We start from the raw sequence: 72,089 nt of genomic DNA, 5'->3' as shown, positions 1-72,089 counted from the left end.
CAGTTCTTTCTGGTCAAAGATATGTTGAAGGCTCCTATGGTCGGTGAAGACCACACACTTAGTACTATACAGGTAGTGTTGCCAGATCTTTAACGCAAAAACAACCGCACCAAGCTCCAGATCGTGAGTAGTATAGTTTTTCTCATGCACTTTAAGTTGACGAGAGGCATAAGCGATAACCTTGTCCCGCTGTATGAGCACACATCCCAATCCACGGTTCGAGGCATCACAATTTACCACGAAATCGTCATTCCCATCGGGTAGAGTTAAAACGGGAGCATTACACAGAAGGTTTTTAAGAGTCAGGAAGGACTCCTCTTGTTCGGGACCCCAAACGAAAGGTTTCCCCTTCTGGGTTAGAGTAGTAAGAGGAACAGCGATTTTAGAGAAATCCGCGATGAACACGCGGTAATAACCCGCCAATCCTAGGAAAGAACGAATCTCAATAACGGATTTAGGCGTACACCAATTTTTCACTGCCTCAATTTTCGAAGGGTCAACATGAATACCCTGACTACTAACAATATGACCTAGAAACTTCACCTCATCAATCCAGAATTCACATTTAGAAAACTTAGCATATAGACGTTCACCCCGCAAAAGTTCAAGCACAAGACGTAGATGGCGAGCATGATCAGCTTTAGACTTAGAATAGATAAGAATGTCATCAATAAAGACTATAACAAAACGATCCAAATAGGGTTTAGAGACGCGGTTCATAAGGTCCATGAACATGGCGGGTGCGTTAGTCAAACCAAAAGGCATGACCACGAACTCTTAGTGCCCATATCGAGTACGAAACGCAGTTTTAGGAATATCATCTTCGAGAACACGTAGTTGATGATATCCAGAACGTAGGTCAATCTTAGAGAAACAGGACGCGCCTTGTAATTGGTCAAACAAATCATCAATACGAGGCAAAGGATAGCGATTCTTCACGGTAAGCTTATTAAGTTCACGGTAGTCGATACACATACGGAACGAACCATCCTTCTTCTTGACAAATAATATGGGAGCACCCCACGGGGAGGTACTTGGACGAATAAAACCTTTATTGAGCAGTTCTTGTAGCTGGCTGGATAACTCTTGCATCTCGGAAGGTGCAAGACGGTAAGGAGCCCTGGCGACAGGAGTCGCACTAGGTATGAGATCAATACGAAAATCAACGGATCTGGGAGGAGGAAGACCAGGTAGATCCTCGGGAAAGACATCAGGGAAGTCACACACCACTGGAACATCGTTTATGTTCTTCCCCTTGCCCTTTTGTTCCACCACGTGGGCCAAGAAGGCAGGGTTCCGTTTACGTAAACTTCTGTTCGCTTGTGTGCATGACATCAGCCTTAGTCCTTTTGAAGGTCGGTCCCCATAGACATGTAAAAGATCACCAGTCGGAAGAGGGAGACGGACAAGCTTTTCATGACACACGATTTCGGCATGGTTCTTACACAACCAATCCATACCGATAATGACATCAAAACTACCCAAACGCATTGGGATAAGATCAATAGCAAATACGTGATCGTTAAGTATCAAGGAACAATCACGCACGATAGAATTCACAAGAATCGACTTACCATTGGCGACCTCAACAGAGAACGACTCTGGTAACTTAGAGCGTGTACAATTTATCAAAGACTCGAATTCCACGGACATAAAAATCTTGTCGGCACCAGTATCAAATAGAATCGAAGCATAGAGATTATTAACGAGAAACATACCATTCACCACGTCGTTGTTGTTGCGAGCTTGATTGGCATTGAGGTTGAACGCTCGTCCACGAGCGGCTGCTTGTTGCTCTTGGTTCAGCTGGGGACAGCGGTTACGGAGATGAGTAGTATCCCCACACTGAAAACATGCACGAATGGCATTGATCGGTTCTGGGTTCTGCAGAGGAGGAGCCGGAAGAGCTGCTTGAGTTGGCGGAGCATGAGCTTGCTGAGCTTGTGGAGCAGGATTAGCTTGACGACAGTATGGAGCCGTGTGACCATAACGGTTACAACTGGTGCAAAATCGGCATGCAGAAGTAGCAGGATGATGAAAGTTGCATTTCGCACACTTGGGATAAGACCCAGTGTATTGCTTCTTCGCTTCGGGAACGACAGGGTTAGCAGCAGCAGGAGTAGGAGCAGGTTTTGTTGTAGGGTTAGCAGTAGGTGCAATAGCATTACATCCTGAGCCCTGAGCTTTCCGTTTCTTGTTCTTGCTGCCACTCGGCTGCTGAGTGACTTGATTTGCAGACTTCGAAGGAGCAGGGGTAGCAAACTGCTTGTCGCGCACACGATTGTTGTTGAGACTAGCTGCGAGATGGTAGACTTCCTCAATAGATCCTAGCTGAGCTGCTTCGATGGAATCACAGGCAGACCATTGATATACTTGGTTATCATCCACTTAGGAGTCGAAACCAAGTGAGGAACGATAAAACTTAGCTGCTTGAACCGGGTAGTATACGCCATATTGTCATCACCAGCTTGCTTTAAGTGCCAGAATTCTTCTTCGAGCTTGAGCTGCTCATGGGGAGGACAGAACTCGAGCATCATGAGTTCTTGCACCTCGGCCCACGGGAGAGCATAGGCTGCCTCATTAGTACGGATGTTTCTTTCATTGGACCACCATTCCAAAGCTCTACCCTGAAACACTCCAGTTGCACTCCTGGTTTTCAAATGTTCGGGGCATTCACTGTTGATTAAAGTGACCTCTATGCTATCAAAACACTCAAGCATAGCTGTTACACCATCACTGCCCGTAAACGGTTTGGGGTTGCAGGAGAGGAAGTGTTTGTAGTTGAACTTGGTAGTTGTCGGCTTCTCTACCATAGAGTCCACAGAGGATGGAGGTGTGGTAGAACCTTAAAGTTCAGAAACAATCTTTGGCATGACCCGAGCGATCTGGTCTGTAACACCCCGTGTTTCCGAAAGTCAAAGTCAAAGTCAAGATTGAAGTCAAAGGAAGAAAAGATCGCTAATTACGATATGTCACTCCTTGCTCAATCCCTGCTTGACTTCTTTGACTGTAGTTAGCCAATTTTATGTTGGTACGTTAGTTGTATTATGTGGAGTAAGTAATTACAATCTAGGTAATCGAAGTGCATTTATCAATACGAACCGCTTTACGACTGTGAATAATAGGAAGTAACAATGCGATGAAGTCAATTGATCAATAATCAAACTAATCTAATCATCATCGAACTCGAAACTCGAATTACGCAATTTTGGTCATCATTATACATGTGTGTGTGCCTTATGTGTTACTTGTGCATGTTTATTTTATGTTATGTGTGGTAATCAATCGAAACTCAATCGCAATCGAAACGTAATCGAACTCAATCGAAATCGAATTATGATAATTGGTGGCGAAAAGATAGCGCGTAATATAGATGCTTGTATGTTAGATATAGTAGTTGGGATTAAAAGTAATTTGAATAGGAAACTCTATCGTATTCTCATCAGTCGCAATCAAAAGCAAAATATCAAAAATCGTCGCACCGAACACTCGGATCAGGCAGCTGAACGATCAGGCTACCAGCCGATCGAACAGCTAGCCGACCAGACTGCTGTCCGATCGGACAGGCTGTCCGATCGTGCTGACCGACCGATCGGCCAGCCTTTACCTCTTTTGGCATCATATAAATACCCCTGTCATTGTCAAACTTTCTACTTTTGGAAACCTCTGTTTGACCAGCACGCTCAACTCACCTTTTTTCAGATTTCTCTCGATTCCGGTAAGATTTCGTCCTAAATCTTGTACTTTCTTGATCTACACGCACTCCTACACCTTTCTATCTTTCAAATCTTAACTTTTAACCATGAAATCATCAAGATTCAAGTGTTCTAGGATGATGTCATCATGGGTTCTTGAAGAACTTCATGTTTTGGCCTCAATCCACCAAGAATAACTTGGATCTAACCGATTTCCCCATAAACAAACAAAGATCCTTCATATGTGTAAACATATTCATGGTAAAAAGGGATTGAAAGATGGTTTTCCAACTTTCTTTCAACTCTTTTACACTCAATACCTCCAAAACCTATAGAAACGGAGCTTGTGCCGACTTACTAACCATTTCGGTGGTTGTGTGACTCAAGATCCGGAATCTATCCACGAGGTTCACCAATTTTGGGTTAAACGTTAAACACACGTTAAACACCGTCTCGAACCGTTCATCAACCGGATTTGGGTAATTCCTGTCCGATCAGGAGAACCAAGTAAAGACAAGGTTCCGTGGTTTGACTCATTCTCAAAATACCTCGATAAAATGACAAACAATCAGAACAACCAAGTGTTAGACGAATAGGCTGATCAGGTCAGGGTGCTGATCGATCGGACTGCTGTCCGAACGGACAGCCAGCCGATCGGACAGTCAGCCAATCGGCTAGCACATGGGTCCCACCCTTAAATAATTCACTTGTAGTTGGGTATTGAATGAACTGCTGTCCGATCGGACTACCGTCCGATTGGATTACTCTTCGGATCATGAGATACTTGACTTCAACACTTAATCGATTTTTCAACATGTTCGACGCACTAGGAGTGCCACCTGATCGAACAGCCATCCGATCAGGTGACACCCTGCTGAGAAGTTGATTTGCTGAAGTACCCAGCCGATCGGGTTGTCGGCTGATCGAACAACCGTCCGATCGACCGACCTGAAAGGTAAAGATACTTCAATGTTTTCAAATGCTACAACAAAAACTTCAAAAGTCAAACCATCATACATAAACACATCATGCTCAAAGGAAGGAACAATCCACTCGAACAGCCATCCGATCGAACTCCCGTCCGACCAGACAACTGTCCGAACGGACTGTCAACCGAACGGTCAGCCGTCCGATCGACCAGCTGTCCGACCCTCCAACACTTGTTTTCGTCTTACGCGTTGCTTATCATTATGCTATCGAACTAATCAGGCTAACCCTACTCTCAAGCGCTCCCTTCAATCCATCAACCGCTGTGAGTATACTCGATCCCTTTTTGCTTTCGCACTTTTGGGTGTTACATACGTTACTTATTCTAAATCACAATCGAACACACTACGCAATACTTTAAACGCTAACCGTTATGCCATGTATTACGTGACTAAATGAATGCTTGCTGTTATGTTTACACGTGGAATGCTGTCTACCTGCCTTAACGACGATAGTACTATTGTTTGGACTCAGCACCCGTTCACACGGGGGTTGTTAAGGACAATTACTTGCATGGATTACGGTGGTAATCATGTATTGCGAACTGCCTCGGTCAGTCAACCCGCAGTCATTGGTATCGATAGATCCATGTCGATAATTAACATGCATCGTTTTCCTCTGTGTACGTGCTGGTTATGCGTAAACTATTTCGAACTCTATTATGCTATTATCAAACTTGTATGCTCACCTTTACATTTTATATATTGACTTTATTTTAACGTATGTGACAGGTGCTTAAGATGCTCATCTGCTAGGAAAGCGAGGCTAGAATAAAGCTCTAGAGCCCAACAAATAGTTATCTGTAGTAGTCAAATTAAGGGTCTCTAGAAGCAGATAAACAATTGCTGTTTATTTAAATCTGAGTTGTCGGAACAGAATATTTGCCTGGATTCTGTCTATAATAGTTTATTTACTGTTTGAGATACGGTATGTGACGTATTATTTAAATTGAATAGTAATGATAATTGTTATGGAAACTTCTGGACAATCTGTTTTGCTCAGTGCCGCGCCCCGATGATTCCGCCATCGGTTGGGGTGTGACATGGTCGGCCATGAATGACATCATCTTTTTCTGGGACTTCTCCCTTGATTTCCTTAGGTTGTCAGAGAGTCTTCGAGCAGACATCTACGTGTTCCAACATAAGGATGGTGTAAGTCTAGGTTACGAAGTCCCATAATAAAGATTCACTCACGATTAATTAAAGGATTAAGATACGAGATAGACTATCACCACAAAATGCACGACCTTCACATGGCACGTTGTAAGAAGTTTGGTCAATATGTCAAAAACGCTTATATATAGGAAGTACCAGCGGCGTATCCACCACGCTTCGGGCACATCGCCTCTCCTCGTACTCGGTGTCATGCTACGTGTCGCAACTCTCAACATATATATTCACATAGGTAAATAGATTATCGTAGATTACTCATAGATTACTCAAATAATTCACATAGAATACTCAAAATAGATCAGCGTAGAATACTCAAGTAGATTAACATAGATATTTTCATAGATTGGCATAGATTATATCGACATATTATCATAGCTTGCTCAAGTAGATAGTTTAACATAGGCTAACCAAGTAGATGATCATAGATTAAACCAATAGACAAAGGTAATTTAATATAGATTAGCTCGAAATAGTTTAACGTGCTAGATTATCATAGATTAACCATAGATCATGTTAGAGTTTTCATAGATTACATAGTCTGCTCATAGATTGCATAGGCTTTCCATAGATTACATAGACATTCCATAGATTACATAGACATTCCATAGATTGCATAGACATTCCACAACGGTCTGCAAACACTAAATCTCGCATGGCACTTGGTACCGAAGTTGGTAATATGCCGGAAGCACTTATATATAGCAAGTGCCAGCGGCGTATCCACCATGCTTCGGACACACCACTTCTGTCCTGTACTTCCATGTCATCTTAGTGTTTCACACCGCAACAACATATCATACCATCGTCGATCAAGTTTTTCACGTAGATTACACATAGAATAAAACTTCGTAAATTTAGTTTGTTCTGAGATTAGAACTTAATGTTTTAGGTTGCGGACAACGTGCAATTTGCGTAAAAACTTTTATAAATAGAAGAAGAATTAAGTTCAAAATATCATAGATAAAACCACTTTCATAAAATCGAGATAACATAAAAATGAGATAGGCTTTTAAAACATAGGATTGTTCCGGGTAGAGGAACGGCGACTAACCAAAGTGATTCGAACTCCTTTCGAATTGAGGTAACGCGTCTTGACTTACTTAGACAAATACGTCATCGATGTTAGGCCTACGATATTTGTCCTTTTGGTCATTCTGCGCACTCAATTGATTGGCAGTTACGAGACTTTGGCGAGACATAAAATCATCAAGGAGTGGGACTAGTTATCAAGGTCTGAGTTTCACCTCTATCTTGACAACATCGTACCCTAAATGTTGTCGGCTTTCATCCGTAGAGAAAACCGACCTAGAATAATATGGAAATTTCCCTTCAAGGTTCAGATGTCACTCCTATCCTGTGGGCAAATCTCGTGCTAAAATAAACATTGTGTAACAGTGTCTTCATAGTATAATGTGTATATTATAGCAGCCTTAGGAAAGGCATGTAAGTTTAATAGGAACATGTGCTGCTAGGAAACAGATACGGTAGAATGCATAAGTCTTAAACAACAAATAAGAATCAAGTTCCTAGTACTATAGACTAGGGCAAGTATTCCTACTTATCCTAATTCCCTATAGTTATGGCTCTGATACCAATCTGTCACACCCCAACCGATGGCGGAAACATCGGGGTGCGAGCACTAAGCGTTCAGATTGCTCAAGAGAATTCCACAACACTAGATATTTCAATAGAATTAAGTAGATTTCATAGCAATTGTCTAAAACCCAAATACCTCAAAATATCCCATTACAAAACATCAAATCATAATTGTTCAAATTGTTCAAAGACTAGGTTAGCTAGCGTGACGTTTCTAGGCATTCCCCTAGCTTGTTTTCCATGTTCCATCTCATCCTATCAACCTGCAACATGTATTAAAATATCAATACAAAAGTATTGGCGAGTATACAAGTTTGATACTAGATTAAAAGATCAAAAGCAACTCATATCCATAGTGTAAGTAATAAAAATAGTTTACAGCCGTGCTAGTGTCGCAGTCCACGCAGTGATAGCCCAAGTATCCCGATGCTTTAGTGTTTACCCAAGACTCAAGGTAAACTAGAATCCTCCTAACAATACCTCCGAAGAATAATGGGAGAGGTGCACCCCTTATAGCGCTACTATTGTTAAGGCGGAACTAAACACCCTGGATTAAACGTCACATAGCACAAATAGAATACTAGAATGCACAAGTTTTCACAAACACACGGGATAGAGTATAGATTGCCAAAAGTATTTAGTTTAATAGAATACATGTTACACCCCAAAAGTTTAAAGTAAAAGGGGATCGAGTATACTTACAGTGATTGCTTAACAGTCGCAACTGTTATTGGATCAAAGGGAGCTCTTTTAGGATTAACCTGATTAGATTGCAGTAGGGTAAGAGTCGGGCAGCGTAACGGAGTTGAATAAAGGAGTTAACAGGGTCACTGGGTCGAATGGTTGTCTGATCAGACGGCTGTCCGATCGGATGGACAGTCGACCGGATGGCCTTGTGTGTGTAAAGTGACAATGGCTGCCCGATCGGATGGCTATCCGGTCGGGTTGCCATCCGTTCGGGTAAGACATTTACATGAAAGGGACCAGGATGGCTTGTCCGATCGGATGGAAATCCGATCGGATTACCACTCGATCCGAGTGTTGTTGAACCGGTCATTCCAACCGGATGGCTGTCCGATCGGATGGACATTCGATCAACTTCCAAGTTTCGTTTGTTTACCAAGAGTTTGAGATTTTCAAGACAAGTGTCATCTGATAGGGTGGCTATCCGATCGGATTGTTGTCCGATCGGGTTGCCGTTCGATCGGGCGACCCTTGTTCTTGTTTATCATTTTTGTAAAAGTTTCTAATTTGAAAATTAATGGTGACGTCTCGGTATAGACTGAGGCAATAGTTAGTCATCATTTCACAGACATTCTGATCAGTCGGGAATCACCCCAATCCGACCCGTTTGTCTGTTGGTGACGGGTTTATGCCGGAATCCATGCCGTGATCATCTTAATCAGTGAACAGTCCTTCCCTAAACTAACCCTAGACCACTGATCAAGTCTACAGTTTGTTCAGTCCTGTTTATCACCGAAGTAAATCGAAAGTTGACGAAAAGATGAAGAACAACCCAAGTTCTATATGAAAAGTATAGATTTATCTTAGATTTAGTGTAAAAACGTATGAAATACCTTAGATCTGAGCTAGATCTCGCTCAGAATGACATCACATGATAGTTTGTACAACCACCATGATGACATCATCCTTAAGAACTCAGATCTGAGAGATTTCACGGTGAAAAGTGTGATTTCAAGTGAGAATCGTGTAGAGAATGATGTGTAGATCAAGGAAGTACAAGGATTTTGCTTGAAACGTACCGAAATTGATGAGAAAATGAAGGAATAGCGTGTGCGCGTGTTCTTGGTCAAGCAGAGCTGTCACATCACTCTAAATGGTGATGTGACAGCCTATTTATAGGTGAAGGAGGAGAAGAGAAAGGGTGGTGCGGCTTGGGTGGTCATCCGATCAGATGGCCACTCTGGCCAATCCATCCTTCCGCGTTCCCGATTCTGATTCATTTTACGCGTTAGGTTAGGCATTGCGTCATGTATAGGCAATAGAATAACTAGTTTATAACATACTCATCGAGAGTTTTCAAGATTAATAGATTCCGCCAGTGACAAGGCTCCAGTCTCTCGTTCAACCAAGAATCAAGTTTCACGAGTCTAAGGAGTCAAGCACCAAATAGATTTAGACATTCCAAATATAGGCATTCCTAAGATATAGACATTCCAAGCGTAGATTTAGACATTCCGAGTATATAGACATTCCAAGCACATAGAGTTAGACATTCCAAGTGTATAGACATTTAGGCATTCCAAGTGTTGTGATTTAGACATTCCAAGCATATAGACATTCCGAATAGGCATTTTAGTCATATAGAATTAGACAATCCCGCACATAGACATTCCTCATTTAGGCATTCCAACATTAGGCATTTCCGATAGACATTCAAGCATAGAATTAGGCATTCCAAGTATATATAGAATTAGGCATTTCCAACATAGAATTAGGCATTCCCGATAGACATTCAAGCAGAGATTTAGACATTTAATCATACAAAATTAGGCATTTCCAGCATAGCTTTAGACATTACAAGAAAATAGGCAATCCACATAGACTAGGGGTTAATTATAGACAAAAGTTAAACTTCAGGGACTAGTCTTGACAAGTTTCTAAAGTTCAGGGACGCTGGGCGTTACAACGACCCCATCATTATCATTGATTGTAAAACCTGATCATTCCCGACAAATATCTAAGTGACACGTGTCTAGAAACCTCCCTCATAATAAACTTGGTTAAAGTGGGGTGTGGCATTACATAACTCCCGTTAATAATTAATTTTGGAGTTTTTAAATACTTGTATTTTACTATTACATAACTCCTTATTTCCGTTGCGCTGTGAAACTGGTATACAATCATCACGCTCAAACCCTACACCCGGGCCCACTGGGAAAGCGGGGTGTGGCATTGACTCATCAAGATCATCGATCATCATTAATCACCAATTTTTCCAATATTCTTGGAATCATACCAGCACACATCAGTTGTCCTTATTATCAAAACCTAAATCATTAGGTTATCATAACCGATCATCAACAAGATCAAGATCAACATCCAAAAGTCATGTCTCGTTCTTCGTACTCAACATTCGGTGTTTAAGTCTCGCATGCCATGGCGGCTAGTCTCCTAGGGTTTCACCTTGGTGTAGATTTTGTAAGATTTCTAGGGTGTGAACATTTGTTTTAGTTTTGATTTGTGACTAATTGCGTTTGAATGTTTGAAGTTTATAGTAATTGTATTGTATTTGTTTTGAATTCATGAATTGTCGTAAAAACTTGCAACTTTGACTTCGTGAAATGAACTCATACATTTGTGCTTTGATGTAGACTAGGGTTTACATGTTTTTGGTAACGAAGTATATCTTTGTCCGTCTATTTTGACGTTGATAGCTATAGGTACCTAAGCCTCGTTACACTAAATCCGTTAACAACCAAGTTGTAATTAAATTAATCAAAAACGTGTAGGAACCCTAGGTCTTGCAATTTCGAACCGGGTGTGAACCTTGTTCCAAGTTATTGTTTTCAATCAAGTTTTAAGTTTTCGCAATCATAGTGAACCTTGTTCCAAGTTATTGTTTTCAATCAGGTGTTAAGTTTTCGCAGTCATAATCAACAAACCACTTTCTTAGTTAATAGCAAATTATCAGTTCAATCTGATTTCTTTTCAAACCAAACAAATGAACAAACAAAAATAATTACATAGCAAGCTTCATGAATTGTTCATAATCAATAATCAACCGAATCCTAACACGAACCATAAACTCTTTGTGGTTCGACACCCTGACTGCCACTTACTATTTGTTTGAGGTATTTAGGACTTGTGAATTTATCTTTTGTCGGACCGCGACACTCCGATCACATGTCAAAAGACAATAGTACCCTTTTGCCTTTGCATTATGCCACCCTCCAAAATCTGTAATTTTCACCACGAAAGTTGCAAGTTTGCCATTAGTCAAACCCTATGAAATCAAAATTAGAATTGGGCCAGTAGTGTAATTCAAACCAATATTAAGGTTTAACTTTCAGTAGGCAAAGCTAATTAACCCAAAATTTGACTTTAAATAGTCAAACCTGCACTAAACTAATTGGATGAACACCTAATGCCCTACACAATCAAATAGGCAGTTGCACAATCAAGCCAATCTGCACAATCAAGCCAATGTATATACATAGTACATTTTGCACATACTTCCACAATCATGTATATACACAATCATGCACAATACTTTCAATAGGATTATCCAATGTATACATATACACATACTTCACATACTGCCATCTTGTTGGGAAAATTAGTGAATGGATATTTAGTTAATATATAATTGAGTGAAATTATAATTATTAGTTAAACTCCATTTGTGAAACTCTTGAGTAGAGTTTTATGTCACTTGATTAGCTTTTAGTAGAGTTTTATGTCTTTAATTAAATCACTAATTAAGTGAAACTTTTATTAGAGTTTTATGTCTCTAATAAAATCACCAATTAAGAGAAACTCTTCACTACCCACAACTCTTGTAAAAAAAATGGTAGGCTTTGTGACTCATTGAAATGATGAGAAAAATACAAGAGAAAGATAATATGTATGAAGAATTCTTGGAGAAGTGGTGAAGACTTGAACATCCATATGTTGGGAATTATAGAGAGATGAGTTTTCTCTATTCGATTTCATCACCTTCGTATCATTATTTTTCCACAAGTTCAAACACTATAATTCTATTCGGTGTAACCTCGGGCACGTGGCCATTTCCGGCAGTACAGACTGCTTCGGCTGTTGTACCCTGGGAGACAGACGCGTCGTTTTTAGTAGAGGCGCTCAATCTGTTTTAAGGGAAGCTTGTTGAACACGTGTCTCAACCATAATCGTCAACATTTGTTTGTTCCTTTTGTAGGAAATTTTTGTACAAGAAGACGTGGTTCAAGACCTCGTTGAATCCTACACAACGGACTGAAAACACAACAAACCATACAAATAGACGCGGTTAAAGATCAAGTTGAAGACTTTATCTTTTGAAGATATTGGTTTGAATCGATTGTTTTATTAAATATGTTGTAGTTCATATTTATTTTCGTTTGAATTTGTACACGGTTCATGTGCTACAATTTCCCAAATATTTAAAGAGAGTATCTTCATTTTTTTATTAGTTTTATTAATAAAAATGTGACCCGTTTCCTACAAACTTAAAACAGATTTTGTGAGATTGTTGGTACAATCTTAAAAACCTTATTTATAAGGATTTTGGGTTTACGGAATGGTTTATAATAGAATAAAAAAATATTTTAGAGGTTATGATCTTATAAATATTTATTTTGGGAAATATGTATGTAGTACAACTTGTTGTGTTTGGATTTTTTGAGATTGAGATACAATCTTAAATCCTATACCGTGGTACAAAACGAATAGTTTTAGTTCCAACGTTTGGTTTTGAAACGATTTTGGAATCGTCAATTTTTCTAACTTTTGTGTTAGATCGGGTTTATTAGTGTAAACCATACGTTTTTTGTAAACGTTAAATTCTCTAACATGTGTGTTAGACCGGAATTATTGGTGTAAACCATACGTTTTTTGTAAACGTTAAATTCTCTTAAGTAGAGTTTTTATGTCTTTAAATAAGAGTTTTATGTTACTTGATTAGAGTTTTATGTCTCTAGTTAAGTCTCTATTTAAAGTAGACTCTTCATCCACCCATGGATTGATATGAACAAATTAGTCTTATAATGATTTTTGTAATCATTTGTCTTCTAACATGTGAGTTAGAAACGTTCATGAAAAACGTTAGTTTGGAAGCAATTTTTTAATTGTTTAGTTTCTAACGTGTGTATTAGAAATGACTTATTTATTTGAACCATATATGTGTTTTTAGCAAGTCGAATTAACATTTTGTGGAAATGTTAATATTTCTAACGTGCGCGTTAGAATTTCTTTCATTTTAACATGATCGTTAAAAATGGTTAAAATACAAATGCTTTGAAATGTTTTATGTAAACATTTTATATAAGTAATTTGTTGTAGCATTGTTTTTAATGCTTTGTATGATTTAGAAATAAAATGTCATACATTGAAGTTGATGTTTGATTGGCTTCAAGGAATTAAATCACCATAAAGTGATGGTGCGGTATTTATATGAATTTAATGAAATTAAAATCATTTACTAGACTCTTCATATGGAAGATAAACTCTTAAGGAGGGTTTCATGTCAATTTATTAGTTTTTATTAGAGTTTATGTCTCTAATAAAATCTTTAATTAAGTGAGAGTTATCTCCACCCCATGTCTCTTGTATTAAAAGTAGGCTATGTGCCTAACTTGATGAGATTGAAAAAAAAAACAAGAGTAAGAATACAAGAATTAAATCACCATAAAGTGATGGTGTAGTTGTGTGTGATTTTATCACCAACTTTAATTTATGATTTCTAAATCTAAATGGTCATGTTTTATATAAAATGACTTAAATTTTCTAACACGTGTGTTAGAAAATGTGTATCACGAATACGAGGTTAGAGATTGTTCATAATGAACAGGAATGTTTTACGTAAACATTTAATTGCCTATGTGTGCATTAAAAATGATGAGAAATCGTTTATTTTATAAACTATATCTTTCGAAAATGTTTTATGTAAACGTTCGATTCTATAATGTGCTTGTTATAACATTTTTTTTCTAACATGCGTGTTAGAAAATGTTATTTGGTGAAAAACAACTTGGTGTTGTTATGAACAAATTTAATTGTTCAAGTTTACTACTTAAATGTAGTATTTGTAACAACTTGGTGTTGTTTTGAGCATAATTGTCCAAGTTTAAAGTTTCAAGATAAAATGTGGAACTTGTACTTACAAGTGCATGGAGTCTTTTTGAGGGAGTACCTCAAGACATGCCATGGGATGATATTGTTGAGAAGATTTCGGTCAGATTATAAAGTGTTGAAGATAAAAGCACTTTGCTATTTGATGTCTACATATTGTCTATGCTTCCGTTTAAATTTCAAAAGTGATCGGCACTTATGATTTAGTTTCCAATGTATTTTATTGTTTTGTGTTCAATATCTTCGGATAACACATGCAATTTTTTACAAAGAAATAAATCACTAATGGTTGTGACGTATAAATTATTTTTGTGGAAAGTAATTATAGCGTCGGTTATATATTGTTAAAAAGAATATGGTTTTAAACGGATAGTACATGAAAATACTTGGACATAAACAACTTGAGAGTTGTTACATTGACTAAAAGTCAAAGACATAACATCATATATATAACCACATCATGATTGAGTAATGAAAGAACGTAGTGAGTATATTGAGATGAAATACACTAACGACATTCATGTCGACATACTTCATTAGAAGTCATTGGAAAATTCACAAGTGTGAATTCTAACATATGGAAGTAAAAGTACTATATGTTATTGTATACCTTTAATAAATCTTGCGAGATTTATAAATAGATGTGTCTACCACTTGATTATTGTTAGATCTATATGGATATTTTACTTTAATTTAGGAGAGCATCCTAAATATACATATCTCCTAATGAATAACAATAGATGTGTGCAATCACTTATGGCAAATTATGAATGCCATGTTGTTGAGTGTCGATCTAGTTGACTCTATCTCACACATAATAGTGATTGTAGATCAGAAACATTCATCTTGTTGGTGATGAATGTGTTCACCAAGTGACTTGGATTAAGACTTATGTTTAAGTACTTGTGAGTCAATGGTAGAATGTTGGAGATCAAAGGTAAACAAGTTATGTTCCTTAAATGAATGATGAAATTTAGCTATGTGCTATATACAATAATTTGTGAGACCTTCCTAAATATTGATGTTTTAGGATTATGAATAAGTCTCATTATTTTGTCTTAACAAGGGATGAATGTTGCAAAGTGATATTATGATATCCTTAGGGCTGTGAAGAATCAGAATGATGCATCTTCTGTTCACATGCTAAAGTATTGTAGTCTAAAGCATGCTAGACTAGTACTTGGTTAATTATGGGTCCTGACGAAGACTAATTAACTCTAAACATTCAAATGTGTATGAACACAAAAAGAATATGTGTATGGACAAAGTTAAGGGAGAATTTTCATTCATTATAAGAAAAAGACATGTAACTTTTGAAGAGTTTGTTCGAAAAGCTAATGAGGAGAACTAATTGTCTAGGCTTATTCTAGGTGTTAAATTAGAATTATTCTAAGTTGGTGACAAACTTATGACAACGGCATGTGTTGCTTTGATTAGCTCGGAATCTCATGTAAGCTAATGCAATATGAGTTGAATTCACTGATACAATGAGGTTGATCTTGTTCAATCATATGTGTATAAATGTCTTCATAGGTGAAGTTACGGAAATGTTGATCAAATGGCAAGAAATGTGGGGGAGGATCCATTTAGAAACAACCCTATAAGGGTATGTAGAAATGGTTTTCATTACCCCATCTGGATGATATCCTATAACACTTAAATGTGGGGGTGTCTTGTATTTGTATCATAAAAGTTTGGCAATAAGGATTTTGTAATCAAATCTAACATTGCAAACAGACTACTATGTGGAGGACACAAAGGTCGTAGTGCATAATGGAGATGTGTTTGCCTTAAATGATAAGCGTATCTTACAAAGACATATATTATAACCAGATTTAGATGGCCACTGAGGTTATAGTCTTAGAAGTTGACAATAGGCAAAATTAACTTACGAGTTAAGAACACATCATGACAACTGATCTCAAATACGCAAAGTTATTTGTTAATGTTATGGATCCAACAACCTGAGGGTTTATTAGAGATCAAGTTGTGGAATGAGACTGAAGCCCATGGAAAAAGGGTATGTGAAGGACACCTAACTTAGTTGACTGGAGATCCCAAGATCTAAGTTCAATAGGACAACTAACTCATATGCCTAAAGGTGGTCACTGTGGGGGCATAAATGATGTGCATAAGCTAGTATATAAGGTTATACATACCCCCAAAGTATAAAAGGGTGTTTAAATACGTCCTAGTCTATTCCTATGATATTCAGTGACAAAGAGTGAGGCTAAGCATAATATGTGGTAAATGATTTGGATAAATCACGATAACCACAATGCTTTTAATGATCTAAGGAGAATCACCTATGTTAAAGAGAAGTGGGGTCGCTTCGAATGGAATTGAGGGCACAATTCCTAGAGCTCTCGCAGAACCAGGAAAGTGTTCCACGACCATTATTGGACACGACTATGAGGAGATGACTCGGCTAAGGAGAGTCTTGTGTGAAGTGTATTGTCGTCTACACAAATGGCAGACGAGTTCAAAGACATCGAGATCTACTCAGAGCTAGTGGGCTAAGTGCATTTCATGAGCGAAGGTTCAAAGGGTAACACCTACCTATCGTATGCAAAACTCAACTGTCGAGGTTACATTAGAAATTTTAAGTGTTTTGAACAATCTCCATTCATGTGGGGGATTGTTGGGAAAATTAGTGAATGGATATTTAGTTAATTTATAATTAAGTGAAATTATAATTACTAATTAAACTCCATTTTTGAAACTCTTGAGTAGAGTTTTATATCACTTGATTAGCTTTTATTAGAGTTTTATGTCTTTAATTAAATCACTAATTGAGTGAAACTTTTATTAGAGTTTTATGTCTCTAATAAAATCACCAATTAAGAGAAACTCTTCACTACCCACAACTCTTGTAAAAAAATGGTAGGCTTTGTGACTCATTGAAATGATGAGAAAAATACAAGAGAAAGATAATATGTATGAAAAATTCTTGGAGAAGTGGTGAAGACTTGAACATCCATATGTTGGGAATTATAGAGAAATGAGTTTTCTCTACTCGATTCCATCACCTTCGTATCATTATTTTTCAACAAGTTCAAACACTATAATTCTATTCGGTGTAACCTCGGGCACGTGGCCATTTCCGGCAGTACAGACTGCTTCGGCTGTTGTACCCTGGGAGACAGACGCGTCGTCTTTAGTAGAGGCGCGAAATCTGTTTTAAGGGAAGCTTGTTGAACACATGCCTTAGCCATAATTGTCAACATTTGTTTGTTCCTTTTTTAGGAAATTTTTGTACAAGAAGACGTGGTTCAAGACCTCGTTGAATCCTACACAACAGACTGAAAACACAACGAACCATACAAATAGACGCAGTTAAAGATCAAGTTGAATACTTTATCTTTTGAAGATATTGGTTTGAATCGATTGTTTTATTAAATATGTTGTAGTTCATATTTATTTCCGTTTGAATTTGTACACGGTTCATATGCTACAATTTCCCAAATATTTAAAGAGAGTATCTTCATTTTTTTATTAGTTTTATTAATAAAAATGTGACCCGTTTCCTACACATCTTTCATGACACATACTAGGATGATCCAATCTATACATATCCACATATTGCCATCTGTCATCACACCCTGTAGTCATCACAATCTATACGTATGAACAGGACCTGCTTAACATCTAAACACTAATGCACAGAACCTGTTTCCCTGTATATATATGCACAACCTGCTTTGGTGTATACATTAATACACATACACAGATCATGCATGCATCACATCCACAAATCAGACACACCTATCTGTAATCAAACAATGATACCAGTACGAAGTAATCAAAAGGACCAATCTAATTGACCAAATCACCAAATGTACATTAGATCAAACCTGCCTACTGCCTAATAACCTTCACTTTGTGCCTAATAACATTCACTATGTACATCATCAAACCATGATCATCATCATCATTAAACTGTGAAAATTCCAGTGCCTAAACCAACTACCTAATAACCTTCACTCTGTACATCATCAAACCATCATCATCATCATCAGATTGGACTTAAGAACCTAAAGCCAACTATATTTTCACCAACTGCCATCTGCAACCATACAAACATCCTTACATATCCTTACCTTTTCCACATCATCACCCATTTTTCTTTAAATTTAACTACTTGAGTTATTAAAATGTATTTAAATCATTAAATTATTATAAACAATTAATATAGGTAAATACGTAATATAAAAATATGAAGTAAACTAAATTTTAAAGAACATAAAAACATAATTAATGCATCAGCGATAAGTTGAATTTAATGAAGTAAACAAAATAAATGAGCTCCATTAAATTACTTTGGTTGGTGGAGTAATTTAATTGAGATCTTATTTAATTACCTTGTTGATAAAGAATAAAATATAAAATATGGAGTTAATGGAACAAGAACCTAAATTTCTTGGCCCTTGCAGACGGATATTCTTTGAACTTTGGATGAGATTTAATGCAGCCTGAAATCGTGGACAATTCCACATCATCACAGGCAGGCAAGGTTTGTGCGCATTGAAGATAGCCTAAGACTATCTCTAAATTTGAACCCAAATACATTACCTACAATGGAAGTAACTAAAAGTTCCAAAACAAAAATTTGTTTATTTCGTGCAAACGGCGCCCTTAGCTGCCTAATCAGTTGTCACATCACATCCTTAAAAATCCTTAAAAACCACCAACTCCAACCATACAAACATCCTTACATTTTCCACATCATACCCATTTTTTATTTAAGTTTACCCATTTTGGTTATTTATTCATTCGAATTTTTCGTCTATTTTTGTTTTTTCTTTAAATCATACCCATTTTTTCTTTAAATCATACCCATTTTTTCTTTAAGTTCACTTACTTAAATTATTAAAATGTATTCAAATAAATTAAATGATTGGATAATTAATATAAGTAATTTAAATAAAATAAAATAAAAACATAGAAACATAGAAATTGCATTACCTAAAAACAAAAGTAAACTAGATTTAAAAACAAACATTTTAAAAATAAACTACTCCTGATTAATCCATGTTATACTTTGCCTTAATCCTAGCACACTCAGTGTCATGTCGGGATTTTTGAAAGTTTTTCTTTTCTCTTTAAATTCCAAGTACTCTGTCATATGAACTCTCCAATCACCTAGAGTTTCGTTTAACCGGTCAAGTAGTTCTTCTTTCTTTTCTTGGTAAGAAGATCCTGCCTTGGCATTCCTCTTAACCTTATCCTTTGCCTTTGCTTTGTCCCTCCCGGTTGACCTTTGTTGGTTCAACCTCAACAGGAACAACATTTTCATCATCGTCATCATCATACACATGGACATCATCATCTAGTGAGATGCCATAATCCTCCACCGACAACGAGGTATCGGCGTTAAGGTCAAAAGTCGTGGTATGAGCATCAGAAGGAGTACTAACCGGGGTGTATTCACCAGTGCTCGCTGTCTTTGTGCATTTGGGCGGCTGAGCACCGTATACCTTGATTGGTCCGGACCATTTTTTGTGGTCCTTCACAACCCTCCAAACATGCTCATATTGAAATTGTTGTTCGGTGGGGTTATTCTTTCTATCAGCAACATATTCTTCTCTAACTGCCCACAACAACATTTCGTCCGACATACCACTCTTTGTATTGTTTTTGTTGCGTATGTACATGTCAATGAACTTGTTCACCTTAGTTTTAAACATGTGCCAATGTGAGTTCAAGTTATGGACGGTCCTCTCTTGGGAAACTTGAGGGCTTTTCAAGAAAATTTCTAAAATTTGTCCCCAAAATACACCCACCCTTTGACTATTTCCGAAGACCGGGTCTTCAGAAACGTGCACGTAAGCCTTGGTAAGCAGAACCTCTTCTTCCAAGGTCCATTTGATGCATCTCACTTCAGAAGATGATTCCACAATTTTCGTGTTTTTTTTTGTTTTTGTTTTTTGTTGTTTTCTTTTGGGTGGATGGAGTAGCCTCAACACTAAAGATTTGAGGCTCCATAAATGATGTTTTGGTGCTTGGAATAGCAGGACTCTGGCGTTGTTGTTGCTGCATTTGTTGTTATAACTGTTGGAACATCATTTGTTGTTGGGACTGCTGAAACATCATTTGTTGTTTAAACATACGAGAATTTTGGTCGAACTGTTGAAAACCAAAATTTGGTAATGGTTGGCTTAGTTGTTTTGTGGAAACCCAAAGTTTGGAAGTGGTAAGTTTGGGTTTTTATCTGCACTACCTTGATTCAACAACTCGGTAAATTTAGGTTTTGGTTTTGGTTTGGATTCATTTTTTATGTGAGATAGGTGATGAAATTTGGTGATAGTTGCAGAATGTTATGTGTTCTTTAGGTGATTCAAGAGTTCTAAATATAAGGTAAATAGAGTTCAATGGGTAGGTAAGTAAATTAAATGAAGTAAATGAAGTTCGTTAATTAATTAAATAAATGAAGCTTGTTTATTAGTTCTTTTGACATAAAGTATAGTTCCTTTGACATAAAGTATGAAAATGAAATTAAATGAAATGTAAAGATTATTAAATGAAGTTGGTTAATTAAAAAAATAAATGAAGTCTGTGTTAGTTCTGTTGAAAGAATGTGTGAGAATTAAATTAGGTTTTGATTTTAATGTAATGAGATGATTTAATTAAATGCAAGAATGGTACAATATTCAAAATAAGGGTACTGTAAGTTTTTTAAAAATATAAAAACAAAGAAATATTCTTACATAAAAACTAAAGAAAACTAGATTTAATAAGCAAACATATTTAAGAATAAACACTAACTACTCTCGGGTTGCCCGATTTGCCCAAAGGTGCTCCACCAAATCACCACGTATTGCAGGATGTGCCTCCTCGCTACGTAAATTTTTGAACCTTTCGAGTCGTGCTTGAAATGCGAGCACGGCTCCTTGATTGTAACTTGGTGGATCATCTTCATGATCATCATGTGCCCAATTAGATATAGCATGGCCTTCATCCTCCACAATCATATTATGCAATATAATGCATGCACACATTATGTCACTAATATTGTCTAAGCTCCAAGATCTTGATGGACCACGAATAATTGCCCACCTAGCTTGAAGAACACCAAAGGCTCTCTCGACATCCTTCCTTGATGACTCTTGACATTTGGCGAAAAACTTCAATTTATCGGTATGTGAGTATAAAAAAGTCTTGACAAGTGTTGACCATTCTGGATAGATTCCGTCTGTAAGATAATATCCTTGTGGGTATTGTGTTCTAATCAATGTAAAGTTGCATGGTAGCGCATTCCCCTCTAAAAATTCGTTAAAAAGTGGCGACTGATTAATCACATTGATGTCATTGTTTGAACCTACCACTCCAAAATATGCATGCCAAATCCATAGGTCATGAGAAGCAATTACTTCCAGCATAATGGTCGGTTGTGTGACACCCTGTGAAAACATCGTAACACACTAGCTTGTCAGTGGCTGCGCCCTAACTTCGGGATGAAAGTTCTTGAAACTTGGGGATAATGTGGCACTTTGGGTTTTCCCGTGCAACTTTATTGTATGATACAATTATATGGAGTTATTAAATGAAAACCTATGTTATAATTATCGTGTATTATGTGTATTTTGTGAATTATGTGATAATGTGTAATATAATTATGTAAGTTAATTTATGTGCAAAGGGTACATATGTAAGTGAACTGAAACCCCTCGGTTCTGACTCGCAACCCCATGGTTTAGAGTCCGAGTTTCCTTGGTTCTGACACCCTACTTTCCTGGACAAATGGACCATAATTACATGGCCAGGCCTAGCTATTTTGAGCCCACTCGAAACCCTAAGGATGCACGGTTTTGGAAAGGGTATAAAAACCCTTACATCAGCCGACACATGGAATGTTTTGACAAGCAATCATTCCCTCATCAATCCCTAAAACATTCCCTCATCCTCTCTCTCTCCTTATCCACTTTCTCTCTCTAGAAAACCCTAAAACACACACAATCTCCTTGCTCTTTTCTTGCTGATTTGAACGGCGGCTAGCACACTTCGAAGACAATCAGTGACGGCAACTCGCAGGAGCTTCATCCTTCTTATCCTAAACACATTTCACTCTTGGTTCAAATTGGTTAGTGTTTATATACCATTTGTTTTCTTTGTGTAATAAGGTGCAAGAGTTGCCGATGAAATGTGTTTTCCGAATGCATGATGATGACTGATTTTGTGTTAGATAAGCTAAGTATATACACTGCAAGAAGTATGGATATCGGGTGATAGTAAAATGTGGTAAAGATGCAAGCTTGTTAATGATTTATAGGTTGAACGGTTATGAATGAAAGATACTTGTTTTAGGATTGAATGAGTAGATGACTTGGTTTAATGAATGTCTGTGTGATAATATTACTGATTTGGATGAAGGCTGTGATGATTCATATGACAAATACTTGCACACGGTCCTGCTTAATTTAAATGGATGAAAGAGTGTAGATGATATTTTGGTTAGTTTGTTTTATGAATAATAGAATGATGAAACCCTGATGAACTGTTTGAATGTTCTAAAAATATCTGAAATATTGTGCATTTGATCTGATTTAGGACTTGTACGGAATAAAGTAAGTGTTAGTGGATTTTGATTGGTTTATGCTGAATCGGATAGGGTACTAGAAGTTTCGACTGAGATTGCGAGTCGAAACCTGTACGGTTGCGACTCGAGAACAGTTTAGCTACAACTCGAAACAAGACACCTCATATAAAGGGACTCGAGACCAGCATGGTTGCGAGTCGAGACTTGTCCGGTTCCGACTCAAATCCTGACTTGAAACGATGAGATTTCGACTAATGATGTACAACTCAAAACCTTCTGATTCCGACTCGAGATCCTTTTGGTAGAGACTCAGGATCTCTTGATTTCGAGTCGAGACCTCATGGTTTCGACTGATGCCTTCATACCTGGTCCCACTCATAAGCCACACTTATTAACACTTAGCTTATTGGGCTACTGATTAATTAGGCCACACAGTTTGTGTGGGTTGATTTAATTATTGGGCCGCACACTTAAGTGTTATGTTTTTGGGCTATATGTGTTACTGACTTACTGTTACTGTTACTTATCATGCGACCCATATGTGTATTTTTATGAGACATGGATTTATGTGCTACATGCTAATACGTGTATACGTGATACTACTTGCATACAAAACCTGACCAATATTGGTAACCATAATAGGACGTGGTTGACCAACTCTTAAAACAAGTAAGTTACCTGCCGAGCAAACCGAGGTGAGTTCACAACTTTTCTAAAAGCATGCATTCCCGGTGGGAAACGGAACGAAAAACATTATCCCCTTGTGCGGGATACAAACTACATTATCTCCTTGTGTGGGATGCGGGTAACACTATCTCCTTGTGTGGGATACGGGTAACACTCTCCCCTTGTACGGGACGCTCAGTTAATTACTATTTATATTAGATGCAACAAGCGTACTAAACGAAACTCTATCAAGAAGTCCCTACTTTCTATACCGATTAGTCGTCGGGGCCTGGCGAACGGGTTATTAGTTGATAGCGTTATTTAGGTTTCACCAACCTTACACCGTGCCTGGAGAGGATCGGTTGTGAACTAATAGACCTTGGCAAACCGTCAATGATGATAGACATTGACAAACGAGGCAACAAACAACATGAGGTCGCTAAGTATTCGGTATTACGCAGTTTAGTAGCTTACATATGGGGTAGCTCTCCATGGCATGATATAAATGAGTAACTTAACTACTTAAACAAGTTTTATGGAATTAAAACTGGACAAACTCGTGAAGTCGATAACATTATGTTGACACCCTACTGCATGCAGGTACACAGTGACTGACTTAGGAGCCTGCAGCTTGGGGAAGTGTAGTGGTCGCCTTAACCCGTGTTGGGTTCTTTTAATAATTATGAACTGTGAACTCATGTTTGAACCATTTTCACTTATGCTTCCGTTGTTCTCTTAAAAACACTGTTTGAACTTAAAAACTTAGGACTTAAGCTTTAAATGTCACTAATCGTATTGGCTTGTTGAAACTATTTTACTATTATTATAATTGTTCAATATGATTGGTGGCTGGATCCTGGTTAGTCACACGCCTCGCGGTAGTACTTCGCATGTGGAATTTGAGGGTGTGGCAGGTCGACCATGATCACCACGCGTGTACATACCTTTCCATGCAGTTGGACAGTTTCTCTAAGTCCAATGCATACAATCAATGCTTCCAAGCATCCCTGGGAAGCCATACAATAAATGTTTCTCAAGTAACAGTTGGATGTCAGTTTCATTTGGTCTTCTAAGGTACTCTTTACCAAAAATTTCAATAACAGAACTGCAAAACTTTCGTAAACAAAAGATAGCAGTAGACTCACCAATGCGTACGTATTCATTGATTTCATCGGCTGTTACACCGTATGCCAACTGACGACTAGCTGTTGTGCATTTTTATTGAGGTGAAAGACCCTTTCTACCTATTGCGTCAAATCTCTGTGAAAACCAGTTAATATGTTTTGTTAACCTCTCAACAATTCGGTTAAATAGACAAATGCTCATCCGGAATCGTCGTCTAAAGAGATACTAGGGGTACACCGGATTGGGAGCAAAATACTCGTTCCACATACGGTTATCACCATCTTCACGACATCTTTCAATGTACTTGTGTTTCGCCTTTTTGCAAAATCCAAAATTGTTACGCAATTATTTCAATATCATCTGACAATAGTTCTTCAAGTTCCTTACTTGCAAGATTCATAAATGGATTTGGTACACTCATTTTGTTTGTATGGGTTTGAAGAAGGAAATGAGAGTGAAATGGTCAGAGGTTGGTAAACAAATTCTTCAATTACATAACCAAAGGATTTTTTTATTTTTTTTTTTTTGTTTTGAGTTTGAGATTTTGATAGGTTGGTAAACAAATTTATTGATCTTTAAAAACATTATAAAAAATTGTTTTATAAAGTTGGCGTTAGTATTATTAAATGCATATTAAATAGCCTTTAGAAGAGTTGATATAGAAATTTAATGTTCATTGCATAAATAAAGTTGAAAAAGAAAATCAAAAACTAAAAGAAATGGCACAATAAATTTAATGTACATTGAATAAATAAAGTTGAAAAAGAAAATCAAAAACTAAAAGAGAAGGCACAATAACCAAAGTTTTGTATACCTTGTAGATGGATTTTTGCTTTTAATATCTCTCTACATAATCACCTCCAATGCATCTGAATTAGGGTTGTAAATGAATCGAACGTTCAGCGAACCGTTCGTGAATCGTTCGGCGGGAAGTTCGTTTATGTTCGTTCGATTAGCTTAACGAACGAACACGAACAAAAAAATTTGTTCGGTTAGCTTAGCGTACAAACACGAACATAAGTCTCGTTTGTTCGTCCGCGTTCATGAACGTTCGGTAATATGCTCGGTTACGTTCGTTCGTGTTCGTTTGATTATATTAAAAAAAATAATAAATAATAAACCGTTTATTTGAACATACTGAAAACTTGAAACCCTATTTTTTTCTAAGTTAGCTAAAATTTGGACATGCTAAGACATTTTTGGGGATAATTATGTATAAGTTAGTTAAAGTTGATTCATCGTTTGGTGGTGTATAAGACTTCTTGTGTTTTGATTTCTCATTTGATGGTTGGATTTAACTACTTATATCCAATGTTTAAGGATAGCAATATTTTTATTTTTTTTTTATTTTCAAGGTAAATGTTCTTTTGCGTTCTTTTTTATTTGCTTGCGTTCGTTTTTGTTCGCTTACTTTCGTTTATGTTCGCTTGCGTTCGTTTGTGTTCGAGACCAGTGTTCAGGAACTGTTCGCGAACATGTTAATTTCCTTAACGAACGAACATGAACATAAACTTATGTTCGATGTGCGTTCGTGAACAGTTCGCGAACATGTTAATTTCCTTAACGAACGAACATGAACATGTCCTTGTTCGTGTTCGTTCGGTCTTTAAGGGAGATGTGAAAGTGTGGGGGATAATTTTCAGTTTGTGAAATTACACATTTACCACTCATACTAACAGTTTTTTTTTCAACAGAAAAACAAAGAAAGCAAATCACTATGGACAGGGTTTGAACCTGTGTCTGCCCATTTAAAAGCAAGACTCACCTCCATTGCGCACTGAAGCGCTGTTACTCATACTAACAGTTAACTAAACGGTTGACTAGTGATTCGTTGCAATGTGTGATTGAATGCCCAACTCAAGGTTTCATTGGCCAAAAAGTGAAATATAGGGTGTCATATTACAATATGGACCAAACCATAGGGTGACAAATTATACTTTTCTCTAGTTTATAAAATGGATTTGAATTTTGAAAGGCCCGCTTCAATTGATTGGAAAGCCATTAATCAAGGGTATATATTGGAAAGCGATTAATCAAGTGTATAAATATAGAGTACTATGAGTACCACAAACATTTATAAATCACTTCAAATTATACTTTACTCTAGTTTATAATATGGATTTGAATTTTGAAAGGCCCACTTCAATTGATTGGAAAGCCATTAATCAAGGGTACATATTGGAAAGCGATTAATCAAGTGTATAAATATAGAGTACTATGAGTACCACAAACATTTATAAATCACTTCTAACATAATAGGACACTATTGACACTATAATCTTCTGGGTATAATAATCTTCTGGTATTATACCGTTTTCTACTTAAAATTGGTTACGCATTTGAATGTATCACTCATATAACTTCAGGACCAAAGATACAACTCAAAAGGTTACATGAAGACAACATCCATATATAAAACAACACACGTAATCAAGTATCAATTTGGTATCATTTGAATCAATTTAAGTCATAAACTTGATCACAACAATTTCCGCACTCTAAACTTGTACGAAGCGTACACGGAAACGTGTATTAAAATACATGACGTATTTTAGAAGATATATACATACAACAACAGTTGAAATTAAATGTAAAACTATTTCTTCTCGACCACTACTATTCGCCTCATCGACGATGCTGGCACATTTGGCACACGTTGGCTGACCTTACATTAGCAAATGTACAATACTCACATGACCAGTGACCAGAATCATCTATGTTTCGTGATCTGGCTGCGGGTGGTGCGGCTCCTTTGTTCCTACTGTTTTTGCTGCTGCCAGCTCCTAATCCTCGTGAGCCACCGGTTCGGCTGGTCCCACCACGGGCATCCACATCTGAGAGACCATTTTCTAGAGCCCGAACTAGATTCTCAAAGTAATTACGTGTCACACTAGCAAACAAATCCTTGTCAGAATAACATACAAAAACAAATATAAAGTTTGTCATGGCTGTAGGAGTGTAAACGAGCCAAGCTGTTAAACGAGCTCAAGCCAAAATAAAACTCATTTAATAAACAATCCCGAGCCAAAGTATCATATACCAAGCTTGACTAGACTCACAAGCCTATTATTTACAAAAACAATAATTTTTATTTAATATGCCTATTACATAATATATATTATTATATATAATAAGGATAAAAATAACCATATATATATATAGGGTAGGGATCCTGAGAGAAGCATTTGCTAATTGAGAAACTTGAGAAGCATTCTGGACCACACATTTTCTCTAAGCCATTTTTTAATATATACATTTATGTATATTGTCAATTCTTAAACTATACGTATGTGTATAGTATGAAACGTATATGTACGATACTTATTTTTCAACTTTAAAAACGTATTTTACACATATGTACACTAGAAAAAACATACTTAGAACCATAATCTTCCTTTATATACATATATATACAATCATTTGTACATATATATACATACTCAAACCCTATCTTAGCTTTGCTTTTGGTGGGATTTAATGACTATGATGATGATGATGTACATTATCAAACATAGAGATGTACAATACTTATGTTTCAATTTTAAACACGTATATACATATATTTGTAGTTAAAGATTCGCAATATACACATTTGTATTATCAACTATACAAAAAAGGCTCCGATTTTTCCCAAAAAAAAATGCATTTTTTTTGCAATTTTGATGTGTGGTCCAGAATGTTTCTCGAGTTTCTCAATTGGCCTGGTGATTCTCACACAATCCTTTTCCTATATATATATATGTGTGTGTGTGTGTGATATAAATTTATAATTTATAACTGTAAATATATAAAAATCATTTTCCTATATATATATATATATGTGTGTGTGTGTGTGTGTGATAAATTTATAACTACAAATATATAAAAATAATTGTATATATTGATAAGTAAACTAACTAGATAATTAATTCTAATAAATAATAAACGAGTTGAGCTCGAGCTCAAATTCTGCTATGTTAACTAGGCGAGCTCAAAGTCGGCTCGTTTACACCCGTAATATCATGGGCCAAACAAGATCACCTGGTCAGCCCAGCTAGTTTCATACGAAACTCATTGAAGTCCTTTGAAGGCCCATCAACATTAAGGTAACTATATAGTTCCTTCTCTGCACATTGATGAAGTCTTTCCAACCCAGATTCTGCCTCGCCTGTAAAAAAATTGATAGTAACAAAAAATCAACTTTTATAAAAATGGGTGTATAGCCCTCTGCTTATATGTTGTGAGATGTGTGGAACCTTGCAAGTACTCAAATAACTGCCTTTTGGCATGCTCGTGTGCAGGCAAATAATATCCATAAGCATAGGTCCACTTTAGTACCCGTCTACATTCAACTATCTACAAAAAATCAAGCAGTACGTAAATGATTAATATTCATGAGTAGAAAGATACTATAGAAGCAGTTCAAACTACTTGTTAGAAAAATTAAAAATAAAAGTTCATCACCTGTAACCAGGCCTCTGTTATGAACTTAAGTTGTGATTCAGGCTGGCACTGCTTGTCACTCAGCTTCTCAAGCTACAAGGGGGAATATATAATTATTAAGGGGATACTAGAGATATGAGAGCCAATTATTATTATTATTATTAACATTAACATTAACAATTCTTGAAACAAAAGGAATAGTGACTTTTTGTTTTTTAGTGAGTTTTGTTTTCCTTTTTTTTGTTTGAGTCAGGTCAAATATAATATTTTCCGTGCTTTTTTTTAATAGGTTTTCAGTTGGTTTACGATTTATAGTAAATTTTGTTCGGAAACGAGTCAGGTCAAACATAATACATTTTCATTCGTCGGTATAAATTCGAATTATATTATGTTTCGACGCCACCGCAACGCGCGGCAGGTAAACTTACTAGTTCAAATTATGCTTAAATCTCTGAAGGGCCATACGAGTAAAATCAGTTATGAAGCACGATTTCCATGTGTGGGAATCCCTGTTGTTGATAGCGAATAGCGGTAAATAGCAACAAGCTACCTATACGCTATGTAGCGATAACGAGCGCTATTTGATGTTTAGCGATAACGTATTTGATTTTTTTTCAAAAAAAATAGGGTTTTATTCACGAATTTAAGGTTTTTTGATGCAATTAGTGAAGATTACAGCTATTTGGTCGATTAAAATGCCTAAAAAATCGGTTTTTGATATTTAAAAAGGAAAAAAAAAACTAACTGTCGCTATTGAGCGCTAAACATCAGATAGCGATGATCCAGGGCTACGCTATTCGCTATAGCGCTCGTTATCTTCGCTGTTAACAAGTATGGTGGGAATGAATATATATATTATCAACATAAAAATAATCCTTACATGTATGTTTTGCATTTGCTGAAGATCTGCCAGAGCCTTTTGTCTAGACTGCAAACAGAAAACATTGAAAAAGAAATAGTAAAAGTGAGGCGTCACATAAAAGATTATTATCCACTTAGAAACAAATACTACACTAGGAAATTCTATACTTATAATCATACAAAATGATGTAACAAAGCTGATAAACTAGCATTATTATCCAGTTAGAAGCAAATACTATACTAGGAACATGTCAAAACAGGTAGATTTTGGAGCGGGTCAGGTTGGCCGAAAACACCCTTTACCCAAACCTTCTAAACTTACTATAGAAAGCTAAACTTCAAGATCTGGTTTATTATTTCACTGAAAACCTATGTTCTTTCAGTTAAACAATATGGGAGGTTGTATGCATTCAAGGCACACTTCGAGTGACTTCCAACCTGTTTAACACATTAAAGATAAAGCATAACCCAAATAAACACATTCATGTGTAACTGGTTCGAATGACGCCTCTAAGATTCTTCAGCCCAAAAGGTTAGGATGTGGCATAATTAACAGAGATATCAGTCTCAATCAAAATCCACCCTTACAATATAATATTGAAATGGAGAATAGAAAACTAACCGACTGATTTGTAGCCCATCTTTCATAAAAATGGGTGTATCTTTCTAAAGAATTTTTTGCCATCTCTCTCCGCTTTTCCGTGTCATCATACTGAATGCAATAATATATAATATGAATTTAAATAAAGTTTGTCCCGGGAATATGGATATATGTAAGAGTAAAATGCCACTTTTGTCCCTGAGGTTTGGCCAGTTTTGCGACTTTTGTCCAAAGGTTTGTTTTTCCGCATCTGGATCCAAAAGGTTTGAAATCTTGCCATTTTCATCTGGCTCGTTAACGCCATCCATTTTCCTCCGTTAAGTCAGGGTATTTCCGTCTTTTTGTTAACTTAAAGGGAAATTCGGTCTTTTTCAGGGGTATTTGGTCTTTTTACATAAAGTGAAAAGACCAAATTGCCCTTTAAGTTAACAAAAAAGACAGAAATACCCTTAACTTCACGGAGGAAAATGGATGGAGTTATCAAGTCTGATGGAAATGGCAAGATTTCAAACCTTTTGGATCCAAATGCGGAAAAACAAACCTTTAAACGAAAGTCGCAAAACTGGCCAAACTTCAAGGACGAAAATGGCATTTTACTCTATATGTAATTAAGCATTATTATTAGGCATTAGCATTGCAACAAAATATTCTTAAGCCTTATTTTAGCTTACCACTCCCTCTTGTTTTGCAGCCTCATAACGGTTGCATGCATAAAAACCACCTGTCCTTTCACCATGATCAGACCATGCACCAAGACAAAGCCTGAAAAACATATTTCAAATACAAGAGAATTTTAAATCTTTTAGTGGAAAACATGTATAATAATGTTTTATGACACAAAACATGAAATAAACTTACCAGCAAAATTCAAATTTGCAAGGTGGTGTACAAGTAATATGCATGCATCCTTGATTTTTCTCAATTGGCCGCTTGCACTTGGGACATGGTTTTGAATTAGCTAATATCCTGAAAATTTAATTAAACAAATTTCAAGTTTTATACGGTTTAAATCCATGCAAGTAGTATGTAAAAAAATACCTAGACCTAGCCTAAATAATATAACTTATACTCAGATAATATAATATTCCTTCCATCCTTGGTTTTAAAATGCGTGTAGTGATCCGATGCGTTTTGATCCCAAAATCCGATGTATAATGCGCAATGCGTGAAGCGCAAGCATCACGTACGCGAGGTGCTCTTTATTTAACAATACGAATATATATATATATATATAGCTAATCTTTTAGCTTGTGAAACTTTAAACATTAAAATAAAATATATTTTCATCATCTATAGTCAGATTTGTTCGATTAAAGATCTAATTTGTTCAAATACTGGTCAACTGCATATGGCGCCACATTAGACCACATCCAGTGATGCGCGCATCATGGAACCGCAACACGCGATGCGATCTCATCACCGCATCATGTGATGTGCGCATTATGCGCTCCTGATGCACGCATTTTAAAACCAAGCTTCCATCCAACAAAGCCCATAATACATGCGTTTAACTAGGGGGTGCAAACGAGCCCGAGCTCGACTAGGCTCGAGCTTTTTTTTAAAGCTCGAGCTCGGCTCGTGGTTTTCTCAAGCTCAAGCTCGGCTCGTTAATTATCTATTAATCAATGTATTAAATAAAAATAATATAAATAATGGACTCGTTTAGGCTCGCGAGCTCGATAAGTGAAGCTCGGGCTCGAGCTCGGTTACCAAACAAGCTTATTTTTAGGTTCGATCTTGGCTTGTAAACAAGTTTAAATAAGCTCGGCTTGGCTCGTTTACTAGACAGCTGTGAATAAGGGGTAAATGTTACTAAATATTAATATAAACTAATATTACACTAAGGCTCGATAAGGTTAGCTCGGCTCGTTTACTAGACAACTTTAAATAAGGGGTAAATGTTACTAAATATTAATAAAAACTAATATTACACTAAGGCTCGATAAGGCTTGACGAGCCTGAAAAGCTTCACATGCCAAGCTCGAGCTCAGGATCGATGAATAAACGAGCTTTATTTTAGGCTCAAGCTCGATAGAGCTCGGCTCGATTAGAGCTTTTTCTCGAGCAGCTCACAAGACGTTCTGCTCGTTTGCACCAATAGGTTTAACTTTGTATTGAAACGACATGTTAGTGGTGGCTGTCCTTTTTTCTTTTCAGAGTGAGTCCGCATTGAAAGAAATAAAAACAGAAAATGGCCAATATCCCAACCATGGATACCGATCGAAACCTGCAAGCCATAACTACGAGAAAATAAGTTATATAAATGAATACCAGTTCATGTTTTCTGATTCTGCACTGTTCTTCCTAATCCACTTTGAGACGGTGTCACAATCAACTGGCCGGTGAGCTTCTTCAGTACACTGCCAAGGTGGGTCAACGGTAAATAAACATATAGTTCGGTTAATAAATAATATACAATATTAATGAGTATACGTACATTCCAGCAAAAGCTATATGAGCAACGGCAGGTAACATCAAAGGTTCCACCGCCAACAATGAAGTCCACAGCATAGTCACAACCAGGAGCAGGACACCATTTTGTCTACAAAAATCAATAAACAAGTGTATTTACGGTGGTTAGTAAAATACATAATGATTGAAGATTATCATATGGATGATATCGAATAATAAAGGCGCATGTCACAACAGGGCCAGATTTATTGATCAAGTAGCACACTAGATGGATGTAAGTGGTAAGCCCATAAAGACTAATAAGTAATAACTAGACTAGAGGTGGTATTTTCTGTTAGATACAAGTAGATCAGATGATGATTTTGTTGCCAACCTGGCAAGCAACTCTTTTTATATTTATTGGTAGAAAATACTCGTATGTATACATTAGCCCTATACCGCTATACTTATACTAGACCAGTCCTTAGAAAATACTAAAGATATACCAACTCAAAACACCTGAGAACTTTAGGAACAATAAAATTAAAATTAAACAAAAAAACAGACTCCTAATTTTCCTGGCTTCTTTAATTCCGATTTTTGTAGCTTCCTTATTTCCGATCAACAATTACCCAACAGTTTCAACCCATCTACTTATAAACGGGCCAATTTGGACAGTGTAAAATTAGCTAAAGAGGAAAACCGATGAATAAAACGGGTTGAGAGTATGCATAGAACTTCCTAAATCGTTATATTAAATATTAAGATTAATATTGTAAGTCTGTAATACTGTTTCTAGTGTTCACAATCGACATGTAACATGAGCCATTTCAACCCAAACATTACATTTATCTCAATTCTCAAATGCGTCAAAAAACAATTACCTAAAAATGAATGGGTCAAATGCAGGGGCGGACCCACGTTAAGCGGAATGGGGTCCCCGGACCCCAATCTTTTTTTAGAAAGTAGTAGAAGCGGTATATAAAATTTTCTATGGACCCCATAAAATAATTTAGTTGGACCCCATAACAATGAGAGTGAGCCTGGTGCAGTGGTAAAACCCCTTGTTTACACACAAAAGGTCCCAGGTTCGATACCTGTTTGTTTCGTTTTTTTGTGTTTTTTTTTAAACCTGGTTTTAAATTAATCACTCTATTTTTTTCCCTATTTCAATTTTTTCTCACCTATATTTGTTTTTTTGTGTTTTTTTTAAAACCTGGTTTTAAATTAATCACTCTATTTTTTTCCTTATTTCAATTTTTTGTCACCTATATTTAGCTGAATCTGTAGTAAATGAAACTTGTAATTTAGTTATGATATTGTTTTCTATTATGTTTCTCGACCCGACCCGACCCGAACAACGACCGATCCAAAAAATTTGAACACCGGAAAAATGGGACCCCATTGTCTAAAAATCCTGGGTCCGCCACTGGTCAAATGCATCGAACGGGTTGAAAGTTGCCCAAAGTCTACTATTTAGATAGTATTGCAATAATAATTCTTTAAGATCACAATTAACACGTTTATGGTTTATACTCTTTTACAAAACAATGAACAAAAAAGTGTTTTGTGGATCAACACATTTCAATCCGTACTACAAATAAGCTATTTCTATCAAACCTGTTTTGACCCGTTACACAACCTCACCAACCCACACATCTTGCCACCTCTACTAATTATCATTTATTACCACCATAAGTCCATTCACAAAAATGACCACCAGATTTTATATCTTTAAAATAGTACAATACCAAACAATTAGAAATTATCATGTGATTTTACCTTTCGATTATCTTCCACAAAGGATCTAAGGAAGTAACGTTCATACTTCTCTCTGTCATCATGTGAAACCAATTTAATAATCATATCTTGACCGATAGCCGCACCGCAAGATGGATCAGGACACCTCAACATCAAGCATCCAGGCCCATCGTTAATAGCAGTACTTATGTATCCTGAATGCGTTAGTTGCACAATAATTTCATTAAAAGGAAATTTTGTATCGCTGGTGTAACTGGCATAGTTGTCAATCTCGTACGAATAACATTAGAAAAGAGCTGACTCGGACCCTGACTCGAAAACACTTTCATGTTAAAAGTTTGATATGTATACAAAATTCTATCAACAATACATCATTTATTTTAGTTTATATTTACTAACATATGTTGGGCCTTATAGACCAGAACATTCAAACCAGTGAACTTGCAGTATCTTTATACATGTGCTTTACGTAAGATGGTAAAACTGATTGATCCATTCATTCATTAACGATTACAATATATAGAGATGCCACGAAACCCTAGCTATCTTAAGTGAGCCCGTGAGCTCACACAATATAGTCCAATACTCCCCCGCAGTCGGAGCGGTAGAGAATCGGACGTTCAGACTGGAATAAAAAACATAAACAAAACAATAACTAGTTTCGATCTCGGTTCTTAACTTGTAGGTCCACAATCCTCCTTAAAAAATCAGCGAGCTGCTTTATTTTGCCAAAAGATTAACCCATATTCTTCAAAGTAGTGATCCCGAAGTGTTGCAAAGGGTGCGGTGAAGGACCGTAGTCCTACAAAGGGGCGGCGGCGTGACCGTGGTCATGCGACGGCTAAGCACGGTGACAAAACTGTAAGATCCTTGAAACTGAGATTAGGATTTCTTGACTTTTTGATTCACGGCGTCCCCCTATTTTGGTTCATTGTCCCCGGAATTATCTAACATGATTGCTATCCCAACCAAACAGAAGAAAGAAAGAGAGAAGGGAAAATAAAATAAATAAAATATAGATGCCCAACGACCGTGGTGGCGGTGTGTCAAATCGAAGCCCGGTGACCGTAGCCAGGCGGCGATCTTCAGGGACAACAAATCGAGATCCGACGAGAACAAAAGAAACAAATAGACACCCGGCGACCAAGGTCGTGCGGCGGTGTGTCAAACCAAAGGCCGGTGACCGTAGTCAGGCGGCAATCTCTGGTGGCAGCGGAGCATGGTCTAGTATAACAAAAGAAAGGAAACGAACTAGGAGATGAGATAGCAGATCTGGAAGGAGAGACATAACCCGGCGAGAAATCTTCATCGTAATGAAAGAGTGGGTGGGTTTGCGGGAACCAACTGAAACAGAACCAAACAAATTCGGCGAAACGAAAATCCAATCGGATAGGAAGGTGCAACCTGAGATTCAGAGGAAACTAAAAAAAACTTCGGCAACGGCGGCTCTACTCGCTCACAATCAGTTTCGCTTTGTGTATGTAAGTCTAGTTCAACGATCATGACTGCAACTACGGCAACGATGACACAGAATTGTTTAAAAGTTGCATTTTCAAACAAAATATTAGATATATATTAATCATTGATAATGATAATATCAATAATTCTTTCGGCCATTTTCAAATGTGATTATTAAATATTATTTGAAAACTCCATTCCAAACAATATTAATTATTTATGAAGATGAACAAGTTGCAGCAAGATACGTTGAACGGCGAAACGAGAAAACCGAAAGAAAAGTGATCCTGCTAATGTAAGGGTTAGATTGGAATAAAAAATCTCCCGGGTGAGACCACTAAAATCTGGAACCGAAATTGATACTTTATTTCAAATGGGAAATAAGAAAAATAACCCGGAAACGAAAACCAAAAAAAATTGTGGCGGCGACAATGGCGGCACGCCGCCCTGTCTAGGGTTTTTCTCAAGTGGTGATGGCTAGGACTTGATTATTTGTGTGTGGTGCGGCGGAAACGGTATAGAGCGCGGGCTCTGATACCATGTAAGATGGTAAAACTGATTGATCCATTCATTCATTAACGATTACAATATATAGAGATGGCACGAAACCTTAGCTACCTTAAGTGAGCCCGTGGGCTCACACAATATAGTCCAATACTTTATTGGCTAATTCATAGTTATCAAAAGCGCTCGCTCTTCCCGCCTAGGCGATATTTTTGGGCGAGTCGACCTACCTGCGCTTCTCCCTCCTAGGTAAAAAAAGCCACGTGACTTTTTTTTTTTTTGAAATCTTATCTTATATATACTAGATTATAGTTACAGATTATCTATTTTTTTGGAAATTATATCTCAATCAAATTTGAATTTTAAAAAAGTTGAGAGATATCATATCTTCTGTAAAAATATATTGTTATATACAATGTTGTAAACAAACGTTCATTTTTTTGGCTGGCAAAACATACAATACTACAATTATTTTTCGACCTTATGAGGATTTGCAGTATATTTTTCGACATTATGAGGATTCATGATGATTTTGGTTTTATTATAAGGATTATGGTATTCGAATACTTTTGGAATTTGAAGAGTGTTTTTTTTTCAATACATGATATTATTTTTTTATGTTTTTTTTGCTTGCGCTTTTTTTTCCTCAGGCCCGCGCTTTTTTTGCGCTTCTCGCCTAGGCGACAGGCGGGGCCTATGCGCCTAGAGTGCGCCTAGCGCATTTGATAACTATGGGCTAATTAACTTGTACTTTCCTTTCAGATGTGTATAGTATATTTTTATCAATACTTTTTTTTAAATCATGACTTGTGAGCCAAATCACGGCTTGAAAATTTAGGATTCGAGTCACGAGTCAACAACTATAGATGTAAGCAACATGCCAACATCTAAGGATCACTATGAAATTAGTGAAAGAAAATTGCAATTTCGTTAATATAACACATATACAAGAATACAAACCTTGCCAGCAAGTAACACAAAAAGGATGACCACAAGCAGCAGAACTCATTTTATCACAGGTATACACTTCAAAGCAAATCCCACATGTTAACTGGCAAAAATGAGTGAATTATTAGGAATCAAGAAAAGAATAAACAGTCCCCAAAATAATTGTTCACAAAAGAAACTCATATCAAGATATTTAGATATGTACGATAAATGCAAGTTTTAGTAAGTAAAATGCCAGTTTTACCCTTGCAATTAAAAATCCTTTTGCTCTGAAAACTTGCATATATGATAAGGATAAGAGGTATACTACATTTTTGAGAAAAAAAAAACCTAAGAAATGATGGCCCTCTAAGTTATCATTAGTTACCTCTTTGCCCCTGGGAAGTGCACGTGATTCTTCCAATAGTCCAACAATTCTGCGAACCTTTTCTTCATTGGCGAACCATTCATCATTCACTTTGCTAACACTCCTGTATGTTCAAAATATTGAAATTCATTCAGCAGACTGAGACTGAGACAGCATTCCTGTTACCACCTAGAAGATTGAGGCCAATAGATAACTATTTACTATACAACTCTCTACTTCATGGCTTACAAAAACTGGTATAAATAAAAACCAAATAAGGCATGTACCTATAACTTCAAAAACTAATGGATAACGTGTAATAGCTTGCTATCTTAAGGTCTTCCTTTAATGACGAACCACTTATCAGAATAACGGTTCAACCATTTATTCATTTAGATTTTAGACATGACATCTATCCCTTTCGATTGTTTTTTTTTCATCTAAATGATTTTTTTGTTATTCGTTTAATCGTGTTTTAGCTGTTCCCATCGAGTGAGATTCTTTTGTATCCATCAAAATTTTGTTTTAAAATGCAGTACCATATTCATGACGATACATGCAAGCACATTAAGAAACATCTTTTAGCTGTTATGTTGTTCTAAGCTTCAATATCATGTTAGATTTATGTCCACTCAACAGTCAGATATAACCTATATGATACCTATGCAATTTTATGTTAACAAACAGTTAAAAGATAAAAAAAAACTCTAAACTGGTATACTGAAGTAGAACATCTGGATTTATACTTATTAAGTCGATGACATTGCTGCATGACAGATAGCGTTTTGTGTTACATTGCTGCACGAGGGTTACAGTTTTAGTTTTGATTCATACTATGAATATGATATTTAGGGAGGCCAAAGAAAACACTTGTTTCGATGTGAAGGTGTGACAGATTAAAACAAAACTAGTAAAAACAAATTTGGATGAAATTAACAACAGATTACCAGTTATAGTGGCGGAGTAATATGGCAGCTTCATCACTCGAAATCGAAAGTATAGAAGATATCTTCTTGATGTTATCCTCTTGACGCAGATGAATATCAGCTTCATTTAATATGGTATAGTTCTGCTGAAAAAAAAGGCAGGAGTACTTGACGTGATGCATAATCTGGATACAAATATTAGAATAGCTATGGGGGATGGTATTGCTAACTAAAACTGTTGATCTGAGTACAGATAAGTAAACACATAGTTATATACACCCTAAGCAGTTAATGCGGTAAAATATCGGTCGATATTTGAGATATAGGTTATCGCAGTGGGATATCAGTAATTTTAATATCATGCAGTTTTTTATTTATAGCAATTTAAAACTAACAATTCAGTACACTCTCCTACCATTAAAAAATTAACCTTTTGCAACTTGCAAAACACTAACTATTGTAGCAAGTAGGAACTGATTTAAGACTTAAACCACTGACAATTAACAATTAAGACTTAAAACACTAGCAATTAACAATTAAGACATAAAACACTAATAACAGCAATAAGAAGAAAGACGAATGGTAGAACTAAGAAGAAAGGTATTGATATCGGGAAAATCGGTGATATGTAGGCCAGGTATCGGCCAAATATTGGTCAATATCGCCGATAATATCGGTACCAATATTCTGACCGATATTTTACATGGGGACCAATAACTGATATATCGGTGATATATCACCAAATTAACTGCATAGTATACACCTAAAAGTTAGCCGCTGGCGTATGTCCTATCTCAAGTGTTATTAGGCCCTTCTATGCACAATAATAGCATGCTTATGTCAAACACAAAAAAAAAATTATATAAATAAAATAAAATCAGACACTGTCTGTTTCAATAATCTAACATTTGATACCGACTTTTTTAGTCCACTGGGGAGGGGGGTGAGGGGGGGGGGGGGGGGGGGAGAAGAGATTTTAGATAGAAAAGTGGGACGGTAATTACACACTCGTCTATTTCAGTCATTTTGCGATTATTTGAAGTGCTAATTTGCTTCTTGGCTACATTTTTCATATCATACATGCCACTATCATGGAGAAACTCCCTATATTTATACATGTTAATTACATGAAACTGTAAAAGAAAACCTTCAAGGTTGCAAAGAAGGATTTTTTATGAACCTGGACAAGTAGACCACTAATCAAACTACAATCAGCTTCATAAAACTACTAACTTTCGTTTTTTTTAATGCTAGAAAAAAATAAGGAAAAGCACATTGCCATGAACGACTGGGCAACCTTAAGTTCCATTAACTTTTTGGTTGCTTACACAATCTGTAATATCATGTAGCAGTTTTCCTATAGCACGCCTAAAGTTACAAATATATGATATTGATCCTATGAATTTTCTTTCAGGTTTAATTTGGTTTTGAATTCTCATTCACCCCTCATCCCAAACCGGCCAATAAAAATCCACCAAAGTTGGCACATTAAGCATCTCACTAGTTGTATTAGCTATGTTTTAAAAAGTAAGCCTCCCACGCGAGGCGCATCAAGGCAATCATGCTATGCAAGGCGATGAGCGTACAAGAAGCAAGCTGAGGCAAGCGCTTTTTACGGATTTCGGTAAAAAAAGGGGGGTGCCATCAGACAGCCTTTTATAGTCCGTGTAATTAAAGGAATAAATGGACCATCATCTATAAAAGATCAAATGACATTAAAAGCCAACTCTGCACCGGTACACTTCATCTTTTCCACGGATTCCGGCCTCCTCATGTTTCGTTGTGAAGCTACACATAACTGTTCCCTTGTATACAAGTACACCTCGCATACATTATGCCTCCGCCCAATTAGAATAAATTTAGATAAATAGTTAAGCAGTCATATTAATTTCCTTCAAAAACTGCATCATGAACGATGAATCCCACCTTTTTTTTTGTTCCTTTGAGTTGTGTGTCATAACACAGCGCCATTAGCCATTAGTGAATGCTATAATAAAATCAACACAACTAGACACAACAAAAGCTCCCTTAAAATGTAAATGTCTTATGATCCAATCACTAATCTAAGAACATTATTAGCATCACATATCCAAGTATCGGCCCTAAATCAGCTCATAAGTTCCTATTCCACTTTTCATTTCATTCAATAATCAAAAGCAGTAATCAATAATCACAATACCATAACATTCACAACTAAAACAGTTATCCTATCTCATCTAACATTCTAATCAACTATACCTGACTACGATGAGACACAGGATCATCATCCTCATCAGAATCATTATCAATAAACTCATAATCAGCTGCATCACCATCATCGGACTCCATAGCAGTTTCTCCACTGTAGAAGTCATCATCAACCGACTCAACATCGTTAGCGTCATGCATATCATCTTCCGAATCCATAATCAACACGAACTTATGCTTCTTCTACAACACAACAACAACAACACGCCTAATTGAAACCCTAATTTAGATAACCGAAAACCTAATTCAATCGCAACGATTTCTGGTTGAAATCGGATAAGTAATCGGAAATTAACAATCGTATAAAGAGTATCTCTCGCTCTATATCTATATATCTCTCTCTGTATCTATCGATCTATGCTTGATTGACCGGAGATTCCGATGATTGAGAGAGATGGGGAAAGAATAATAATATGTAATGTAGCTTTTTTAGCTTTTTATGGTGGATTGAAGAAATGAGGTGCATTCTGCATACACTTTAACCAATTGAGATTGGATAGTTTTGTTTTCACCCCTTGGGAAGTTTTAGTTTAGCCTTTTGGACACTAGAGTTTTTTTAAGTGGGAAAACGACACTATACTTTTTAAAAGTAAGAGTTTAGTTTGCCTTCATATGTTCCGCTTGCAGTATGCGCATATAATGAAACTGCACTAATTTTAACGTTATTTTACTAGTTTCGTGAAAATAATGTTAAAAGAGAGAGATGGTTAAATCATGCATCATGTGGTGACGTTGATAGCCAAAAGACAAGGGGGACATGCACTAATCAGCCTTTGTCTCAAGTGTTGAGTGTTATGTGTCTTATGTCCAAGGTTTGATGCAAAACTACTATCGAATTGGGAGTCTCACTGAAAGCAGCCTCTCTATTCCTACGGGATAGAGGTAAGGCTGTCTACATCTTACCCTCCTCATACCCTACCTTAGCTTTGATGTAGGTGGGATTTACTGAGTATGATGATGAGTTTAGTTTTCCTTCTGATGATGCCAATGTTCTTTATCCATATAGCCTAACATCTTCACGCCTTTAATTATTTTGTGGATGTGTTCAAAAGTTTGTTGGAAAATGCCTTCTCGGCTCTCTAAATACACCAACACGTAGTTAAATTGATTTCTTGTATCATATGGGCAAATATTTCTAAATTTGGTCCATGAAGTTTTTTCTAAAGTTGTTATATATATATATATATAACAACTTTATATATATATATAACAACTTTATAACTGGTTTAAGTTGAAACTGTTGAGAATTTATTTGTTTTATGTATGCACATGGTGTTTTTGTTTTGGGTTTATTATATTGTTTAGGAGACGTACTATTTTTCTTTATCATTATTAGTCATTAAATTTACTTGTGTACTTATAACTATACTAATTTCTCTAAACAAGATAGATAAACTTTTTGTGTATACTGTAAACACAAGTGTACTGTAATTCGTAGGATACACTTGTGTACCCCAACTATAGACTTGGCCTTAAAATATGTGTAATGAAAAAAAAACAAACTTTTATTCAAAAAAATAAATATGGTGTACACAAGTGCACCAAAAAAGTATTAGTTACTAATTACAGTGTACTCATGCATCCGTCAACCCAGCGCTACACTAAAAATATTTTTTGGTAGATAAATATGTATGTCAATAAACATGCAGAAAAAGTTAAGAAAACACATATGTAAAGTATGTTAAAAACACTCGTGTATATAAAGTGTTAGACAAATTTCGATGTGGTTAATGATTGGATATCAGTTGTGTATATTGGGTTCTTAAACGAGATTGAAGTGGACTAAGGGGATGAATACATTGTTATGTGGTGGGGAAAAAAATAAAGATGTACACAAGTGTAAGATGGTTAATACACACATGTAAGTAGAGTAAGAAACAATATGCAGTTTTACTTAAATTTAAATACGGCATAGTATGAAGTTGAATTTGTGGTATTTAATACATCACAGTACGAGTGTTTGTAACGGGTAAGTAAATATTTTTAAAATAACTGAACACAAATAGTGTGTATGCATTCGTTTTGAAGTTGCCAACGTACGTCTTTAACACAAACGAATTGAACAAAATGATCAAAGATAACAAAAGATAGTGTTTTTTGCACGATTAAGCTAATCATCGCTAGCGTTGCCATCCCTATCAGTTTCGTCCAATTCAGTCTCCATGTTGTAACACCCCAAAAATATAAAACTTTATGTTAAAGCTATAAATTATTAATAAACGGGAATTTACTAACTAGGAACCTTTAACCTAGTTAGTTGATAGACTAGAAATAACTCATAAAGGTTAAAACCCATTAAATAAAGTGTGGAACAAAGTTGAGGGGCTGAAATTGTCAAAAACTAAAATCTAATTACCATTAGTAACCAAACACTCCAAATTTTGGAGTGTTGGTCGATCAGAGCAGAAGAAGGGGGCGACACCCCATTCCAAAACCCTAAACTCTCAAAAACCTCAAATTGAAAGCCCAAATCTGCTCTAAAACGAAATCTAAACATAGATTAGTGATCCTCATCACGAAAGGATTCTAAGGTATGTAAAAACTTGTGTTAATTTCTTGTTTGAATTTCTCATGATGTTATGAAATCTGGAAAATTGTTGATGCATGAGTGTTATTTGGTTAATTTAGAATCAACTTGGTGTTTAGAAGTTAAATTCAACCAATTACATGTGAAATCATGACTAAATTCAGAAAACTCCATGAACACCTTGAAGGTGGGTTGTGGGTTTTACAAGGTGATGATGATTTCTAGGGTTCTTAGAGGTTAATCTAGTAAAATTGACCTTAGAAGATAGTTTCAGGAAAGAGGTGATGTTTACATGATATGTGATAGCTTAATTGAAGTTAAGTTGGCCAATTAGCAACTTATAAACATGAAAACAAATGAAATAGAAATTCTGCATCCATAATGTTCGATGAAATGCCTCAAAGAAGGTTTTAAAAGAAAACTGAATTGTAAAGTTTAAACGCATAAATACGAAGTATCACGAACGTGCGTTATGTGAGTAAAACATGGAGTTCTAAACATAAAGTGCTTGAACTCTTTAGGAAAAGAAGCCGGGGCATCTAGTGGACAAACCGGTGTGGACGCTCGTTTGAAGGGCTCGCTTTGAAAGGTATGTAACATGCCTTGTTACATTATGTAAATTTAGATCGTTGTAGTTGTTTATCAAGTTTCTAGTTAAATTGAATATTAGCATGAATGACGAATTTTAGCTCGTTGGTAGTTGCCATGAAGGAAGGAAATTCCGTAGGCAAGCCAAACGGGTCAAACAATCAAGTAAACATGATCTATATTCCGAACATGATAATTGATGTATGTAGTGGCTATAGTATGGTGTACTAGAAACATTAGACCTTTACTACATTGATAATGCAGGATGTTGAAATCCGAAAGTTGAAATTTTGGTTGAAATGCTCAAACCAAACAAAACCATGAATTCCCAGGTGCTACCGTAAATTACGGTGTCACCGTAATTTACGGTAGAGGGTTTTGATTTACGGAGGTTCTCTCCTGTGTTACGGTGCAACCAGAAATTTCCAGCACTCACCGTAATTTACGGTGGTACCGTAAATTACGGTGGAGCCTGGAACACTTTTATTTTTCCTATTCTTTTAATGGGGAATTTAGTCTTTAAACCTTATCATTCTTAAATATCAAGAGCTAACGATCTAATTGTTGATTCTTAGGTGATTAGAAGTCAAGGATGGCGATCAAGCGACAAGATGAATGAACCGAACACTCCATTTCGAAGCTTCCGCTATGTTAAACTTGTTAAACAGTGTTTCTTTTGTTGAAATCAAAGTCTTAAACAACAATATTATGTTTTACTCTTGTTCTTAGTAGGCTAACTAGTAAAGTTTTGAAACTTATGTAAATTTTAATGGCTTTTGGTATAAAACAGATATTAAATCCTAGTATAAAAATAAGGGTGTAACAAGTTGGTAATCAGAGCCTCGGTTGTCAATAAGTGTTCGGTTCAAGCTTGATCGACCATCCGGTAAGAACTAATTTCAGTTAATAAACTTTATGTTATGTAAAGAATGAGAAATGAACTCACATGCATGAAATGAGCAAGTAAGCTCAATTAACAGCAAGAACAATCAAGTCAAGTCGTGAACTTGATTGAATTAACAGCAAGAACAATCAAGTCAAGTTGTGAACTTGATTGAATCAACAGCAAGAATGACTAAATCAAGTTATGAACTTGATAAAATCAAACAAGAACAGCATGTGTTATAAATGGAATGTTTTAACAACTTGTGTAAACATTTCAGAAACAAAGATGGCTGATAAAGGTAACGATGATGCGGTGCCAAGAGTCACCGAACAAGTCAGGGAGGCGATTGCCGAAGAGGTTGGAAAGGCAATCGAAAACAGTCTGGCAGGCTTCATTGATAGAATTCAAAACACAGTTCTATCAATGGTAGAAGATAGAATCAAGAAATTAGAAGACGACTCAAAACTTGAAAAGGAAAAACATGGAGGGAGAAAACCTTGCTCATACAAGGAATTCATGGCTTGCAAACCACCGGTATACAATGGGGAGGTTGACCCAATAGTGTGCCAAAGATGGCTAAGTGATATCGAAGGGGTATTCGAGAGAACCCATTGTGATGTAAATGACTATGTGGCCTATGGTACGGGTCAACTAAGAAATCAAGCAAAAGATTGGTGGGATAACAAGAAGAGAGAGATCGGTGCTGAGGCTGTTAAGATCATGACTTGGGATGAATTCAAGACGCCATTTCTGAAGCATCATAGCCCCAAAGCGGTTATGAATAAAATCAAGCAAGAATTCATGCAGCTCAGGCACAAAAACGAGACCATAGACAAGATCACGGCAACGTTTATGGATAAAATGAAGTTTTGTGATGATCTTGTAACAAACGAAGAACAAAGGATATATTATTATCATAACATGTTGAGTGCCGAGTATAGAGAGTTTATCACCCCTTCCAAATACGAGACCCTTACCGAGATTATAAATGCTGCTCGGGAAAGGGAAATAGAGCTGAAAAAGAGTATCGAAAGGGGTGAACGGAGGGCACCTGATGTAAATCCCAGCCCTACCAAAAAGGCACGAACAAGTGAGAGCTCAAAGAAGTCTGATACGAAAGGCGGGTCACCGGGTTGCAAAATTTGCGGGAAGGGCCATAAAGGCGAATGTCATTACAAGGATAAGCCTTGTCCTATATGCAAGAAAACGGGACATATAGCCTTATCATGCCCGGAGAAGGTAACGGTTTGTTACAATTGTTACCGAACGGGTCATAAGAAAGCAGAGTGCCCGGAGTTGGTTGAAAATAAGGGTGGGCAGGAACAGAAAGGTGAAGCCCCCAAAGCAAAGGCGAGGTCTTTTCAACTAACAGCCGCTGAAGCAAAGATTGAACCTGACGTGGTCTCAGGTATATTTACTATAAACTCGATTCCTGCACGTGTGTTATTTGATACGGGTGCGAATAAATCCTTTGTTTCATATGGATTTATTCGACATCCTTCATTTATTCTAACTAAATTACATGTGCCCTTAGAAGTAGAGATAGGTAATAATAAAAGTTTTATTGTTTGCGATGTATGTGAAAATTGCAAACTGAGCATTGACGATGAAGAATATTTGATAAATCTAATCCCGATGTCAATGGGAGAATTTCAAGTCGTCGTTGGGATGGATTGGCTATCTCGACACCACGCAAAAGTCGTGTGTTTCCGTAAAGAGATAAAACTGACATCTCCGAGCGGGAAACACGTCACCATCTATGGTGAAAAAGGAGGCAATCCCATTGTATGCTCAATGTTGAAAGCTCACAAGCTAATGAAGCAAGGATGCAAAGCATTTATGATATACGCAAATGAACCCGAAAAAGAATCACGAAAGATTGGAGATGTACCGGTAGTACGAGATTATGAAGATGTTTTTCCGGAAGATTTGCCGGGAATACCGCCCGAACGGGAAGTAGAGTTCGGGATCGAATTGATTCCGGGCGCGAAACCCGTAGCAAAAGCCCCGTATCGACTTGCGCCGTCAGAATTGCAAGAATTGATGTCCCAAATCCAAGACCTGCTTGACAAGGGATTCATAAGGCCGAGTGTGTCTCCTTGGGGCGCACCGGTATTGTTCGTGAGAAAGAAAGACGGGAGTATGCGCATGTGTATCGATTACCGGGAGTTAAACAAACTCACGGTAAAGAATCGATACCCGCTCCCGAGAATAGACGATTTATTCGACCAACTACAAGGTGCGAATTGGTTTTCCAAAATTGACCTTAGATCGGGGTATCACCAATTAAGGGTCAAAGAAGAAGATGTGCCGAAGACGGCTTTCCGCACGAGATACGGACATTACGAATTCCTTGTGATGTCATTCGGACTAACAAACGCGCCCGCGGCTTTCATGGACCTCATGAACCGGGTTTGCAAACCGATGCTGGATAAGTCGGTCATCGTGTTTATCGATGACATATTGGTATATTCGAAAAGTGAAGCTGAACACGCACATCACCTACAAGAAGTGTTAGAGGCCCTTAGACGAGAGAAGCTATACGCAAAATTCTCTAAATGTGCCTTTTGGTTACGAGAGGTACAATTTCTTGGCCACATTATAAGTGCTGACGGAGTACTGGTGGATCCGTCAAAGATTGAGGCGGTGTCAAAATGGAATTCCCCAAAGAACCCTTCTGAAATTAGAAGCTTTTTGGGACTTGCGGGATACTATAGGAGATTTATTCAAGACTTCTCCAAGATCGCGTCGCCACTAACCAAGCTGACCCGAAAGACAGAAAGATTCATCTGGGGTGTTGAACAAGAGAAAGCGTTTCAAACGTTAAAAGAAAAGTTAACTCAAGCTCCGGTACTAACACTACCGGACGGGGTTGAAGACATGGAGGTTTATTCGGATGCTTCACTATCGGGACTCGGATGTGTATTGATGCAACGGGGCAAGGTTATAGCCTATGCCTCGAGGCAATTAAAGGTACACGAACAGAAATATCCTACGCACGACCTCGAGTTGGCGGCGGTAGTGTTTGCATTAAAAATATGGAGGCACTACTTGTACGGAGTAAAGTGCACCATATTCACAGACCACAAGAGTTTGAAATACTTCTTCGATCAGAAGGAGTTGAATATGCGACAAAGGAGGTGGCTAGAAACGGTGAAGGATTACGATTGTGAAATACGATATCACCCGGGAAAGGCTAATGTAGTGGCCGATGCGCTGAGCCGTAAATCGGATTATACCCCAATACGGGTACGATCAATGCAACTGGTTGTGACTTCGAGCTTGCTTGAACAAATTCGAGAAGCACAAGATGAAGCTGTAAAGACAGAAAACTGGAAAAAGGAAAGAATTATCGGCCAAGTTAAGGACCTAGAGGTGGGCAGTCACGGCCTGAAGACTCGCTTTAATAGAATCTGGGTCCCTAACACATGTGGGGTTAAAAAGCTTATACTCGATGAAGCTCATAAATCCCGTTATTCCATTCACCCGGGAGCGACCAAGATGTATCACGACTTGAAGCAAAACTATTGGTGGCCCGGAATGAAGCGGGATACAGTGAAGTACGTGGAGAAGTGTTTGACGTGCCTACAAGTCAAGGCTGAACACCAAAAACCATATGGTAAACTTCAACCGTTAGAAATTCCGGTTTGGAAATGGGAGCAAATTACGATGGACCTATTGACCAAACTGCCTAAAACAAGTCGTGGTTTTGATGCTATTTGGGTAGTAGTGGATAGGTTAACCAAAAGCGCTCACTTTATTCCCATTCGTGAGACTTATACTTCGGAGAAAATGTCGGAGGTTTACACCAACGAGATCATAGCAAGACATGGAGTACCGATATCCATTGTGTCAGACAGAGATACCCGGTTTACTTCAAAATTCTGGCGTGAATTCCAAGAACAGATGGGAACTAAATTGTTCCTTAGCACTGCTTACCATCCACAAACGGATGGGCAGAGCGAAAGAACGATACAGACATTGGGTGATATGCTACGGGCTTGCATTATCGACTTTGGGGGTAGTTGGGATGTTCATTTACCTTTGGTCGAATTCGCATATAACAATAGCTATCACGCGAGCATTAAAATGGCCCCGTATGAGCTATTATATGGCAGAAAGTGTCGAACCCCGGTTTGTTGGGGAGAAGTGGGTCCGCGGGGGCTAGCGCCAACCGATATAATCCGAGCTACAAACGCTAAAATTGATATAGTTCGGGCACACTTGAAAGCGGCTCAAGACCGGCAAAAGGCATACGCAGATAAAAGAAAAAGGCCAATTGAGTTTCAGGTTGGCGATATGGTCATGCTAAAGGTTTCCCCATGGAAGGGTATCATCAGATTCAGAAAAAGGGGGAAGTTAAGCCCGAGATTTATTGGGCCATTTAGAATCACTGAACGGGTCGGTAAAGTGGCTTATCGACTTGAATTACCTGAAGAGTTGAGTGGAATTCATAGCACATTCCACGTATCACATCTTCGAAAATGTTTGGCCGACGAAACTACTCGTGTCCACTACGATGACATCGAGGTGGATAACAGCCTCAACTATGCAGTAAAACCAATTGCGATTTTAGATCGTAAGGAGAAAAGTTTGAGGAACAAGATAATAAGTCAAGTCAAAGTCAAATGGGAGCACAGAAAAGGGTCAGACACTACATGGGAGTCCGAGGAAGAAATGCGGCGACTCCACCCTACATTATTTGGTATGTAATTCGGTTTCGGGGACGAAACCCTTTTAAGGGGGGTGGACTTGTAACACCCCAAAAATATAAAACTTTATGTTAAAGCTATAAATTATTAATAAACGGGAATTTACTAACTAGGAACCTTTAACCTAGTTAGTTGATAGACTAGAAATAACTCATAAAGGTTAAAACCCATTAAATAAAGTGTGGAACAAAGTTGAGGGGCTGAAATTGTCAAAAACTAAAATCTAATTACCATTAGTAACCAAACACTCCAAATTTTGGAGTGTTGGTCGATCAGAGCAGAAGAAGGGGGCGACACCCCATTCCAAAACCCTAAACTCTCAAAAACCTCAAATTGAAAGCCCAAATCTGCTCTAAAACGAAATCTAAACATAGATTAGTGATCCTCATCACGAAAGGATTCTAAGGTATGTAAAAACTTGTGTTAATTTCTTGTTTGAATTTATCATGATGTTATGAAATCTGGAAAATTGTTGATGCATGAGTGTTATTTGGTTAATTTAGAATCAACTTGGTGTTTAGAAGTTAAATTCAACCAATTACATGTGAAATCATGACTAAATTCAGAAAACTCCATGAACACCTTGAAGGTGGGTTGTGGGTTTTACAAGGTGATGATGATTTCTAGGGTTCTTAGAGGTTAATCTAGTAAAATTGACCTTAGAAGATAGTTTCAGGAAAGAGGTGATGTTTACATGATATGTGATAGCTTAATTGAAGTTAAGTTGGCCAATTAGCAACTTATAAACATGAAAACAAATGAAATAGAAATTCTGCATCCATAATGTTCGATGAAATGCCTCAAAGAAGGTTTTAAAAGAAAACTGAATTGTAAAGTTTAAATGCATAAATACGAAGTATCACGAACGTGCGTTATGTGAGTAAAACATGGAGTTCTAAACATAAAGTGCTTGAACTCTTTAGGAAAAGAAGCCGGGGCATCTAGTGGACAAACCGGTGTGGACGCTCGTTTGAAGGGCTCGCTTTGAAAGGTATGTAACATGCCTTGTTACATTATGTAAATTTAGATCGTTGTAGTTGTTTATCAAGTTTCTAGTTAAATTGAATATTAGCATGAATGACGAATTTTAGCTCGTTGGTAGTTGCCATGAAGGAAGGAAATTCCGTAGGCAAGCCAAACGGGTCAAACAATCAAGTAAACATGATCTATATTCCGAACATGATAATTGATGTATGTAGTGGCTATAGTATGGTGTACTAGAAACATTAGACCTTTACTACATTGATAATGCAGGATGTTGAAATCCGAAAGTTGAAATTTTGGTTGAAATGCTCAAACCAAACAAAACCATGAATTCCCAGGTGCTACCGTAAATTACAGTGTCACCGTAATTTACGGTAGAGGGTTTTGATTTACGGAGGTTCTCTCCTGTGTTACGGTGCAACCAGAAATTTCCAGCACTCACCGTAATTTACGGTGGTACCGTATATTACGGTGGAGCCTGGAACACTTTTATTTTTCCTATTCTTTTAATGGGGAATTTAGTCTTTAAACCTTATCATTCTTAAATATCAAGAGCTAACGATCTAATTGTTGATTCTTAGGTGATTAGAAGTCAAGGATGGCGATCAAGCGACAAGATGAATGAACCGAACACTCCATTTCGAAGCTTCCGCTATGTTAAACTTGTTAAACAGTGTTTCTTTTGTTGAAATCAAAGTCTTAAACAACAATATTATGTTTTACTTTTGTTCTTAGTAGGCTAACTAGTAAAGTTTTGAAACTTATGTAAATTTTAATGGCTTTTGGTATAAAACAGATATTAAATCCTAGTATAAAAATAAGGGTGTAACACATGTCTTCTTCATCTTCGTCTTCATCGGCATCCTCATCTGTAGACGAGTCATCCTTAGTTGGCTTTCCTTTTTTTAAAGGGCAATTCCTTTTGTCGTGTTTTCTAACTCGTTTGCCACAATAATTACATTTCCTTCTTGGCTTCTTGGCAGCTTTTATTGCTTGTTCTCGCGGACCAATCGGTCTTTTGTGCTTCCCACAACCCTTGTTACGAATTTTCTTGGGTGCCGTACACGAGATCTCGTCCGGCTCAGTGTGGGCAATAACTTCTTGAATTGCTAGACCCTTTCTATGAATTTTTGTATCATAAGGAACTTCAGCAAATATCTTATCTTTAAGTGCCTGAATATGTGAGTCTAGTTCCTCTAGTTTGTCAATGTTGCCCCGTACACGATCTCTACACATGTCCATGTTTTCTACGATTCTTCGCCATAATACTGCACTCCTAGATTGGTCTACGGATAACCTGTTCTCCAAACTATGCACAACACCCGGAAGAGCATTCCGTCTCCATCTCGGGTGAATGTATCTGGCTGGGATCTCATGAATATTATGGCTTCTAAAGACACAAAACACGTGGCGACATAGATATCCATCACGAGTGAAACCATTGCAAGAACAAGAAACCGATAGGTCTTCCTTGTTAAAGGTCACCTAAAAAAAGGTGGTTGATAGGCTGGTTAGTATAACTTCAGTGAGTGATATACACTGATGTACATTAATAAAACATGACGAATAAAGAAATCTGAATACGAGATTAGGTAGTAATCATGTTAAGTAGAGCAATTTGGCTAACCTTGAACTCGTTTACAACTTCCTTTTCATGATCCAGATGTGCAACAGTAAAACAATGAATGCCATCAACCACGGACCGTTCGGCAATGTAACTAAATTCTGTACCATCGAAAATGTGCTTTTGAACCTCGTAGAAAATTTTCCTTGTATATACAACGTTCGCGTGACGCTCAATCCTGTAGGTTGTTTTGTATTTATCCGGGTTGGTAGTCTCAGTATGATTGCAAAGTTCCCTTTGCTTGTTTCTTAACCCATCGATGGACGTGTCATAACATAACATGAATTGAACCAGTGTATTATGTGCATTTGAGTCTGCTTTAAACATGTGGTTCGCACTTTCGCATCTGGATGTGGTTTTCATTAAAGTACTCATCGGTATTTCACGGAAGTAACCTGGGATCCATTGCTCCCGAATTACGAACATCTCTGTCAACCATTTATGAGACTCTAACCCATATTCTGCGATCAATGAATGCCACCTTTGCTCGAACGTCTCAGGTTTGATATAGACGTTCCAAACAAGCTTGTGAAATTTCTCCTTAATCTCTAAATTGGTCAAGTTGTCCCCCTTTATCTATTTTTTGGTAACCAGAAAAGAAAAAATAAAACAAAAATGAAAAAGTTAGCATATTCGAAATGAAAACAGGTAAGTGTTGCAAAATAAAGATATGGAAAAATGGACACCAGTGTATGCTGTTTTGTGTACACTAGTGTACCAAAAAAGGTTATAATCATAAAGATTGTAAAGAAATACCTTAGATGGTATCTTTTGAACTATATGCCACATACATAGCCGATGATGCGATTGGTTGAATACGTTGCTAACCGCTTGTTTCATAGCACAATCCTGATCGGTTAGAACCAAAAGAGGTTGTCTACCGTTATGAGCTTGGAGAAATTTTTGAAGAAGCCAAGTGTATGACTCGATTGTCTCGTTATGAAGTAGCCCAGCACCAAATATCGTGCATTTTTTGTGATGATCCACACCAGTAAATGGAACAAAAATCATATCGTACCTGTAAAAAAAATGAATTATAACACGTAAATGTAAATAACTAAAGACTCATAATATGGGAATTTATAACTTACATGTTCGTGTGGTACGTTGCATCAAAAGCCAAAACATCACCAAATGCTTCGTAATTCGATTTCGAAACATTATCACACCAAAAAATCAGCTGGAGTTCCGTGTCAACAATTTGGGTATCAAATGTATAATTTTCTTTGTTCTTGCATCTTGCGTTCATTTTGTCAACCAACATTTGGGCGTCTCTTTCACCAATGAAATCTCGTATATCTCTACCACAATTTTTATAGTCAACAACGGTACCCTAGACGGCATGATGGCCCCCTTTTATGACAACCTGAAGTTTGTGGGATTTCGTGGGACCAATGTTAGCATTACGGCATTTTGCTATAAACTCGGTGGTCGAAAAATCAAGCTTCCTCTTCTTCAGAGATAAATCAAGGTTATCAGGAGACGTAAAACCATGGTTATGTTGTTCTACCCATTTATATAATTCTATCTCACCAGTAGCCTTCAAACGTTTAAATTTCACACAGGCTTTACAGTCTGTAACTTTTGTGTTTGATCGTCTCTTAGGGGAAATATTATCAACTTCAGACGTATGACCATCGGTGTCTTTAGGCTTGTTGGCTCTCGAACACAAGACATATCGCAAATTCGTTATTTCTTTGTCGCCGATCTTTTGTTTCTTAGAAGTACCCAACCGTGTACAAAACCCCGCAAGTTGTGCATATTCCTCATACATTGCAATAGCAGCTTCAATCGAACTAAATCTCGATTTGACAACAGGTCTGAAACCCGGCGGAACAACTGGCGTCCAATACCTAGTGCCGTTAGGTGTTTCGTAAACATTGCTAGCAACTGACTCTGATAATTAATATAGAAAACAAGTGTAATTAATTAAGCATGAGAAAGTGAGTTATACAAATTAATGTATAAAAAAAAAGCTAGCAACATCCCATAAGTGATCAGTACATATTGTCTATAACCTACTGTTGTTCTGATATACAATATACATCTATAAAAAAATGCATCCAATATCTCAGGAGTGATCAGTGCATTAGTGTACATGCACATTGATCTTAACATACAAACAATTCAGTTACAACACGAAATCTGTAAACAAAACACTGAAATCTGTAAAACAAATCATGATAAACAACAAAAAACATAGTAAAAGAACACGGAATAGTTATCATTAAAAGCCATGCATATAAAATTAACGACAAAAGAACTGGACAAATCAGTACTACAAACTGTAATCGAAGATTCAGATGCAAAAAAACCGGAGAAAACATATAAAAAACTGAACCTGGACGATTCATGGTGGTGTAAAAAACTGGATTTAATTCATCTTGTTCGATTGGAGCTCGTCCATTCAAGCCGCTGCTAGAACCACCATCCATTATCGACGACGAGTTTGAGGAATTCTCAGGGTTTGAGCGTTTCAAAAATTGGATTAGTAAAAGAAATAATTTGAATATAATTATAAAAGATCACGTGTAATATGCTAGAATATAGGATTTGTAACCGAATCCATGATTAAAACCGTGATTTGTAACTGAATTTAATAAAAAAAAATAATCTATAAAATTCCAATCTTGCCCTAATGATCAATGATTAAAACCAATGGTTGAGATTAGTTCACAAGGTTCACAACCATGAATGTTGTTCACTCATGATCCCTAACCTATATATATATATATATATATATATTTGTATTTTTGGATGTCTAAAAACTTTGATAAGAGATGATAACCATTATGATTATATTGAAGATATCAACAGTCGGATAATTATAATCAAATAGAACCTTAACAACCAATGACCATGACTAGCAAAGTTTTTATTTGTATTTTTGTTAGAGTTAAGTATTGTTCCTGTTTCTGTGGTTTGTTATTTTTTTCTCTAACTTTAAGAAATTACATCTTTAGTCTAAAAGTATGCATAAAAGTAACACCAATGGCATGTGGGTTGAATGGGGTTAAAGTTTTATGTCATGCACGTGTGAAATGACAAAAAAAAAGGGGAGGGAGAAGACAGACGCGATTGGATTAGGGGCTAAATGAGAGGGAAAAGAAGATGAAAGTTGTCAACAATGAGCGATAAAGGGAAGAGGGTTCATGTTCAACCAAGATCTAGTATCACATGGATAAAGGAAAAGAGAGTAAGGGAATACAAGAATCATATGGATCAATAATAAAAACCCCATATGTATTGTTTATTGCATTGATAATAAACTTTAGTTGAAATAATAGCAAATAATATCTTTTAATAGTCATGATATATCGAGGTAACACAGAATTTTAATTCTCAAACAATACTAAGGTGAATTTGTTGGTAGCAAATCACGCATTTCAACACCAACAATAACAAGAATAAAACACAAAAAGTCAACACTATAAAACTTTAAAGTCAACCCATTATGAATAATCCGTCTCAAGTGACAATTGACTACAAAGTTACCAAATGCACAAATTGCAATATCTGACTTTATGTAGACTATAATAAATCATAATTACTCATAGAATAAGTTTGAAAGAAAGCTTGAATGTTCATATGATAGTTGTAAATTTGTTTAGAAACTTAGATCTCATCAATTTCAACACCAATAGGTCCCAAGAAAACCTAACATAAGCTTAGTTGCAGAAAAGCACGCATGAGACACGACCTTAGATAACCGACGATTGGATTAGGGGCTAAATGAGAGGGAAAAGAAGACAGACGTGATTGGATTAGAGGGGGGGGGGGGAGAAGACAGACGTGATTGGATTAGGGGCTAAATGAGAGGGAATGGTTCTAGTAACGTTTTGTTTACTAGAAATGGTTCTAGTAAATTTTTGTTTACTAAAATTTTTGTTACTACATAAATGATTGTAGTAAATTTGTGGTTACTAACATAGTCCTCATTTGTAGACTTTTGTGTAGTAGTAGTAGGTATGTTCAAATAAACGATACCGTTCATGATTTCTAATTTGCCAAAAGATGCCATACCAATCGATAGATGACAAATTTGAAGTAAATTGTCGATGAATTGATTTGGAAAATTGAATATTATATTCATTTTTGTAGTCATTTATTGACTAAAGTTTATGATAGTATAAATCATTTGATTTCGATATTAGTTAATCGATTATGTTTGTGTTTGTTTGTAAAAACAGTTGTTTATAAAAATGCTTAAGGAGATATTAATATAAATATTTCGAAGTAATTTAACAGTTAGAATAGAACATACATTTCCTTTTTATTTGACTAGGTAAATCTTTAAGTTGATTTTTCTAAGTGACCAACCCAACCAATTCTTTCCTACACGGCCTCCTGCCTAAACGGTACTTTTTATGGCTCCAGGGCTCCAGGTTTTGCAAAAATCTTTAAAGATGAACAAAGGGATAAAAAGGAAACTGATATTTATTCATAACTGTTCTTCCCTAAGGAAGAACTTCTTGATATTTACATAATATTCTCCTTTAGCAATGAGATTACTCACTAACACTCATACTAGTTAGAAAGAAAAAGTTGGAAAAGGAAAATGATACGAGAGAAGGGGATGGGGATTGGATGGATTAGAGGAGGGGGGGGGAAGACAGACGTGATTGGATTAGGGGCTAAATGAGAGGGAAAAGAAGATGAAAGTTGTCAACAATGTGCGATAAAGGGAAGAGGGTTCGTGTTGAACCAAGACCTAGTATCACATGGATAAAGGAAAAGAGAGTAAGGGAATACAAGAATCATATGGATCAATAATAAAAACCCCATATGTATTGTTTATTGCATTGATAATAGACTTTAGTTGAAATAATAGCAAATAATATCCTTTAATAGTCATAATATATTGAGGTAACACAGAATTTTAGTTCTCATACAATACTAAGGGTAGGGGGTATAATGCTCGGTGAGTGGCGCGGGGAGTGGGAGTCACCGATCGGTGACTATACCCACTTGATGAACATGATCGGTGAGTTGGAGAGAGGTGAGCAAAATCGGTGTAAAGTCACCGAATGATGGAGAAGGGTGATGGATGAGAGAGAGAGAGAGGAGAGAGGAACCAATCAAAAAATATATAACTCAAACACCCTAGGGTGATTAACCATACCCCCTGATTGAGTGCAAAATGAGAATTGGAATGGGGAGTTGACATGACATAATATTATTGGGTAGGATTTCACTCAATCACCCTAGAATGATTAATCATACCCTCCACTCTAAGGTGAATTTGTTGGTAGCAAATCATGCATTTCAACACCAACAATAACAAGCATAAAACACAAAAAGTCAACATAGAAATGTCCCTATAAAACCTTAAAGTCAACCCACTATGAATAATCCATCTCAAGTGACAATTGACTACAAAGTTACCAAATGCACAAATTGCAATACCTGACTTTATATAGACTATAATAAATCACAATTACTCATAGAATAAGTTTGAAAGAAAGCTTTAATGTTCATATGATAGTTGTAAATTTGTTTAGAAACTTAGATCTCATCAATTTCAACACCAATAGGTCCCAAGAAAACCTAACATAAACTTAGTTGCAGAAAAGCACGCATGAAACACGACCTTAGATAACCGACGATGTGCTTTTATTGACCAAAGGTGAGGCCTGTGAACAAGCACGTCCATCACTCAAATCAAAGGTTCAATAGTTAAAAAGTGGAAAAACGGTGACAAAGATAGAGGCGAGTAGGAGTTGTGTGATACAGATGAGATGAATGTTGCCATTGAGATGGAGTTGAGATGAAAATGATAGGTGAATTAGGTTATGTTTATTATGTTTATAGTTGTTTCTTTTCACTAAATTACATTTTGCATCCTAATATCTAGTTATCATTTAAAAAGTGACCATGGTTCTAAAAAACGTTTGAGGCGTGCGCCTCGAGGCGAAACGGCCAAAAAACTAGTCTGAACCTCATGGTGTTTTTAATGTATATGCGCCTCAGAGAGGCTGAGGCGCGATAGTTGTTTTTGATGATTTTGACTTTTTGTGTCAATTTCAAGTATTTCATGTTTTTTTAAGTGTGTTTTTGATGATTTTGATGAATCAATATCTAGTTATCATTTAAAAAGTGACCATGGTTCTAAAAAACGTTTGAGGCGTGCGCCTCGAGGCGAAACGGCCAAAAAACTAGTCTGAACCTCATGGTGTTTTTAATGTATATGCGCCTCAGAGAGGCTGAGGCGCGATAGTTGTTTTTGATGATTTTGACTTTTTGTGTCAATTTCAAGCATTTCATGTTTTTTTAAGTGTGTTTTTGATGATTTTGATGAATCTGATGATGAAATTAGTTAGTAGTATTATTTTTATAATATATATAATTTTATATTTATTTATTAATACCGCTTCGGCCTTACATCTTGTTTCGCCTCGAGACTTACGCCTTGTAAGGCGAAAGGAAAACGCCTTGAAAGTGACCATAAATTCTCTACTTTCTTTGTTTTTATTTTTTTATTTTTATTTATTATACACGGGTGTTGGGTTATTGTACAATATGTCGGTCATTCGACAAATTCAACTTTTGAACATGTATTACTTATAAGTTGTAAAAGATGTTTTTATATACTCGATCGTACATTAACATAATTTTTTATCTTGTTTTTTTTTTTCAAAATTTAGGTGTTGAACAATTAAGATTATATAAGTAATTTATAAATACTGAACAAATACGTAGTGCCTCGCGTACATGATCTGTACGCCTTCGCCTCTCCCCTCAGCTCTGGGAACCCTATCGCCTTGATGCACCTTGTGCTTTTTAAAACCAAAAAATCAGTATGGAAGTTAACCAACAATAAACAATCTGATCCTAAAGCTACCAGGGAATCAAATATTTGACTTTATTCAACAAGGCCAAAAAATGGGTATTCATCGAATAAAAAATCATCAACAAACTAATATCCCACAGTCGATAATCATTCCAAATAATACTAAAGTAATTTCCCAATACCTGGAATTATGCAAAACAGGAAGCAGCACTTAAAAGATCATACAAGGTATGCAGGTTTAGAGTGCCAAAAGAGGAAAATAGAAATACTCAAAAGAACAAATAGTCCCAAGATGCAAATACTTTTTGCGCATTTTAAATCAATAAAACAAAATAGTTGATGGCATACTGCTCTTATTTTGCCTGAGGATGAGATGCAATGAAGTCAACAGCAAGCTCAATAGAACTAATTTTGTCTGCTTCATTGTCAGGAATCTCAAACCCGAACTCTTCTTCAAGAGCCATCACGACCTCAACTGTATCTAAACTGTCTAACCCGAGATCATTTTGGAAGTGGGCAGTAGGTGTAACCTGCACAATACGAGGAATCTAGTTTCAGATTCAAGTGATAAGTATCATTTTCAGGACATAATTTAGTTCTCACTTGTCAAGTATGTACGAAAACTATATGTGGAAAATGAGCGGATCAGCCAGGTTGGGTAACGGGTCAGCCGAAAAAGAGAAAATTTTAGTACTTGTCAAAATGGGTTGAGTTGGTCCGACCCCCAAACACTTTTGTCTTTAATTTTATTGTACTCTAAATAAAATGTTTAATATATGATTAGAAAACTATATTGTTACAAAAGATAATTTCACAATTAAAATAAAGCTATTTAAAAGGTTTTGATGAACTGTTTAGTGTGAACACACTTCTGTTTTTATTGGCTTGACCCACTCAACCTGTTTTCATTCTAGCCCATATTACCCGTTATAGCCCAAATCGACCTAATTATCCATAATTGGGTATTATCTTGCCACCTTCAGTGACAAGTAAAGTAGTAAACCACCCTCTCCATACAAGAAACGCATTTTTTGCTAAATGAAACCATGAAACCCATCACAAAAATAAACATTAAAATAACAAAAGAGAAAAAAGAAAGAGATCATAAAGATGCATTTCTTCTTTCCTATGTTTAGAACCAATACTTATCTGTTTGTGATATGTATAAACTGAAGTCACATTCTTTACTTGAAAAGTGCACATTCTTTTTAAAAAGAATGTCAAATTTAAAAACTGATATTAGAAATCAAAGTTTTTTGACAAACAATATTCAATACACAAAAAACAATCTACAAAAGAATATGAATTCAACTAAACAACTAGACAACCTAAAAAACTGAAAGAACACCCAAACAAATGAAGCAAAGATATAACATAGACAAACCCAAGTGAAACCCATCATGATCAAGCATAAATAATAGTGAACCGCACTAGAGACACACATACACAAAAAAGTTCAATTTCAGCTGGTGATTGTACAATGTTATAATTACATTGTCTCATCATTGGGTCACGTAGGCAGTAGTACGAGTAACAGTGACCTTCTATTAGTCAAAACATATGGCAATTTAGTAATCTTTGAGAGAGTACAGAAGACTCAAAGACGTCATAACACAATAACAAAAAAGCATACAAATTGATGATGGCTACTATGTGAATATTTCTTTCATAAGTTTAACAAGTTGGGATAATTACATGTATCCCCCTCAAAAGTTGTTACAATATCAAATTTACCCAGCAAAAACATCATAATATCAAATGCACCCATTTCCAAGTGATGACATTTATACCCTTCCTTTAAATACGCCCTGCTTGTGGTGTACGCATATAATGCATAAATGTGTGGGCCCTCAGGGGGCAAAAGTGAAATTGCACTATTTTTAACGTTATTTTACTAATTTCGTGAAAATAACGTTAAAAGTCGGCGGACGACTAATCATGCATCATGTGGTGGCGTTGATAGCCGAAAGACAAGGGGTACATGCACAAATCAGACTTTGTCCCAATTGTTGAATGTTATGTGCCTCGTGTCCAAGGCTTGATACAAAACTACTATCGAGCCAGGGGTCTCGCTGGAAGCAGCCTCTCTAATCCTATGGGGTAGAGGTAAGGTTGTCTACACATCTTACCCTCCTCAGACCCTACCTTAGCTTTGCTATTGGTGGGATTTACCGAGTATGATGATGATGATGATGATACCCTTCCATTAAAACTTGCATTAAGATTTGAGAGTTTGAAGTTTATGAAAAAAAAATAAAAATAAAGGGTATTATGGTCCTATTTTAGATTGTATTTAATGAAATGGGTAAATATATAAATTAAAGTATTCTGAATGGGTGTATTTGATATCAAACTTTCGGTTGGGTGAATATGATACTATGCAAGTATTCAGGGGCACATCTGAAATTGTCCCTAACAAATAAAAATATAAAACACCACATGATGTGATTTGAAAAATACTACTCAACAGCATATGCTAAAAAATGAATCAAAAGCTGTCTCAAGTTCACAATAATTGTTCTGAGAAAAGAAATATGCGCCTTTTAAGATCTTTGCAATAGCAAAATGACTAGCATTGTATCTACTACATAAAAAGTCACAAATTTACTACAACATGAGTTTATTACCTTTCCCCATCTCAATCCCACATTCCCACCTACTCTAAAACGCAACCATAATAAAGAAGAGGTGCTTCTAGAACTTAAGAAAAAAAGATAATTCCATTCCAGGGATTACCCAAAGAGATGAAAAGCACCATATATTCATATCTAGAAGCAATACATACAAACAAAAAAATAGGTTTGCCTAACTGTAACCTATTATGCACTTTAATATTAAACACATGCCCAAGCTCTTGCCTAAGTAATAGATAGCTATTGCCTGTATACTGCTTCTAAGAATAAATGAATGTTGATGCATCCTTATTAGGGGCTGACCCAGGCATTAAATATTAAAATTAGTAATACACCTCCAAATAACAAAGGTAACCAAAAGGTTAAGAAACTCGATTTTCCAATAACCAATACTCATATTAGTTTAGCACAATCCATTTCAAACATTTACATCTATAGTACATACAAGTAAACTAATCATACAAAAGAAAGAGAAAACACGAATTGTTGTCAAACTTTTAATCTCTTCATCATCTGCCTTTGATTAAACCAAAGGCCATCCTATTCACATGCTAACCTGCCCATGATTTTACTTTTCTACAATTAACAAATACATGCCTACTGTTGGTCTAAATACGAATTGGAAACCAGAAGGAGCACATAATCAACTCGCTTAACCGACAATCAATACTACCTTTAGGTTTTAGCCATGGTTTTAAAAAACGTTTGAGGCGTGCGCCTCAAGGCGCGCCTCAAGACGAAACGGCCAAAAAACGAGTCTGAGGCGCGCCTCATGGTGTTTTAATGTATATGCGCCTCAGAGGGGCTGAGGCGCTAAGAAAGCTGCGCCTCAGGGGATTTTGATAGTTGTTTTTGATGTTTTTGACTTTTTGTGTCAATTTCGAGCATTTCCTTTCTTTTTTAAGTGTGTTTTTGATGATTTTGATAAATCTGATGATGAAATTAGTTGGTATTATTATTTTTATAATATATATAATTTTTATATTTATTTATTAAATACCGCCTCGGCCTTACGCCTCGTTTCGCCTCAAGGCTTACGCCTCGTGAGGCGAAGGGAAAACGCCTCGAAACTCGTTTCCGTTCTTTTAAACCTTGGTACCATACATACGAACATTGAGGCAAGGGCTTGATTTCGAAGAAAAACACATTCTGCTTACAGCTTATAAGTCACCTTAGACACATTTTTCTCTTTACATAAATATCTGTGTGATGTAAATTATTTAATTTCACAGTGATAACTAATTAAATTAGCACATTGACAAACCAAACCCATGCTTCCTTAATCATTATTCAAATCAAAGAATAACATAGCTAATTAATCCACTTCATTTCATACACACTTTTCATTCCAAATCCCATTCAAACAGTCACACAATCAACAAAAACATAGAAACCCTAATTTAACATTTCACCTCTAGAACACAAACACCGATTCAAATTACTTTATATACCTTAGACGGATCAACTTTCTGGAAATTTTTAACGCAGGTAACCACTCGATCGGTGACCTCTGACTTATCGAGAAACGATCCTCGAACTTCCTCGGAGAAATGGCGCCGGAACAGCTGAATCAGTCCTCCTCCGATAGCGCTAGGGTTTTGAGCGGAAGAAGATTGAAGAGCTGGTGTGACGTTCACACGTAGGTACTTGAGGAGTGCGTTTCTGGCCGCCATTGATGAGATTGAAATGTGTGATCTGAGTGTGTGTGTGTGTGTAGAACCTTCTTGCTCGGTGTGGCTGTATAGGGTTTTACGTTATACCGGGTGTATTGAGGCCTTGAGGGTTATTCTAAATCTTTTATTACTCCCCCGTCTTTTGTTGAAAGTCATTACTGACCCTTGTAGTTAGTTATTGATTGTAAGGGGGTGTTCGGGTTGAGTTTTGAAAATAGATTATGCGTTTTGAATAATCAGAATCAGATAATTAGCTGTAATAAAACGTGCTGCAGAAAGATAGTGTTTGGATTTGATTATGTTGTTTGATATCACAACAATCAGATAATCAACATTGTTTGGATTTGATTATGTTGTTTGATATTACAATAATCAGATAATCAACTATTTGAGTGTTTGGCAAGTATATATATTTCAAAAAAATAAATAAGTGAAAACGTAAAAAATCAGTTTTTGGATTATCACGTTTTCCTGCAGCAAGGGGTGACCTACTTATGGATTATCACGTTTTGAACTCTACAAAACGTAAAAAATCACTTTTTATTAATTTTTTTACTAAACACTCAAAATAGATTTTTTGCAATTTCAAAACACAATAATCAAATAATCAGGTTGAAAACGCAATCCCAAACACCCCCTAAGTCTATAATAAATAAAATAAAATAAAATAAAATAAAATAAAGAGTGAATTGTAAGTTTTGTTCTTTATTTTTGTACTCGATTTCAAAAGGCGTCCTTTATCTTTAAAATTGACGAGTTTTGTACTTGATGTTTTAAAATCATGCACGTTTTGTCCTTTGGTCCTAACCCAGTTAAGTTTTTTTTGTTAAATCATATTACACAAGGGTACTTTGGTCTTTTTACCTCTTTATATAAAACTATTTTAACAAATAAAACAAAAATAAATTTAAAAGATTAATATATATATATATATATGGGAAGGTTCAAATGAAAACCACTAGTTATCGCGAAAACTCAAAAACTAACTAAAAAAGGCTAAAAAACATACCAATTTTTTTTTTGCATACCAATTTTCGCTATTTAAATTATATAAAAAAACTTTTTAAAAAAATTATAGTGCACATGTGTAATAGTACACATGTGAATTATTACACATGTGCACTACAATTTTTTTTTTTATTTTTTTATATATAAAAACTAGCGATTTTTAATAAAATAAATTGTAAAAAAATTGGTGTGTTTTTTAGGCTATTTTTAGTTAGTTTTTGAGTTTTTCAATAAAAGTAGTTTTCGTTTGAACCATCCCCTATATATACTGTCTGCCCCCATCTCTCTTCTCACTACATCTATCTTTACCCCATCTCTTTCGCTCTGTACATCTCTCCCTGCCTCTCGCCACCAGTCGCCACCATCAACAACCACAACCCTCCACTCTCAACATCACCACCACACCACTACTATTCTCCACTAACCACCGCCATTTTTCTCCGCCAACCACCCCCCCCACCTGCCACCACTGCCGGAACACCACGGTTCTCTATCAATTTCTTAGAACTTGAGCCCTAAACTTCATCGTCTCCTCTTTTCACCCCCTCTTGAGGCCAATTGTGGAGGTAATAGTCTGTCGGGTTTCAGATCTAGGCTTGCAGATCTAAACAGGTGTCGGCGGATTTTAGGGGTGGTGTAGGAGTCAATCGCCTGAAAGTTTAGGATTTTAGGTGTGGTGTAGGAGTCAATCAACGGATTTTAGATGTGGTGTATGGTTCAATCGTCGGGCTAGTTTGAACAGAATGCTTGTTGATTTTCAAGAGAAGGCTTGTTGATTTTCAATACATTTTTACGGAAGGTTTGATTCAATCGCCATAAAGTTTTGAACAAAAACAAGAAAGTTTTGAACAAAAACAACAAAATCAATTTCTAGCTCTAGAGTTCAACGTGCATTTTGATTATTTGAGCACATAAACGGTGGTATTGGGTTTTTTTGAGAAGTATGATGATGGGTGTAGATGTGGATGACACACTGTGCAAATAGAAGTTTTATTTATATAATTACATATTTTTATAATTATTTTAAAGTTTATTTAAAGTATTTTTTTTAATAAAAATGTTGGGAATTTAAGTTATTTGCACAATAGTCCCTAGAGATGAAATGACAAAAATGTCCTCATGTGCAAAGCACATGATCAGGTTTTACAGAAAACTTTAACTAGGTTACGGCTAAAGGACATAGCGTGTAAAATTTAAAAATATTAAGTACAAAACTCATCAATTTTAAAGATAAAGGACAACGCCTGAAAATGAGTATAAAGATAAAGGACAAAACTTGCAATTCACTCTAAAATAAAAGTAACATGTTACAAAAACTAGTAACAAGACTCGCACACATACATTGCAAACATCGAATGAATCAGTTCAAACGTTACGTGATGCGTTAACCATATGAAAACACGTGTTTCGACATATCTTGTTGAACTCAATCTATAAAGTATATTAAAACAAAACAAGTTTATGCCACTTGGCAACCTCTTACACCTGTTATTGCCACGTGGCATCTATTTATACCACCTTGAACGCATTTAAGCGGGATCACACCATGCCTCTTGATATGTGCAAAATGCAACATATAAATTACATCAAATGAGGCATAAAACCAACCATTTTTAGTACTTATGTTGGAAAAAGCGCGTTTCTTTCTTCCTTTTGAATTTACAGGACTAAACGAGCTTAAAAGAACAAAAAGGAACAAATAAGCAGCCAAAGCCAACATAAATACAAGACGAAGGAATAAAGTGACATGCTCGACCCCTCGGCAGCATATCCCAAAGCAAAACAGGAAGACAGAACCTGACCACGAGGCCGTGCCCAGCTTAGCATGGGGCGTGGTCAGGACCTGCACAACAAGACAAACCTGCAGAAGCTTCTACGCCCACCACGGGGCCGTGCCCAGCTGTACACGGGGCGTGGTCAACTCTAAGATTTGCAGAATCTTGATAGTACAGCAAAGAGTTGACCACGGGGTCATGCCCAGAAGATACGAGGTCGTGTGGGGCCCCATGCTGACTATTGCAATTAATGAAGGAATAGAATATGATGGCCACGGGCCGTGCCCAGTGGACACGGGGCCGTGGCCAGGGCTCTGTTCTGGCTATAAATAGGGGTGCTTGGTTTACTTCAAAGGCATCCCTTGGCAAACCTCTTCTCTCCCACTTTGCCACCACTACAACACCAATACCCACCACCATCATCCATCTTTAGAGTGTGTAGTAGTCTCGGGATCCAAGATTGATTGTAAGAGTTTTTGTCAATCAAAGGCCATGTTTGGCTAATCTCTTACATCACTTGGTGAAGACAAGTCTTTAACGTATTACTTTTGATTTTTAATCTTTCGGCATTTTTTAATTGGGTTTGTATTAATGACTTTAATAACTAGTTTCTTATGTTGAAAGTGAATTTTCTTTACCATTTCTTCATGATGTCATCGATTTACTCATTCGTGTCTTTACGGTCTATATAAAGCGCGTTAACTACCTGGAAGGGGGTTAGGGGGTGGTTTGGTAAAGTTCTTGTCTCGTTCAGTGTATAGATCCTGCGAAGACTTGGTTCAAGCTTACTAGGACCTCCTACAATGCCCAATGGTATTGGATGGCGGGGGTGTGAATAACTTGAACCCCTCATATGTAAACTACTATTAATACTTTAAACCAGCTTTTTGGGATTGCATCCTTGCTGACTCAAACCACTTAGCCGAGGGTAACGTCACCTTCAAAAGAGGGGCCTACTACTTTACGCATTAATAACTAACTTAATTGTCTTTCAAAATTCCGACCCTTTGGGATTGTATCCTTGCTGACTCAAACCATTGGGTGGAGGGTAACGTCACCTTCAAAAGAGGGGCCTACTACTATAACTAAGATAATCTCTTAAAAAGTCCGAAAGTGCAAAAATCATCAAAGGATACATTAAAGATGAGTTGGATCCAAGTGATTCTATCTTGTCTGTTTGTTTTCCATTTTATTTATCTTTTCATTTTTAGTTTTATTTTCTTGTTTCAAAACTTTTCTCAAAAATTTAGATCGATTAGACATTGAGGATAAACCGATATTAAAAGCTCTTATGTCCTTGGACGACCTCGGTATCTTACCAACACTATACTACGCTCACGATGGGTGCACTTGCCCAAGTGTGTGTATCGTGTTTTATAAATTTAAAAATTTGACTAATGTGTAAAACGGGCTCAAAATATTAATAAAATCATATTGCACTTCACGCACACCACCTCTTCATCTGATTTTTTTTCCTATGCTTCTGTCACACCCTGATTTCCTGGTGGGCCCGGACTTGGGGTTTATGCGTGACGATTGATAACAAATATTCACATATAGCATAGCTGAAGTCTTGGGATTATAAATGAATAGTACAAAGTACAAACGTCTGAAAGTTCAAAAATAAATACAGAGGCCGAATGTACTAAAAAAAGATCCACAGGCAGATCAGAATAAAAAAATAATATTAAGACTACTAGGCCTTGCGTGAAATCGCAAATTACAATATGCTTAGACCGAGTAGCTCCAGCCTATTTCGTATTTGCCAATAAACTTGCGATTAGTCTTTTGAAAATACGTCAGTTTTCACTAGTAAATACAGTTAACCGGCTCGTTTTGAAAATCTTTTCAAAATCATTTTATACCATATTGGTATATTATTTTATAAATAACTTGGGACAAAGTGATATCTATTGTTACCAGTATTACATGCATGTCAATACATATGGGACCCGAAACTAAACTCTGATACATGATTAACCGACACACCACATTTTCAATAAAAGTATAATATAGCATTTAGCATTTGGCAGGTGTATGCCTACACCCCGCGCTTAGGTCGGCCACTTGCAATTAAGTGAGCCGAGGATATCCAGGACACGGTCGCATTAACCTTCAATATTTAAGTTATCAAGCAAAATGGATTAAAACAGGTTATTTAAATTTTAAGCATCATTCGCCCATGATTTAATACCCGATCAAGCGGCTAACGCCGTATCCCAAGCCCGTATATGGAAAATAAGCTAAGAGTATTTACCTGTCCTTTTCCTTACAAATCAAGGATACTAAAGCACAACCATAATCAAAACAACGTAAACACGGGCGCAGTTTACTGGAGGCTCCTAGTCTGGAATGGCCGGAATTATGATCCGTTAGAGTGTTACAGGTCTTAATTCAAGTCATTTGACTTGGACCGGTTAACTTTAATAAAAAGGGTACGGTTCGCTAGATTAAGTGGAGACCGGATCGAATGTGGTTTAAAATCTTACGAGTGCAACGACTCGTTTAATACGAGTCAAATCACCAAACATTCTGATTAGAACTGATTTGGAAAGATTTGGACCCGATTAAGCTAACTTACATAAACTATGCTATATAAGTCAACTGTACGCGCATAGGCAACATTGGGTGGTCAAATGGGTCTATGGTAAGTCCAATATACCAAAACCTGTTTAATATAATGCTACATCAGTTTCAAACTTGGTTTATAAGTTCGTTATGTTTTAAAATCGTTTCATGCGTAAAAAGGGTATTTTGGGCATTTTTAGGCCAAATATGTGGACTTGCATAAAACCCAACAAATGATATGATCAGAAGGTATAACCCTTAGGGGTTATTCCTTACAATAACATTATCATATTACAACTTCAAATCAGTAGCTAAACTATCTCAAACGGGTCAGAATCGAAAGTCAAAGCAGAAGTCAAACTATTTGACTTTCGGTTGCAAATCGAGCTCTAAGCAGGAAATGACAGGATGGACATGATCTAACATGTCCTAATATGTTATATAAACTGTTATAACTTCAAAATTAAGGTTTTGATACTTATAAGTTTCATTGAACGATAATTATGAAAAACTGCGTTTTGAATTTTTATTTAATACAACTTTGACCCGTCATTTGACCAACTTGATGTGATCTTCAGAAGGTGCCCTCTTAGGGGGTTAATACCTTCCTTATTACAATCACGTAGCCATGTTCGATTCGAACATTGGCTTGGCCAAAATGGTCATAACCGAAAGTCAAAGCAAAAGTCAATTTGCGTGACTTTTGGCTAAGAACTAGCCTACAAATAAAAAGAACTGAATGAGAACACTTACAAGTGTTCAAGGATAAGATTTAACTCCAGGGAAGGAGGCCTCTATGAAGAGAAGCAACTCCAATTGATAAAGAGAAAGAAATTGTGAAGGTGCAAGTTCAAATGAGCAAGAATGAGTGTCACACCCTCAATTTCCACATGCGGAGTACAATCACGAGGCGTGCGACTGACCAGGATCAAACCACCAATCATATTGGATAATATAGTAATATATACGATCACTGACTAAAGTCCAAAGTTCATAGTTTAAAAACAATAATTAAAGTCAACAACTGAAGCATAAGTTAAACAATTTAAAACAACAGTTTAACAATCTGCATGAATTCACATCAACTTTTGTTGACGAATTATAAACTTACATGTATTTCAGGAAAATAGTGGATATGCTCGCGGGCTCTTTTGTCAAGATGTAGTGTCGTATTTCAAGATGTTTAGTGTCTATCCTCCTTTGTCATCTTTTGTTGGATTTGTTTACTATATCCCGCCTTTTTGCGGTGATATAGGAAGCAAAACCTTGGTCTTTGTTTCCAAATGGTTGTCACACCCCAACCGATGGCGGAAACATCAGGGCGTGGCACTGAGCGAAACAGATTGTCCAGAAGTTTCCATAACAACTATAATTACCAAATATTTAAAGCATCATGTCCCATACCATGACATATAAAGTAACACAATTATTACAGACAAAATCTAGTCAAATTGTTCTGTTCCGACAACTCAGATTTCAAAATACAGACAATTGTTTATTCGTTTCTAGACCTTTCCTAGCCTCGATTTCACAACAAGCCAAGCATATAAACATGTTAAGCACCTGCCACATACGTTAAAGTAAAGGTCAATACACATAGTGTAAAGGTGAGCATACAAGTTTAATAGATATAATAGAGTTCGAAATCGTTACGCATAATCAGCACGTCCACAATGTAAAATGAGGCATGTTAGTTATCGTGATGAACCTATCGATACCAATGACTGCGGGTTGACTGCCCAAGGCAGTTCGTAATACACACTCACCATTGTGAGCCATGTAACAAATTGTCCTTAACAACCCCTGAGTGAACAGGTGCTGAGTCCAAACTAATAGTACTATCGTTGCTAAGGCAGGTAGACAACATTCCATGTGTAAACATAACAAATAAGCATTCATTAAGTCACGTATAACATGTGGTAACGGTTAGCGTTAAAGTATTGCGTAGTGTGTTCGATGTGAATTAGAATAAGTAACGTATGTAACACCCAAAAGTGCGTAAAGCAAAAAAGGATCGAGTATACTCACAACGATGATGGATTGAAGTGAGCGCTAGAGTGAGATTAGCCTGATCAGAACGATAGCATAACGATAAGCAGCGCGTAAAACGATACAAAGTGTCAATGGGTCTGACAGCAATCCGATCGGGTGGTCGGTCGATCGGATGACAATCCGTTCGGGTGGTCGCCCGATCGGGTGGCCACTCGATTGGATAGTCATCTCGTTTGGGATGGATGTGTTTGTGTATGATGGCTTGTCTTTTGAAGTTTTCATTGTAGCATTTTGAAAACATGGAAGTATCTCTACCTTTCAGGTCGATCGATTGATCGGTCATTCGATCGGGCGACAATCCGATTGGTTGGACACTTTAGTGAGAACAAGTTCACAGCAGTTTGTCACTCGATCGGATTGTAGTCCGATCGGGTGGCAATCCGTTTGTATTGAACATGTTGAAAATTGTTTAAGTGTTGAGTTCAAAACATCACAGGGTCTGATGGTCGGTCGATCGGGTGGCAACCCGATCGGGCGGCAGTCCGTTCGATGTTCAAATCTCTTGAAGTTTGAAATAAAAGCTAAGTGTGGGGCCAAGGTGCAAGCCGATCGGGTGGCAAACCGAGCGGGTGGCAATCCGATTAGACGACAGTCCGATCGGACGGCAATCTGTCCTGGTCGACCTGATCGTCTTCTTCACTTGGTTGTTTTGGTAGTTTTGTAGTTTTATCGAGACGGTGTGACAACGTGCTAATCAACAGAACCCCATTTTGACCCAAGTGACCTGATCGAACAGGAATCACCCAAGTTCAACCAGTTAACCAGTTCAAGACGGTTGTTCTTGCTTAACCCGAAATCGGTGGTCTCGTGGATAGAATTTAGATCTTGAGCTAACACAACACTAAGAACAAGTAGAGGTCAGAACGAGATCTGATTCCATCGGTTTTGAGTGCATTGAATGTAAAAGAGTTGAAAGAAAGTTAGAAACCATCTTTCAGTCTTTTTTTCACCATGAATATGTTCAGATCTATGCAAGATCTTTGTTTATTTGTGTGGAAATCGTTCAGATCTAAGTTGTTCTTGGTGGATTGAGGCCAAAACATGAAGTTCATAAGAACACCATGATGACATCATCCTAGAACACCTCAAATCTAGTGATTTCACGGTTAAAAGTTAAGATTCAAAAGATAGAAAGGTGTAGGAGTGCGTGTAGATCAAGAAAGTACAAGATTTAGGTTGAATACTTACAAGAATCACAAGAAATCTGAAGAAAAGTGGGC

General features: G+C 36.7%; 4 protein-coding genes and 2 long non-coding RNA genes across 7 annotated transcripts; 2 read left to right on the top strand and 4 right to left on the bottom strand.

The window, feature by feature from the left end:
• Positions 1-21,021: 21,021 nt before the first annotated feature.
• Positions 21,022-21,636, bottom strand: LOC110919436. The gene has a single exon (XM_022163702.1). The coding sequence runs from the start codon at positions 21,634-21,636 to the stop codon at positions 21,022-21,024; it is 615 nt and encodes a 204-aa protein (XP_022019394.1).
• A 5,337-nt stretch (positions 21,637-26,973) lies between these two features.
• On the bottom strand, positions 26,974-41,510 carry LOC110917800 (probable E3 ubiquitin-protein ligase ARI8). 2 transcript variants are annotated; one of them, XM_022162248.2, is made up of 15 exons: positions 41,041-41,510; positions 38,824-38,948; positions 37,898-38,000; positions 37,543-37,633; positions 34,642-34,814; positions 32,906-33,010; positions 32,740-32,828; positions 31,327-31,434; positions 31,140-31,230; positions 30,490-30,579; positions 29,887-29,934; positions 29,028-29,099; positions 28,820-28,919; positions 28,605-28,731; positions 26,974-27,474 (listed from the first exon to the last, which is right to left on the bottom strand). In XM_022162248.2, exons 1-15 carry the CDS (start codon positions 41,206-41,208, stop codon positions 27,210-27,212), a joined length of 1,755 nt encoding a protein of 584 aa, XP_022017940.1. In that variant the 5' UTR covers positions 41,209-41,510; the 3' UTR covers positions 26,974-27,209. The 2 variants fall into 2 exon arrangements, with proteins under 2 accessions (XP_022017940.1, XP_022017941.1); XM_022162249.2 differs by having other exon boundaries at positions 38,824-38,945.
• A 1,864-nt stretch (positions 41,511-43,374) lies between these two features.
• LOC110916394 lies at positions 43,375-44,834 on the top strand. The gene is made up of 3 exons (XR_002579706.2): positions 43,375-43,580; positions 44,098-44,165; positions 44,740-44,834. It is a non-coding gene; the product is annotated as an uncharacterized LOC110916394 (long non-coding RNA).
• Positions 44,835-49,962: 5,128 nt separating this feature from the next.
• On the top strand, positions 49,963-51,422 carry LOC110916395. The gene is made up of 3 exons (XR_002579707.2): positions 49,963-50,168; positions 50,686-50,753; positions 51,328-51,422. It is a non-coding gene; the product is annotated as an uncharacterized LOC110916395 (long non-coding RNA).
• A 23-nt stretch (positions 51,423-51,445) lies between these two features.
• LOC110919434 (protein FAR1-RELATED SEQUENCE 5-like) lies at positions 51,446-53,634 on the bottom strand. Its single transcript, XM_022163701.1, has 4 exons — positions 53,462-53,634; positions 53,127-53,388; positions 52,374-52,946; positions 51,446-52,231 (listed from the first exon to the last, which is right to left on the bottom strand). The coding sequence occupies exons 1-4, from the start codon at positions 53,632-53,634 to the stop codon at positions 51,446-51,448; spliced, it is 1,794 nt and encodes a 597-aa protein (XP_022019393.1).
• Positions 53,635-59,253: 5,619 nt separating this feature from the next.
• LOC110915265 (acyl carrier protein 2, mitochondrial) lies at positions 59,254-63,559 on the bottom strand. Its single transcript, XM_022159933.2, has 2 exons — positions 63,245-63,559; positions 59,254-59,690 (listed from the first exon to the last, which is right to left on the bottom strand). Exons 1-2 carry the CDS (start codon positions 63,464-63,466, stop codon positions 59,514-59,516), a joined length of 399 nt encoding a protein of 132 aa, XP_022015625.1. The 5' UTR covers positions 63,467-63,559; the 3' UTR covers positions 59,254-59,513.
• Positions 63,560-72,089: the final 8,530 nt, after the last annotated feature.

The sequence above is a fragment of the Helianthus annuus genome, chromosome 16, assembly GCF_002127325.2.
Source record: "Helianthus annuus cultivar XRQ/B chromosome 16, HanXRQr2.0-SUNRISE, whole genome shotgun sequence".
NCBI lineage: Eukaryota > Viridiplantae > Streptophyta > Magnoliopsida > Asterales > Asteraceae > Helianthus > Helianthus annuus.
The sequence above is the reverse complement of the archived record's forward strand: the minus strand, read 5'-3'. Positions and strand labels throughout refer to the sequence as shown.

Excerpts from the sequence above, each read along its gene's own strand:
- LOC110917800 (XM_022162248.2), bottom strand. The coding sequence starts at position 41,208 with ATGGATTCGGAAGATGATATGCATGACGCTAACGATGTTGAGTCGGTT. Across the intron at positions 33,011-34,641 it reads TTGTGGAAGATAATCGAAAG|ACAAAATGGTGTCCTGCTCC; the intron begins GTAAAATCACAT and ends TGATTTTTGTAG. Across the intron at positions 30,580-31,139 it reads CTGCAAAACAAGAGGGAGTG|TATGATGACACGGAAAAGCG; the intron begins GTAAGCTAAAAT and ends TATTGCATTCAG.
- LOC110915265 (XM_022159933.2), bottom strand. The coding sequence starts at position 63,466 with ATGGCGGCCAGAAACGCACTCCTCAAGTACCTACGTGTGAACGTCACA. Across the intron at positions 59,691-63,244 it reads AGAAAGTTGATCCGTCTAAG|GTTACACCTACTGCCCACTT; the intron begins GTATATAAAGTA and ends CGTATTGTGCAG.
- LOC110919436 (XM_022163702.1), bottom strand. The coding sequence starts at position 21,636 with ATGCTGGAAGTAATTGCTTCTCATGACCTATGGATTTGGCATGCATAT.
- LOC110919434 (XM_022163701.1), bottom strand. The coding sequence starts at position 53,634 with ATGTTGGTTGACAAAATGAACGCAAGATGCAAGAACAAAGAAAATTAT. Across the intron at positions 53,389-53,461 it reads GCAACGTACCACACGAACAT|GTACGATATGATTTTTGTTC; the intron begins GTAAGTTATAAA and ends TTTTTTTTACAG. Across the intron at positions 52,947-53,126 it reads TTCAAAAGATACCATCTAAG|ATAAAGGGGGACAACTTGAC; the intron begins GTATTTCTTTAC and ends ACCAAAAAATAG.